General features: G+C 44.4%; 1 protein-coding gene and 1 pseudogene across 3 annotated transcripts; one reads left to right on the top strand and one right to left on the bottom strand.

Moving 5' to 3' along the window:
• Positions 1-14526: 14526 nt before the first annotated feature.
• LOC140720885 (uncharacterized) lies at positions 14527-46587 on the bottom strand (annotated as a pseudogene).
• Positions 46588-62100: 15513 nt separating this feature from the next.
• LOC140720874 (uncharacterized) lies at positions 62101-71707 on the top strand. 3 transcript variants are annotated; one of them, XM_073035722.1, is made up of 3 exons: positions 62101-62228; positions 63636-63782; positions 69126-71707. In XM_073035722.1, exon 3 carries the CDS (start codon positions 69528-69530, stop codon positions 71403-71405), a length of 1878 nt encoding a protein of 625 aa, XP_072891823.1. In that variant the 5' UTR covers positions 62101-62228; positions 63636-63782; positions 69126-69527; the 3' UTR covers positions 71406-71707. The 3 variants fall into 3 exon arrangements, with proteins under 3 accessions (XP_072891823.1, XP_072891822.1, XP_072891824.1); XM_073035721.1 differs by having other exon boundaries at positions 63632-63782; XM_073035723.1 differs by lacking the exon at positions 62101-62228 and adding an exon at positions 62521-62603.
• Positions 71708-72089: the final 382 nt, after the last annotated feature.

The raw sequence follows: 72089 nt of genomic DNA, 5'->3' as shown, positions 1-72089 counted from the left end.
AAACAGTTTTGATGCATTTGTCTCCAATTGCTCCAATATTTACATTAGAGACAATGGTAGTGAATTAAAGTGTTTGTTTAACCAACTGTAACTAAAATAGTTAGTGAGGTGTATAACCGTATCTCTGGAGACAGATCCTCTGTATAAATCAGGGCCGCTTGGAATGCATCAACTGTCTGCCGGAGCTGTGAATTCAGGAGCAACAGAATTCACAGATTCTCACTGAAATGGTGTATCCAGTCATCTGGCGGATAGAAGAAGTTTACTATCCTTTTATTTCAGCCTTTGGAATTCCCGGTAAGCCGCAGTGTCAGCTGCCGTGGGTGGATGTTGAAGTTTAATTCCAGTGTTGTAATTGATTCTGTCGCTGGTTTAAACTGTTACTTTCCAGTGCCGGCAGTCGGCAGTTCAAGAATAGAGTGGAAACACCGGGACTATAAATGCTGGCATTTGGATCTAAAAAACAAACCGCTGCAGGAATTCACCGAATCGGACTATTTCTATGGGACTGAGCGGGTCAGGCTGAGGTTTCTGATCAACAAGGGGATGTTCGTGTCTCTGTGCTTTTGTGCCTGTAGGAGATGCGCAGCATTTGCAAATATTGTGTTAATAAGGGTGATTACATCCATTGGTTGTCTGCATTTCTATGTGAGCGGTTTTCAGAGTCAGGTGCAACAACAAAGTATTGACTGGTAGCAAATGTGAGGAGTTCCGTGTTGTACAGAGAAACTGTTGTGGATGTTTAATGAATGTCTACGATATGACTGGATGCAAAGCGAAATAAGTTGTTGCTAAGCCAATTAATTGCAGTGCTTCATAGTTATCAATACAGTGAGATGTTTCATATTATATTCACATATGATTCTGTTACAAACATCTGACTACGGCGCCAAGTTTGAATTCCTCTGCCCCGCTTCCCAGTGATGGATTCAGTGGGAGGCGTCCTGTTCTGTCTGTGAGGTTGTGTCAGACTGCGCTGTATCTGCAGGAATCAGTCAACGTTCTGTTGTAATGTCAGTGAGGTGGCAAATGCAGGAACAGGAAACAAACTCGGGGAAAGCTGGAAACAGTGAACCCCAAGCAGCTTGTATGCAAAGAGAAACCAGTTAACACTCGTGTCAGGGGTCTCTCTGAAAGCAGTTCTGAGGGGAGATACTTTAACTGGTTTTCCACATACTCTGTTTTGCCTGGATGAGTATTCCTAGCATTTCCTGTTTTTGTTCCGTCCTTCGGCTGTTCTGTCGCTGACAGGGATCGGCATGGAAGTTGATGATTGTCTGATGGAAGAATCCCGCCATCAGCGTCCGGATTTATTCATTTCATCCAGACGAGACGCGGAGGACGCTGGTAGAAAATGTTCCATCCAGTATTAACTCTGAGGAGGTAGTTACCCGGTTTTAGCTTTCCGCTGCCTCTTCACATTTCGCTCATCAGTAAGGAATCGGTATTCAGATAATATGGACTTTATTGTACTGTGTAAAATACTCCTTTTCAGACTCCCCGAGCTCTGTGCCCTCTCTCGACCCTCCCACCGCTAAATGCAACATTAAAATGGAAATATTACAGGGTCCCCTGTTGCATGCTCACAGTCTGAACACGGAGAAGTGGGATGATGTAATGGTCATGTGAGTGGGATGATCATCCAAGCACAGACTTGGAGTGACCGTGCTTGACCGTGGAGTGACGGCGTGTTCCGAACCGTATTTAAACCAAGCCGCGGTTTGTGATGCAGTTCTCATTTTTTATTTTTTGTACAACGTTGTTGTTACCGGTCGGATGTGTGGAGACTCCACCGGTTTTGTTTGTTGCACGTTTATTTTTCCCTTACAGTCCAGTATCAGAGAGTTAAGGCATTACCGGAGTTATCCGAATTCAAATGGTTGGATAACGTTAATGTCGTTCAGCGTCTTGGGAATGATAGACCTTTTTCTTTTTACTTCGTTCAGGAATTGGTAGGTATGTCGTTTCGAGACTAGATTGTTCAAACTTCGCGGTGCTGGCATTTAAATCCCTAGCGCCCGCCCTCTCCGGGCGGAAATGACATCGGTTGTGCATTACCAAATTCTCCCCCCGCGCTCAGGCTATTTGTGAGCCGGTTCGCCTGCGCAGAAAGTGGGTCACCACAACATGCACATTTGAGTTGAACCCCTGCAAGGTCAGGAAGGTTTGTCCAGTGACCACCCTCCAGTCAAAAGGTCAGTTCCTTTTATTCCCACGTGATTTCTTCGAACAAGGCATCTACTGGCTGTGGGATCGGTAGATCGTCGATACTTCAAAGGAATCGCTTGTTTTGGGGAAGTCTCTCCTTACTGACTGTATAAATCACATGGACTTTTGAATTTATCACTTTAAGTCTGGGCTTGGATGAGAACTCGTTAGGAACGGTTTCTAAGTTTGAATGCTTGTGCCGCCTAACTGTTAACTTTCGGTTAGTCGTTTGTTTACTTTTCTAAGTTATGAGCAGAGGTTGATAATTGTTGGGATTTGTATTAAACCCGTCTCAGTTTCACAATCATTGCTGCTGCGGTCGTAACACCCCTCAAACTGCTGCACTGGCTTCTGCTCAGTATTTTCTCAGCTTGCTGTTCCCCGTCTCTTTTCCAGCGAACTTGGTGGCGATTGTGATCCTGTCCCGGGGAAGGTGCGGTCTCTCCAGATGTATTACTCGCTACCTGGTGGGAATGGCCGCGGCCGATCTCCTGGTCGTTATCTCCCATCCGCTGCTGAGGTGGACTGCAAAGATGTATTTTCCCCGATCATTCCTGCGGATCACTCCTGTGTGCAGATTCGGTCTCTGGTTGATTTTTGCGAGCACTGTGACTTCAGTCTGGCTGACTGTCGCTTTTACCGTCGATCGATTTGTGGCTATTTGCTGTGAGAAGCTGAAAACAAAATATTGCACCGAGAGAACGGCGGCTGTGGTTATCGGGACAGTGAGTATGCTGACCTGCTTGGAGACTGTCCCCTGGGGATTTATATACGGGCCTGTTGAAATAATCGATGGTGTTCCCTGGGGTTGTGTTCATACACCGAGATACAGGAGCTCTCCATCATGGGCGGCATTTGAGATGTTTCACCTCATTTTGTGTCCTTGTACCCCATTCTTTCTGATTTTGCTGTTCAATATCCTGACGGTCAGGCGGATTCTAGTGGCCAGTCGAGCCCGCCGGGGGCTCCGGGGACAAAAGAGTGGAGAGAATGACAAGGACAGGGAGATGGAGAACCGACGCAAATCCATCGTTTTGCTATTCAGCATAACAAGTAGTTTCTTATTGTTGTGGGCAACATACGTGGTATTTTATATCTACAGACGGGTTTCAAGGAGTTATACTAATTCTGCCACGGATCCAGGTTACATCACAGGCCACACAGCGGACATGCTGCAGATTCTCAGCTCCTGCACCAACACGTGTATTTACGCCCTGACTCAGAGCAAATTCCGAGAGGAACTAAAGAATGCGGTGAATTACCCGTTGAATCGGATTTTGAAACTCATAAAGTGTTCGAAATAAATGCTGTAAAAAAATTACAATTCAGCTGCCTTCATGCTCCCTATTCTATCGCCCAACATGAAAAACAATGTGATGAACAGAGTAACAAAACAAACATGCATTCGCTCGAAATACTAAACGGCACGCACAAAATCAGATCCCGATGAAGGGTCTCGCCACGAAATGTCGACTCTTTACTCCTTTCTCACACAAAATGCTGGAGGAACTCAGCAGGCCAGGCAGCATTTATGGAGAAGAATGAACTGTCCACGTTTCGGGCCGAGACCCTTCATCAGAGTCCTGTCAACTGTACACACTATTCCCGTTTTGTGTGTGGTGCCTCAGAGTTACAAAACAGCTGTTCACAGCTGATCCCGACGGCATCACCGGCCTCACCATTCCAGAGAAATCCCCTTTATATCTCACGTCCTGCCCTGTTAAATTGAAGCTTGAGGCGAACCTGTTTCCCCGCTTCCCGGTTCTGACAAAACAGCCCGATCTTGGAGTTTAGTTTTGTCTGCAGCAACCACTCCTGCTCCCGTCAAAACCCGTCCTTTCCTTCACCTTCTTTTTCTGCTCCTTCTCTACTTGCAGGTTTCCCTTCTCACTGCCAACTTGAACTTTCTTCCTGTGAGAGACTTTTCCTGTTTTACAATTGAAGACAAAGTACCGTTACGTTCACTCGTCTCTCAGTGCGAGATAGAGAGATGGAGAAAGTGAGCGCGAGCCGGAGACAACGCAAGGGCTGAGGGCGCGAAGGGGAATGATAAATAGCTAAAGATTCCAGGGCAACGTCAAATAGCAATGGGCGAAGAGGATAACCTTGCCTAGTGCCGCCAAATAACCGAAAACAAAATCTTATATTATTGGTAAGTACCGAAGCCATAGGGGCATAATATATCAATTTAACCCAAGATATAAATTACAAACTAAAATTAAATTTCTCAAGCGTGGTAATTAAGTATGGCCGTTCAACTCTATCGAATGCTTTCTCGGCATCCAATGAGATGACTCATTCTGGAATTCTAGATGAGGGAGTATAAACAATATTCATCAATCTCCTAATATTAAAGGACAAATAGCGGTTTTTAATAAACCTGGTCTGATCGACCGAGATACTTTGAGGCAATACATTCTCCAATCTAGTAGCCACCATTTCCGCCTCCTGTCCAGGGGTGCTGCATTTACCTGATGTGCAGGTTCGAGATTCCCCCACGTGGGACCTCGGGGAATTGCACAGACGCGAAGAGGCCCGGGGGGGGGCGTTCCTCAGTCTGGGACACCAGTGTCCCGGAGTTTGCATTTTTCCGGAGAGAATCTTTTTGCTCCCTTTGCAGAGGACGGTGCATTCGGCAGCCTGGCCGATATAATGATGTTAAATGGACAAATCCCTCGGCAGTGACCCTGGATCTGCAGCGATCCCGGACACGGCCCTGCAGTGTGATTTGATAATCATCGGTTCCACGATGCAGAGTGACGGTGAGAAACGGGACTGATTATTCAACCGGTCACTTGTTGTCGCCAGTCAGTTGAATCGGAGGCAACTTATTTATTCCTGCACGTTGGCAGCTCACACATTGTTTAATTTACATTTGTCATGATGGAATCAATAAACCGCTGCAACTTCCTGTCCTGGTGCCGGACTCGAGTTTTATTTGAGGTTTCTGCTGCCCCCCGCACCCTGTGCACTGCAACAGTGGGTCGGAGCTCCTCACACTGACACAGTCGCGTCTCAGCTCCAGGCTGAGGGAGGTCGAACTGGCGGCGTCTGGGTGCCCAGGATCTCATATCCACCAAAGCCCCTTACTTGCTAAATGACCCTCTCCTGCCCCCCGCTGACAGTTAAAATCGATGAGATTCCACCCTGCAACCGGTTAATATCAACCGTGAGTACACTGAGGTCCCAAGTACGAGAGGGATGGGGGATGAAATATCGGCGTCAGACACGGAGTGAAGCTCCCTCCACACCGTCCCATCACACACTCCCGGGGTCAGACACAGAGTGGAGCTGTTCTGATAGCGTTGGGTGAAATCGAGAAAAAACTGCTTCATGAAGGTCGTGAGTTACTTGGAGTTGGTTTGAAACGTCTCTTGGACATCTAATTGAGCGGCTGGTTTAGTGTGGAAGCTTCGTTTGGAGTTTGTCTGCCAGTTTGGACTGGGTTCGTTGACGGTTGGGAACAGCGTAGCTCCCAGCTGTGGCCGCTGGCAACTCGCCAGGAAGCCGGGTCTCTCCAAAAACCGGAGACAAACGCTGTCGTTCCCCCACTGACATCGGGACAACCTCCTTCCATCTTTATCGTCGTGACTCTCGTTTGGTGCAGGCGCCGAAGCATCGTTTGAGACGTCTCAACCTCTCACGGCCTGGAAGTTCTGCAGGACTAACGGAGCCTTTCCTGGCGTTGGAATTTCTGGCACTGAGCCAGCAAGGTACTGTGCAGTACAAACTTTTCCCGCCAGTCACTCAACTCGCTCCAGGATTGTATAAGCAGCACCACCACCGTATCATTCTCGATTCGGACACAGAGATAACATGCCGGACTGGTCTACAGGGAGTCGCAGGCCTTCGGGGAGTTATGCAAAGGCGGCTGCCCCTCCAGCCTCGGACAACGCCCTGTTTTGGTCGGTGAAAGTGGAACGCGGGGTGCAATGTATTTTGCGTCCTGGAACTACCCTGGAAAAGTGCGCGGAGGCTATGGAGGGCTTGTTGGGGAGAGATGGTGTTTTGGCCACTGAGAAAGAGTTCGGGAAGGCGGTGTTTTACCTGAGGAATGATGAGTTGGTGCATCGGGCCCTCAGTAGGGGGATCACGGGGGAAAACATCTTTTTACAGATGGAGCTAGTGACAGCTCCCACACAACGCATCGTCCTCGGTAACGTAAGGCCTTTCATCCCCAGTGAGGACCTACTTCCCGCACTGGCCCGCTTGGGGCAAGTACGGTCAGAAATAACTGCCATCAGGCACAAGTTCAGGAGGCGCACCCTCCGTACCGTAATCTCTTTCCGGCGACAGGTATTCATTCAGCTGGAAAAGGGGGCCGAAGTTGAGGGCCGGTTTACTGTCCGGCACGAGGGGGTAGATTATCAGGTGTATTGGAGCTCTGAGCGCCCACGGTGCCATGCGTGCGGGGAGGTGGGGCACTTTCGGAGGGACTGTCCTAGTACCCGAAAACCCAGGGAGTCCACTTCGGGAACTAGTGCCCCTGCTAGCTCTGCCCCGATCCCATTCCTGCTCCTACACCTGTGCCGGCCCCTGACCCTGTCTCTATCCCTGTCCCCATTCCTACACCTGTGCCGGCCCCTGACCCTGTCTCTACCCCTGTCCCCATTCCTACCCCTGTGCCGGCCCCTGCTCCTGCCCCTGCCCCGTCTCTACCCTGTCCCTATTCCTACGTCTGTTCCAGTCTCTGCTCCTACCCCTGTGGATCAGGTGGGTGATCCTGAGGCTACGTGCAGGGAGGTTCAGGCGAGGGACGGGGTGGAGCCTTTGCGGGGAAGGAAAGTGAGGAAGAAATCCAAACACATGAAGAAGTCGGCCCCCGAGACCGCAGAGCTCACACCCATTTGCCCTGAAGTGGAGCGGGAGGCTCGGGGAAGTGCACAGTCGGGCGGGGTGATGGAAGCGGAGAGTAACGCTCCATCGGTGAATCCCGCATCTGTGTGATCCTCCGGCTTGAAGAGGAGAAGGGAATGTTCCCCCAAGAGGGCAGGGAATGTAGATGCGGGGGAGTCCCAGAAAGGGGTGGGAATCCGGGTGGAGGTTGTGTCTAACCCTGAATCCCCAGACATAGTCACCAGTCCTGTGGTAGGTGGAGTGGTTGTGCAGGTAGCTAGTGCTAGGCCGATTTGCACAGCTAAAACAGACTTGGAGCCCTCCACCCAGGACTTAGCAGTAAGCGCCTCCCTGGAGGCAAGTGTATTAAACATTATGAGCGGAGAGGAGACCAAGCTCGCTCACTGTCAGCATCAGGCTGCCGGTAAATCCCTTGGACCAGAGCTGCTGGGGTCCCCTTCATACCTGTCTCCTGGGGAGGGTGATATAACCTGCATGCCGACCCCATCAACTAATGGCCTGCAGGGAGTATCTGGGGGTTTTCCCTCCATCGTCGCAACTGTGGATAAGATTGCCACGTATTAGAACACACGAGGAGGAAGATGGGGAATCTGTCTGCAGTGAGGGGTTGGAGGGAGACTCTTTTGATAGCGAGACAATGGACATCCTCACCCCTCCTGAGAAATCCTCAATTATACCTGTGAAGGAGTTCAGAGAGTTCATTCTCACCTCTGAGGGTGCAAAGCATCGGCCTAAACTAACCTCGCTTCGCTGGTCTAGCATGCCGAGGCAGGTGAAGTCCCTGTGAGTCATCCTCAGACGGAAGGGGAAGGGGAAGAGGAATGCTGTGTCGGGGAATGACAGGCGGCAGCTGAAATCCTTTCTGGATGACCTGGTGAGGGACATCAGAGAGGGAAGCAGCCTCGTTCCTTCGGGAGACGGTGGGTCACAGGGTGGCGTTGGCACCACTCGGGCCCGGAAAGAAAAGAGCATTCTTGCATTCTTTCTGGATAGTGCGACTGAGGGCGCCTCCGCTCTCACTGGGAAGGGTACTGGTGCTGAGGCCCAGTCTGCTCCCAACATGAAGCTCACTGTAGCTGGTCTAAATTTTAATGGTAGCAATGGTTCTCTCCGAAGATAAAACACTCTCGCAGTCTTCAGCGATGGGATATATACGGTGAGTTTCCTGTAGGGAACCCATACCATCCCGGGGGACGAGTCCGCTTGGCCCCTGGAGTGGCAGGGAGGGGTATACATGAGCCACCTCAGCTCCAGCTCTAGCGGGGTGGCGATCCTGTTGGCCTCGACCTTCCAGCCGGAAATGGTAAAAGCTCAGGATGTCGAGCCCGGCCGCCTGCTTCATCTGGCTGTGCGCCTGGATGGTGAAACTCTGCATTTCATCAACATGTACGCCCTGAGGGGCGGGGTGATGCGGATGCGCCTACTCCCTATTCCGTCAGCTGTCCACTCTACTGAGCTCCATGGGTCCTGGGGGTGGGGACTTCAAATGTACCTTCGAGGTGGAGAACCTCTGCAGCCTCCAGCGCGACACAGCGTCGGCAAAGAAGCTAAAGGAGTTAGTCGGCCCCTTTGACTTGGTGGACGCCTGGCGGGATCTACATCCTGACTCCGGAGCCTTCTCGAGAAGGTCTAGAGGTGGAGATTCCCGAATAGACCGCCTCTGTGTCTCTCAAGCGTACAGCTCCCCCGCGACGGCAACCTGCATGCGGCAAATGTCGTCCTCGAACCATCACCTTGTGTGGATGGAATTTGCTCCTCGGCACTCTGAGGTGGGGCCGGCTGGTGGAGTCGTGGCATCAGCGCCAGACTCCGGAGAGAAGGGTCCCGAGTTCGAATTCAGCCACTCCTGTGCATGCTTTCCATGGGTTCAGCGTCGAGCTGGCCACTCGACCTCGGAAAACAAAACTGGAGAATGCTACAGAAACGCCACAGGATGACCAATCACCAGCATGATCGGAGCAGAAAGCTTGTCATGGCGGCGCCCCGATTGAGCGGTTTGAGAGAGCGTTGCTGGACCTAGTGTATCGGAGGGGTCGTGACTGTCACGCGACAGCACTGCTCACCACCCGGTCGGAAGGCACGTCACCTGCCAATCAAGGTTTGACCCCTCCTCGCCCATCAATACACTGTTACGAACCCGCAGGTCTCGTTCACTGTGGACTGTCACTTAACAGAGCGCTTCAGTGAGGCAGGACTATGATGTTGTTCACTGACCGACTCGCAGCTTGTTTACCTTTAAAACAAGGACACAGACAGTCACCATCAGGAGTCGGAAGAGGAGAGAAAGAGAGAGGAGCGAACCTGGAAAAGGTAGCAGTTCCAGCTTGTCGAAGCTGGGGATTTGGAACTCTGCTACACCCACAAGGGTGGGGTGATCATCGATCCGGTGCACATCGGATGTGTGGCTGTCACTCCGTATAATCCAAAGGAGTGGATTTGGGAATGTCCTGTGAGGCGACTCGAAGTTAACCCTTGCCTGGGTGTGTGATGTGGTAACCCCTTGAAGACGGCATCCCTGTGACAGATCACTCTGGTGGTCATTCGTGTGTGGGGTTGGAACGGCTCGACGGAGGATCTTCCACCACCGATATTTATTAATTACCACCGTGGAACCCGAGGAATTCGGCGCAATTGCCTTCTCTCTACGTTTTACCCTGGATTACAATATCTCTCTCCCATCATTTACTCCGTGGATGAACTGAACTTCCATGCTTTCCCATCTCAAGACTCTAAGCCTTGTTCCGCCGAGCTCAATAGTTTGGGAGTTATATTTACACACACCTACACATAACACTGTTAACTTCTGTTCATCTTGGTTAAGTTGCTATATTATCAGTAGATACTAATAAAGATAGTAGTTTTAACATCCGGGCGCTCCAGTGACCACTGCCGATGGTGCCGCTAAGCTGGGGGCTCCCTGGACTTTGAACGGGACCCGCTGGGTTTGCAGCCACCGCGCCTACCCGTGTCTCCCCGCGAGCTGGTCCGGTTGCTGCTTTCCAGCATATGTGCCATATGTGGTGCCCTTCATCCACCCCCTGAACGATCTGGGGGTGCACCCGACACACAGCGGCCAGCGGAACAAGTGGGCCATCACGGAGGCGGAGAGGTTCTGGTTGATAGCTTCTCCCAGATACGGCACGGCCCGATTGTCCCGTGAGGTGATCCCGATGACCAGTGTGCTCGGGACGCCGGCCAACGAGACGGCAGTGGCACTGCCACACACCGAAGATGCCCTCACCCGACGGCGGCAGAGCTGGCGGCCGTCAGGATGGTCACCCTGCAGAATCGACAGGCCCCGGATTACCTGCTGGCGGCCGCCAGGATGGTCACCCTGCAGAATCGACAGGCCCCGGATTACCTGCTGGCGGCCGCCAGGATGGTCACCCTGCAGAATCGACAGGCCCCGGATTACCTGCTGGCGGCCGCCAGGATGGTCACCCTGCAGAATCGACAGGCCCCGGATTACCTGCTGGCGGCTGATGGTGGTACCTGTGCAGTGATTGGTAAGGAGTGCTGCACGTTTACCCCTGACGTGTGGAGCAACATCACCCACTTGGCTGCTCACATTCGGGACTCGGTGGCTAAAATTCAAACATCGAGGGACCAGCTTCTCCGGCACGACACCTCATGGGGAAACTGGTGGCCGTTTGGGTCCCTGGGCAACTGTCACCCACTGGTCGATTGCATTCATTCTCGGTATCATCGCTGTGTGTATATTATGCTGTGCTTGCCAAACTATTCAGAGCACGTCCGCCTTTTTTCAGGCCTGTACAGTCACATACAGCGTTAACCTTAGAAATAGTTGAGTGTAAGACTTCCATTAAGATATATCACTTTCCTTCTCACTGTGTTACATGTAATGTTTGGCGAGTGGCGTGGATCCGAGTTATGGATTTTATTGGACGGGGTCGTGACTGTCACGTGACACCACTGCTCACTTCCTGGTCGGAAGGCACGACACCTGTCAATCAAGGTTTGACCCCTCCTCGCCGATCAATGCACACCCCAACATTGGCCCCTTTAATTAGCCTTGTACTTGGCCTCGAGCAATTGGCCTTTGTAATCGGCTTAACTCTGCTGGTACCGAGCCATTAGCCCCCCTGGGAATTACCGGGGCGGGACCCTCCAGCCCTGCTGCACTATAAAGTGTGCCACGTGTGCTGGACCCTTTCCCTTTGCCATCTCCGAGGGACCACCCTGCTTCACTCCAGGCTGAGAACCGTGGAATGGCGCTGGAGAACTTGTTGGTGAGCTGTGCATTGAATAGGGTTGGGAGCGTCGATTAGTGTCCCGAATAGCACAGAGCCGAGCCTGCACTCGGTCAAGGTGGCGCATATCGCATTGGTTGTGTGGGTGTGGGCGTGTGTACTTTCTTCACAGGCGATTTTCCCACGTTCGATAGTAATTGTCCGTGTGTGTTTTATTGCAAATCCGATTTCCCCCCGACTGCTGTAAATTGTGTGCATGTTGCTTCAGTTGCCATTTTCCCACGTTTGCCTTCTGTAAGTAAAATACTTTTCTACCAAGACTGTGTGTCCAAAGTCCTTGCCTTTGAGATCTACCGAATCTGTTTCCCCACTTACAACAATTGCTCAGCCAATTTACATTTTCTACGTTCATGCGATATGGGTGTTTAATCAGTTTGGCTTGACCAATATCTACATCATGTACTGCGACCGTGGTTTCCTTGGGAACATCGAGAAATAAATCTTTAAACTTCAGAATTAATTCCTTCAGCTGGTGTTGTTGCTTTGGCTGCAGATGAGCCAAATTGTTATCAATGTTTTCTAGAACCACCGAGTTCATTAGCCTAACTGGGACCACGGTTGGCTTGTGAAAAGTCTCAGACGAGTCAATTGTTTCATTCTCAGGGTTACCAGATTCATATGTTTTGACAACAACACTCACAGATGGTGCCTGCTTGTCAAAATAAGGCTTTATCATATTTATGTGTACCACCTGTGTTAGTTTACATCAGTCGGGTGTTTCAATACTATAATTCACATAATTAATTTGAGAGACTATTTCATACGGTCTGTTGAATTTCACCTGAAGTGGATTCGTCAACATTGGAAATAATGTTGCTTACCTTATCCCCCACCTGGTATTTTCTTTTGCAAGCCCGCTTATCAAACCAACACTTCATTTTGTTTAGAGAAATCTTTAAGTTTGTCTCGCTAGACTACAGGCTTGGTGTAGTTTATTTTTGAACTTCAAAACATAGTCTATCAAGTTAACATATACATCCTCATCAATCCACTGTTCCATTAACAAGGGCAAAGGTCAACTCACTCTGTGACCAAATACAAGTTCAAATGGAGTAAAGCCCAGTGATTTTGTACCGACTCTCTTACTGCGAACAAAAGTAAATGTATTCCTTCATCCCAGTCTTTTCCATTTTCAACATTTTAATGTCATAATCATTGTTTTGAGGGTAGAATGAATTTTTTCTAAAGCCCGTTGTGATTCCGGTTGGTATGCAGACGATGTAATTTGTTTAGCTCCCAGTTCTTAAACTACCTGCTGGAATAATCCAGATGTAAAATTACTTCCGTGTTCAGACTGGATTTCTTTAGGCAAACCAGAAAAGGTAAAAAACTTGGCAAGAGCTTCGCCACAGTTTTAGCTTTAATATTTCTGAGAAGTATTGCCTCTGGGAATCTGGATGTAGTACACATTATAGTTAGCAAATACTGATGGCCAGCTTTAGTCTTTGGCAATGGGTCAACACAATCCACCATAAATTTTGAAAACGGTTCACCGAATGCAGGTATAGACCACAGTGGGGCACTGGGGTGACCTGATTAGGTTTACCCACAACTTGACAAGTGTGACAGGTTCTGCAAAAGCTCACAACATCTTTCCTCAGATTAGGCCAGTAGAACTATTTCATAATCCTGTTTACAGTTTTATTCACTCCAAAATGGCCACCTGAGGGCAGAAAGTTAAACTTTCAGCCCTATAAACTTTACGAACTACAACTTGGTGAACAATTGCCCATTCCTCACTCACTGGTATAGCAGGTGGCCTCCACTTCCGCATTAACACACCATCCTTGAGATAATACCCTAGTGGCACTTTCTTAATCTCATCATCTGAGAGAGCTGTTTCTTTTAAAGCTTCAATCTCGGGGTCTCGGTTCTGTTCTGCTATAAACTCGTCTGCGTCGGCAGACTTTTTAGCCATACTTCACGTTACTGCGCAGGAAGGATAAATGTTAAAATCCATCTGTGGGTTGTCAGTGGTTGGCATAGTTGTTAACTGCACTGCAGGAACAACTTTACCATCTGCCAGGTCATTCCCTAACAACAAACTAACATCTTCCCCCAAATACGTCTTTATGTCATCAGGGATGCACCATTTCAATTCATCAATTAAAACCAATTCTTTCAAGCTGTTAAAATCATCAGTCACATTTTTACATGTGCACCAGTGGTCAAAACACACAAACTTCTCAGAAGCAAATTCCTTATAAGTCTGGTTCACAGATTTCCTCAGATTTCTAAACTTTTGCCTGTATGATTCTGGTGCAAATTCGTAAGCTTTGAGCACAGCCTGTTTCACTATGTCATAATCAGCTGCTTCATCAAGTTTCAAAGCAGAATAGGCTTGCTGAGCCTTCCCCTTAAATTACACTTTGTAAGAGAATAGGCCAACCCTCTTCTGGCCACATTAAACTCTGAGCAACCTTCTCAAAATGCTGAAAGTATTTATCAACCTCTGCGTCATCAAATGGAGGGACCAATTTAACTTCCCAACTGGCCTCAAATTTATCACCAGAGACTAACGCTAGACTCTTTTGCTGCAACTTCTATCTTTTCCAGCTCGAACAGCTTCTGTCTTTCTGTTTCCTCCCTCTAATTTTCTGCCTCTTCTCTGTTTTTCTGCTTCTCGAGCCTCAAACTGCCTCTCCCTTTCTGCAGCCTCCAGCTTTAATTTTTCTCACTTGTACTGCTCAAGCTCACTAGGTTTACTTTCAGGAAAAACCTCCAACTCCTCCACTTTAAACACACCATCAAATTCATAATGTTCAGCTATTAGGCTCTGCAACTGTGCCCTCCTCATTGTCAATTTCACCTTAGCAAGTTTTAACCTTCTAGCAAAGCTCAACAACTCAATTCTTCTGGCGTCCTCTAATGCCTCAGAGGTTGGTTATTCCAGACATCTATCAGCATCCATTGTTGCTGATTTTCCACACACAAATAAATCAAAAGGGATGAAATTGATAATTAATCAATATGCCCCAAAATCTGTTCATATCCAGGACACAGGCCCCAATTTTGTTACGAATCACAACGTTTTACAAACGAACCAGCAGCAATAGACTATACCTGGAGTCTGTTTTTGATGTTAAAACTATCTTTATTAGAACCTACTAGTAATTTAGTAACTTAAGTAAGATAAAAGTTAACAGTGTTATCTGTATATACGTGTGTAAATAAAACTCCCGAACTATTGAGCTCGGGGGAAACAAGGCTTGGAGTCTTGAGGTGGTAAAGTATGAAAGTTCAGTTCAATCACGGAATAGGTGACGAGAGAGATATTTGTAATCCAGGGTAAATGTTGAGAGAAGGCAATTATGTCGGATTCCACAGGTTCCATGGTGGTAAAACGAGAGAACAGTCACTGTAGATTTTATTTGTTGTCTTTCCAAACCCACATACGATTTATCACCGAAAGTGACTTGTCACAAGGGGATTCGTCTTCAAAAGAATTACCACACCACATCCAGGCAAGGGTTAACAAATCAGTGGTCTTTACAGGATACCCAAAATCAGATCCATTCCTATGGATCAAACGATGTGACAACCGCACATTCGATGTACGGTGAATCGATAAATAATCCACCCTTGTGGGCATAGGTAAGTTCCAAACAGTGACCCTTGGCCACTAGTTCACTTGTTTCAATCCTTCCATTTTGCCTCCTTCATCTCCGTCTGTCTCTGAGTGTCTGTGTCCTTGGTTAAAACTATACAAGCTGTGAGCGATGTAAACAAGCTGCAAGTCAGACTGATTCACCTTCTTAATCTCTCTCTCTTAAAATGACAGTCCATAGCAAATGAAACTTAGGGAATCATAACTATGGCCACTCCCCATTGTGAACTGACTGGTGAGCCAGTAGTTGGGGCGACTGAGTGAATCCCTTCCCACAGACTGAGCAGGTGAATGGCTTCTCCCCAGTGTGAACTCGCTGATGACTCTGTAGGTGGGATAACCGAGTGAATCTCTTCCCACATTCTGAGCAGGTGAACGGCTTCTCCCCAGTGTGAACTCGCTGATGATTCTGTAGGTTGAATGACCGAGTGAATCTCTTCCCACAGACTGAGCAGGTGAATGGCTTCTCCCCAGTGTGAACTTGCTGATGTTTCTGTTGGGTGGATGAATCAGTGAATCCCTTCCCACAGACTGAGCAGGTGAACGGCTTCTCCCCAGTGTGAATTCTTTGATGAATCTGCAGGTGGGCTGACTGAGTGAATCCCTTCCCACATTCTGAGCAGGTGAAGGGCCTCTCCCCAGTGTGAACTCGCTGATGATTCTGTATGTTGGTTGATTGACTGAATCTCTTCCCACAGACTGAGCAGGTGAACGGCTTCTCCCCAGTGTGAACTCGCTGATGTCTCTGTAGGTTGGATAAGTGAGTGAAGCACTTCCCACAGGCTGAGCAAGTGAACGGCCTCTCCCCAGTATGAACTCGCTGGTGACTCTGTAGGTGGGATGACTGAGTAAATCCCTTCCCACAGACTGAGCAGGTGAATGGCTCTTCCCCAGTGTGAACTCGCTGATGTACCTGCAGGGTGGATGAATGAGTGAATCTCTTCCCACATTCTGAGCAGGTGAACGGCCTCTCCCCAGTGTGAACTCGCTGGTGTCTCTGTAGTTGGGACGACTCAGTGAATCTCTTCCCACATTCTGAGCAGCTGAATGGCTTCTCCCCAGTGTGAACTCGCTGGTGTTTCTGTAGGCTGGTTGAATCAGCGAAACTCCTCCCACATTCTGAGCAGGTGAATGGCTTCTCCCCAGTGTGAACTCGCTGATGTCTCTGCAAGTGGGCTGACTGAGTGAATCCCTTCCCACATTCTGAGCAGGTGAACAGCTTCTCCCCAGTGTGAACTCGCTGATGTCTCTGTAGGTGGGATGACACAGTGAATCCCTTCCCACATTCTGAGCAGGTGAATGGCTTCTCCCCAGTGTGAACTCGCTGATGACTCTGTAGGTGGGATGACACAGTGAATCCCTTCCCACATTCTGAACAGGTGAACGGCTTCTCCCCAGTGTGAACTCGCTGATGACTCTTTAGGTGGGATGACACAGTGAATCTCTTCCCACATTCTGAGCAAGTGAACGGCTGCTCCCTGGTGTGAATTCGCTGGTGAGCCATTAGGTCAGATGACTGAGTGAATCCTTTCCCCAATAATACAGCAGCTGACCAGCCTCTGTCCAGTGTGGTGTGAACTGACTGGTGTGTCCCAGGAGGGAAAACTGAATGAATCCTTTCTCACACACAGAACAGGTGAATGGCCTTGCCTAGCGTGAACTTGCTGATGTACCTTCAGTTGAGATGACCGAGTGAATCACTCCCCACAGTCTGAGCAGCAAGGATGGTCGATTGAATCCCTTGCTCCACTTCTTGAATATCTAGACAGAGACAATAAAACTGGCGTGTCGTGTTTAAGCTTCCTGGAGACAAATTCCTTCTCGGTTTTAACCTGTAAAAGGATTTACAAAAACCATCAATGGGTTTAGGGCATTTCAGATGAGATTACATGATTTGCCAAGGTTTGATCTGGTATCACACCATTACAGTGTGGTTCAACCCAAGCTGGACAGAGATATATTATCTCCTGACTGGGCAGAGTGCTGGTATGTGGAATGACCATCAATTCTCTGATGCTCTTCCTGTCTCCATACGAATGGGACATTTCTGCCATCTCCAATTTGTACCCTCGCTCAGTTTGTCTCTCTCCATTGGTATTATTCCCTGTTCCTGCTGAGCTGCATGGGTGCCTGGCCCCACAGTAACTGAAACAGTATCACATAAATTGTTTTTCTTGACGTGCAACTGGGATGTTCTTTTATGTATTATTAACTTAAAGTGCCACAGTTTTAATGCCAGATAAAAAATTCCTGCTGAGATGAATTGTTGGTCCACACGTCTGATAAAAGTACTTAGAGAGAATGTTTGTATTATTTCAGGTTCTTGTCACAGTCATAGAAAATTAAAACACTGAAACAGGCCCTTTAGGCCATCTAGTTTATGCAGAACTATTTAAATTGCCCACTCCCATACCCTTACCATCCAGGTACCTACACGAACCTCTTAAATGTTGAAATCGAGCTTGCATGCGCCACTTGTGCTGGCTGCTCATTCCACACCCAGATGACTGTCTGTGTGAAGAAGTTTCCCCTCCTGTTCCCCTTAACGTTTCACCTTTCACCCTTAACCCATGGCCTCTGGTTGTAGTCCCATCCCATCTCAGTGGAGAAAGCCAGCTTGCATTTACACTATCTATGCCACTCTATCAAAATCAAATCTCCCATCAATCTTCTACATTCCAACAAATAAAGTCCTGATCTGTTCAATCTTTCATTAAAACCCAAGTCCTCCAGACCTGGGAACATCCTTCTGAATTTTCTCTGAACTCTCTAAACCTCTTTTACATCTTTCCTGTAGGCAGGTGACCAAAACTGCACACAATACTCCAAATTAGGCCTCACCAATGTCTTCTGCAAGTGAACATAAAATCCATCTATTGTCAGTACTTTAGTTCATGAAGGCCAATGGGCTAAAATCTTTTTTTCTATCACTATCTAACTGTAATACCACTTTCAGTGAATTAAGGGCTTGTATTCCCAGGACCCTTTCTTCTACAACACTCCTCCGTGCCCGATCAGTCACTGTGAAAGACCTCCCTTGGTAGGTCAGACCAAAGTGCAACACCTCACACGTGTCTCCATTAAATTCCATTTTCCATTTCTCAAACCATTTTCCCAGCTGGTGCAGATCGCACTGCAAGCCATGATAATCTTCCTCACTGTCCACTACACCACCAGTCTTGGTGTCATCCACAAATTTGCAGATCCTGTTAACCACACTATCATCCAGATTACTGATATAGATGACAAACAACAACTGATCCAGCGCTGATCCCTGTGCAACCACTAGTCAGAGGCCTCCAGTCAGAGAGGCAACCACCTGCTACCACACTCTGGCTTCTCCCAAAGACAGTGTCTCATCCGATTTACTATCTCATCTTGAACGCTGAGTGACTGAACCTTCTTGACCAACCTCCCATATGAGACTTTGTCAAGTGCCTTGCTAAAGTCCATGTAGACAACATCCACTGCCTTGCCTTCATCCACTTCCCTGATAACTTCCTCAAGAGACTCTGTGAGACTGGTTAGACATGACCTACCATGCACAAAGCCATGCTGTCTATACTTAATCAGTCCACATCTATCCAAATACTTATATATCCGGTTCCTGCACATAATAACGTTCCAAGGACTTTCCTACTAGTGATGTCAAGCTCACCAATGTACAATTTCTCAGTTTATTTTTTACAGCCTTTCTTGAACAGCAGAACAACATCGGCTGTCCTCCAATCCTCCAGTACATCACCTGTCACTTACGATTATTTAAATATCTATGCTTGTGCCCTGACAATTTCTGCACTTGTCCTCCGCAGGATCCTGGGGAACAACTTATCAGGCCCTGGGGATTGATCCACACTAACTTGCCGAAAGACAGCGAACACCACCACCTCTGTAATCTGTACAGGGTCCATGAAGTTGATGCTGCTTTACCTCACTTCTACAGACTCTGTGTCCATCTCCTGAGTCAACATGGATGCAAAAAAAATCTCCCACATCTATTTTGTCTCCTCATATGGATTACCATTCTGATCTTGCAGAGGATTAATTTTTTTTTCCATTGCAATCTTTTCGCTCTTAACATATCTGCAGAATCGCTGAGGATTCTCATTCACCTTGTCTGCTGGGGCAAATTCATGCCTTCTTTTATTTCTTTCATAAGTGCTCATTTGAATTTCCTGTATTTCATAAGTACCCCATTTGTTCCTATCTGCCTGTATCTGGTATGCACCTGCTTTTTATTGATCTGGGAGAGGAAAGCCAAAGGGGTGATAGAGCTCAATGCTGGGAGGTTGGAGTGGTTGGGGGTGGGGGAGGTTAAACTAAAGTTGTAGGGGGAATGGGAGCCTGAATAACAGAACAGAGAGTGGAGAGGTTGTGGAGACAGATGTTGTTCAGTCCTCAGACAAAGTCAGGAATGAAAAAATTGAGCATGGTGCAGTGAATATGCTGAGCCCTGTATATTTCAATACAAGGAGCAGCATAGGAAAGGCGGATGTGTTCAGGGTATGGATCAACACCTGGAATTATGACACTAGGATCTGGCAACTGTGGACTGGGACAGGCTGCTTTATGGCAAAGGTGTGCTTGTTAAATGGGAGGCCTTCAAAGCAAAATTTTGAAAGTACAAAGTGTGTATCTCCTTGTCAGAATAAAAGGTAAAGATTTATTTATTTTATTTCTTATGTGTTCTCTTGCATTTCTTATACTCCATAAGAAACTGCCTGCCTATCCCTGTTATGCAATTCCATTTTGTGCTTCACCAGGGTCTCAATATCTCTTGGAAAAAAAAGGTTCCCTACAGTTTCTAAGAAATGCAAGAGGACACATAAGACATAAATCAGGTTGGCTAAAAGAAGGCATGAAGTTGCTGTCACAGAAAAGGTGAAGGATAATCCTCAGGGATTCTAGTGATAGATTAAGAGCAAAAGGATTGCAAGGCACAAAGTTGGTCCTCTGGAAGACCGGAATGGCAATCCATGTGTGGAAACAAAGCAGATGGGGGAGATCTTAAATATTTTTTCATCTCTATCTACTCTGGAGATGGACAAAGGGTCTATGGGAGTGTAGAAAAGCGGCATTAAAATCGTGGACCCTGTACAGTTTAAAGAAGAGAAGTTATTTTGCTGTTCAACATTGAACACCATACATAGAAATCTACAGCCTATTCCTGGCCATTCAGCCTACAATGTTGTACCAACCATGTAGCTTACCCTAGAAACTGTCCAGATTTCCAATAGTGCATAGCCCTCTATTTTTCTAAGCTCCACGTACCTATCTAACAGGCTGTTAAAAGACCCTATTATATCTGCCTCGACCACCGCAACTGGCAGTGGATTTCATGCACGCACCACTCTCTGTATAGAAAAACTTACCACTGACAACCCTTTGGTATCTATTTCCAAGCATCTTAAATCTATGTCCCTTCATGTTAACCATTTCAGCCCTGTGGAAAAAACCTCTGGCTATCCACACATTCAATACCACTCATCATCTTATACGCCTAAAAAAGGCTTTAAATATAAGCACAGAAATTATACATTGCTTTGAGGATTTGTTAGAAGTATAGAAAATCATGAGGGTATAGATAGGGTAAATGCAAGAAACTTTTTCCACTGAGGTTGGGTGGGATGGCAACCAGAGGTCATGGGTAAGTGGGGAAGGTGAAAATTTAATGGGAACATTTGGAAAAGCTCTTTACTGAAATGGTCGTGAGAGTCTGAAATGAGATGCCAACATTGGTGCTGAATATGAGCTCGGTTTCACAATTCAGAGAAGTTTGATAGGTACCTGAATGGTAGAGGTATGAAGGGCGATGGTCCCAGTGCAGGTAGTTGCATTAGACAGCTTAAATGCTTTTTTCAGCATTGACTGCATGGGCCAAATAGCCCATTTCTGTACTGAACTTCTCCATGTTTCTATGACAGAGAAGCTGTCCAAACTTGCTAGGAAGGAAAAGTTAGGAGTGACAATGGAGCAGCAATGGCTGGAGTTTCTGGAGCTGGGAGCTGAGTGATCGATACATCCCAAAGGAGTAGAAGCATTAGAAAGGCAGGAGGACACAACTGTGGTTAAAATGAGAAGCCAAAGCCAACATAAAAGCCAAAGAGAGGGCAAACAAAAGAGCAAAAACTATTCAGAAACTTTTAGAAACCAACAGAAGACAACAAAAAAAAAGTCAGATGAGCTCAGTGAGTGCAATTATGATTAGTCATCCTTAATGGGTCTTGGTAGCACCCAACAGTCTGAGACATGTCGAGGAACAAAATATCCGGGGCCTCAATATCTCTTGAAACCCAAGGTTCACTGTACCAGTTACCTTTCAGCTTTTATTTTGGCAGGCACATACACATTCTACACCCTCAAAATTTCACTTTTGAAGGCCTCCCACTTGCAAGTACTCCGCTGCCAGGAAACAGCCTGTCTCAAACCACACTTGTCATAATCTTTCTGATACTATCAAAATTGACCTCTCTCCAATTTAGACTCTCAACCCGTGGTCCAGACCTCTCTTTTTCCATATTTACTTTGAATCTCATGGCATTATAATCAGGAATTTCTGTCACCACCCTGGATCATTTCCCAAAAGCTTATTGCACACTTCTACACCGGAGGTTTTATGTACTGATTAAGGCACATTTGACAAACTCTACCCCATTTAGTCCTTCTACAGTATGGGAGGCCCAGTCAGTATATGGAAAGTTAACATCACTTACTGAATCAACATTTGTTAATTGGCATGGTCTGCGATCTCTCTACAAATTTGTTCCTCTAAATCCCTCAGACTGTTGGGTGTAAACAAGCCCCTATAATGGCTACAATATCATAATTCCCTGTCCTGAGCTCATCTGGCTTTCCTACGATGCTTGCATTGTGATATACACAGCTCAGCACATTCATCACACTATGCTCAACCATTTGATTGCTGACTCTGTCTGCGGTCTGAACAACATCTGACTGGTGTCAAGAAAACAAACTCTCCCTCGTTGTCACACAAAAACAAATGAGCTGATTGTGGACGACAGGAGGAATGGAGACAGGATAACCCCTATTGACATCAATGGATCTGCGGTTAAGAAGGTGAACAGCTTTAAGTTCCTCGGCATAAACGTCACCAATCATCTCACATGGTCTGTATGTACCGGCTGTGTTGTGAAAAGAGCATAGCAGCACCTCTTTCACCTCAGATGTCTCTTTAACCTAAGGACTTTCTAGAGGAACACAATTGAGAGCATCCTGACTGGCTGCATAACTGCCTGGTATGGGAAGTGTCCTTCCCTTAATTGCAGGAAACGGCAGAGAGTGGTGCAGACAGCCCATCGCATCTGTAGATGTGAAATCCTCACACTATTCAGGACATTTACACAGACAGGTGTGTAAAAAGAGCCCAAAGGATATTAGGGTCCCAATTCACCACAACCACAAACTGTTCCTGCTGCTACCATCCAGGAAACGGTACCACAGCAAAAGGACCAACAGCTCCCGGGACATCATCTTCCACCAGGCCATCAGACTGATTAATTCATGCAGATACAATTGCATTTCTATGTTATATTGACTGTCCTATGTACAAACTATCTATTATAAATTACTATAAATTACACATTGCACATTTAGAAGGAGATGTAATGTAAAGTTTTCTACCCCTCATGTTTATGAAGTATTTATGTAATAAAGTCAATTCAATTCCATTCACCCTCTTCACTATCTGTTCTGTCATTGTGGCTCTCATTCTCTCTACAACTTATTTTAACCATATCACCCCCACCACCACGCTACATCTAGCAAGCCTAAGATATTGGTCGCCTTTTGTTCTGTCCGGCTAAATAACGAATCCCCTATCACCCCTTTGATTTTCCTCTGCCAGGTAATTCCCCCGACAACGCTTTCTAGAGGTCTACCTGTTGTTGTGGGGGATGGCCACAAGATTATTCAATGATGGCCATTTAACCTCATTCCCCTTCCTGACTCTCACCCAGTTTCCTGTGTCCTGCACCTTGGGTGTAACTCACCTCACTTCATGTCACATCCATCACCACATCCAACCGCCGGATGATCCGGAATTCGTCTACTTCAAGTTCCAACACCTTAAAGTGCCGGGTTACAAGCTGCAGCTGGATGCACATCTTCTAGGTGAGGGTATTGGGGACACTGGAGGTCTCCCCTCCTTCCCTCCAATATCTCCTCTAATTTGTAATAACCAGTGTGCACATACATCTTGTACTGTGAATTTTGTAGCCAGTGACAACATGTGCACAGTGAATTTTATACAGAGAGGTATTTATCTTAACAGCTAGCAAATCACTGTCGATAGGAACTTTGATCTCCTCTGGCTTCAATCCAGTTCACCTGCACTCTCACACAACCTATGTAGCAGACCTGTAACCAGTAATGAAGGATTTTCTCACCAAAGCTTTTGCATATTGTCCATATGTGGTTTGCTTGCCAAATTATGTTTAAAAAGTCAGATTTCCAAATATCACTCCACTTCTTCCCACTTGCAAATTCTCCAGCAACTTTTGCATCACTACAATGCACACAGGTATCACCAGTTTCTGTATTTTACATAAATATCTTCCCTGAAGTCTCCCCCAAGTGACTGACAGTGATGGTAATGGCAATGAATATGAAGGGAAGGGCAGTAGTCTGTCTCATTGGAGTCTGGCACATTTGTGATGTGAAAGCTACTTGTTGCCCAGGACAAAGGTGTTTGATATCATTACGGACCCAGAGAGAATGGGACAAAACATATTCTCACCGGTAGAAAAGTCCAGAACAAGAACACACACAAAATGCTGGAGGAACTCAGCAGGCCAGGCAGCATCTATGGAAACGTGTACTAAAGCTGAGTTCATCCAGCAATTTGTGTTGCTTGGATTTCCAGCATCTGCAGATTTTCTCTTGTTAGTGATTGGAGGAAGAACAAAGGTGATTTTCTCAACTGGTGATGTAAAAGATTTTGTTCCCTTTCTCCCAGTTCCAAATCCTTGCGTTTAGATAGCTGGAGCTCAGCTCTGTCTGAGAGATCCATCGGTTCCCATTCCCTCATCAGCCGGAAGCTCGCCAGGGCCCGTGGGGCTGAGAGAGAGGGGAGAGAGCAGGACTGTCCCGGGATTGCGATCACGGTGTCCGGATTTCACAGGAATCGTCCCTCAGTCGCTGTTTAAGATAAAAACATAGAGAATCGCTCTTACCTGCACCCGGTATTTGCAAGGCCTTCTGTGTACTGTGCGCATGGGTGATACTTGGGGACGTCAGCAACCCTGACGCTTACGCATTTGTTCGGTGCTTCAGCGCAAGCGAAATTTTAAATGCACTGCCTTATGGGTAATCACACTGCCATTAAAGATTTCTGCAGGCACTGGTTCAATATACATACCTCATCTTTTTCGTGTGTGTATAGAAAAATCTGCAGGTGTTTTAACGAAGAAAGCGGCTCCCATAAACAATATACTCAATATCAACGTGTATCCAATGCCAAAGTAAAATGCAGATATAAAACACAGGAGATTCTGCAGTTGCTGGAAATACAGAGACGCACACACACAAAATGCTGGAGGAGCTCTGTAGTTCAGGCAGCAACTAAGCAGCGGAGTACACAGGCTAGGCATGCTGAAGGGGCTCGGCCTAAACGTTTTCTATGTATTCATCTCCAAAATTTCTGCCTGATCTGTTGATTTCCACCCGTGTTTTGCAGAAATTAACCACATTTTTTTCGGTCAACCAGTTTCCAAATGTTTCTGATCTTTGTTTTGTAGCCACATCCTGCTGGTCTGATTCCTCCTCCTCCTGGTAAACTCTAGACCCCATCTCTCTCTGGAGCCCCAAAGCCCTGACTCAGTCTGGCAACTCTTTGGTTTCTGACTCTGCACCATCGAAGATTCACTCGCTAGTCTGCTGTCAGACTTTAGAGGGGCATTGTGTTACGAGACCGCAGGTTCGTTTACTCTGAATGTTGCTGTAAGTGCCTGAGTGAGGCGAGATATTGACGTCAGACACAAGCGACTGCAGCCTGCTTCAGACTTGAGAGAGAGAGAGAGAGTGAGGGAGAGCGGGAAAGAGAGGGAGAGAGAGAGTGGGAGACTTCAGCTTGTCACTGCTATGCTCAGAAGATTGGGTTGATCATCGGCACGCAGTGCACAACGGATGTGTGACTGTCACTTCGTATCCTGTGGTATCACTTTTGTTGGCCCTTACCCGGAATCGGGGTGTTCTGTGGTAACCACTTGAAGACGATATTCCTGTGACTGTCACCTGGTGATATTTCTAAGTGGATTTCGGAACTAATCGACGGATAAGATCTTCGGCGACTGTTATTTCGTTTACCCAGCGAGGAATGTGTGTGGAATTCTTCGTAATTGCCTTCTCTCTACATGTTGGTGTGGATTTACAAATCTCTCCTCTCACTCAATTATTCCGTGGATTACTGAACTTTTCTACTTTACCATCTTAAGACTTTAAGCATTGTTTCCCAAGCTTGATAGTTTGGGAGCTATATATACGCACAACACAGTTAACTTCTGTTTATTTCGTTTGATCTTTTATAGTTGGAACAGATACTAATGAAGATAGTGGTTTAACATCAAAACCAGACTCCGTTAGTGATCTGTTGCTGCTGGTACGTAACAATTGCAACAACCCAGCTGTCTGAGGCACAGTCCTTTAAAATTGGTGAAAATGACACAAAACGTTGAAAAGAGCAGGGAAGAAGGAGTTTAACTAACTTCGTCCAGAGCCCTGAAGAACGTCACAACCACAGTGAGCTCGTCGTCTTATTCAGCCCGGAGAAAATCATGCAGGAAATTCATGCAGGTGTATACGATGATGAACTGCAGAATCTGACAGTAACAGTCCCTCATAAACCTGCAGCTGCCTTCAGTCACCGTGATGGTGAAACATTTAACACGGAGCTGATTTGAACTTCCTCCCTGATGTTAAGTTGCTGGTGTTGCAGCAGCTGGGATGATTGAGTAAAACTCTTTGCTCACTCCGGACAGAAATGTGGCCTCTATTTATTGTGAACTCACTGGAGCATCACAAGGTGGGTTAACCGAATGAGTCTCTTCGCACACACGGAGCAGGTGAACGGCCGCTTCCCAGTGCGAAGCCGTTGGTGTATCTGTGATGGCCGACTGAATCCCTTCCAAAATGAGAGCCAGTGAATGACGTCACCGTACTATGACGTCATGGCGATGTATACAATCAGATCACGGACATGGGCACGTGATCGCACTCTCCTTGTCGCGAGTGGGGCGCTGTTTTCTCCAGCATCTCCGCCTCCACATTCAAGGTTCGCCGGCATTCAAGCGCTGGTGAACTGACAGATACAGCGGAACTAACGTGCTGTCGTGTTTGTGATTCCCATACACAAATCCTTTGACTTTTCTACACTGCTGAATTTTACAAAACACTTCAGTGGGTAAAGGACAATATGTCAGCTGAGATAATTTTAATCTCCGATAAAAACACAGTCACAACTCAAAACAAGACTTCATCTTCTAAGTGGCCACAGTTCCGGAATCAGGCACAATATCAAACTCTCCGCTTCCCTCTCTGTATCAAAATGGATCATTTCACCCCTTCATCAGTCTGTGACTTGGCTCAGTTTGTCTGTCTCCTTCGCATTCTGAGCATGCGCCACAGGCCTACTGAGATCACATTTTATTTACGCGGCTGCGACTAGAGACTTGCCGATTATTATGCCCCTCCTGGCATTTGACGGTGTTAAACTCAGCGTCAGCAATGGTATTGACCCTCAGGAGTAGTTGATTAGGCTTTTTCGTTGATGATCGATAAACTGCCGGTAGTGTGTGTCTGGATGAGTGGGTCGTTTTCAGACTGGAAGGAGGTAGCGTTTGGAGTACCCCAGAGATCAGTCCCTGACCACAGTTGTTCACAGTTTAATGTCCTGGCGGAGGCAGCGAGATTTGAGATGTCCCAGTCTGCTGGTGACACAGAAAGAGTGGAGTTGGGGGAGGGGAGGCTATTCACATGCAATTTCATAGCTTTGCAATCAGTACATAGTGCACTGTGGGGCTGCAGTGGCGGGTTCCAATCTGCTAATTAATCAATGTTGACTACACTACTTTGATCGGCCGAATCCCAAACAATAACGAGGCAGCTTACAGAGAAGAAGTCATCACCCCGACACAGTGGTGTCAAGAAAACAACCTCTCCCTCATTGCGACAAAAACAAAGGAGCTGGTTGTGGATTATAGGAGGAATGGAGACAGGGAGCAAATTCAACATTTCCAAGTCTGTTATTGATACAAAATGTACATTTTAATATTGATCATGACACAATGTATATTAAATATTGTTAATGACATAAAACATATTTTTATAGATTGTTACTGACAGAGCATCGTATAAATTGTGTTCCGTGTGTTATCTGAATGTACTTGCCTGTGATGCTGCCACAAATCAGTGTTTCTCTGTCCCTGTACCTTCCCGTACTTGTGCACTTGGCAATAAATTGAACAGGACCTGAGAAATCTCACTGAGATTTGATTAGTGATGATCATCTTGGCAGCTCGGTAGGTCGAATGTATGAGACAGTACACTGTTAAATGCAAAACCCTGAACCGTGTTGATGAAAAGAGGGATCTTAGACTCCAAGTTCATCGCTCCCTTAAAGAGACTGCACAGATTGATCGGGTGGTTAAGAAGGCAAATGGCGTGGTTGTCTTTATTAGTTGAAGCATTGAGTTCAAAAGTCGGGAAGTTGTGTTGCAGCTGTTACGAGCCTGCGGTCGTACTGTGACTGTTTCTTTAAGAGCGCCGGCGTGAGGAGGCGGGACTATGACGTCAGTCACAGGCTGACAGCGCTGACTGTGGATTAACCATAAGAGAGAGAGAGCGATCTGCAGACAGGCAGTCGGCCAATCTAAAGAGAGAGAGAGAGAGAGAGAGAGAGACTGGAAAAGCTGATAGCTTCAGTTAGTCGCAGCTGAGGCTTGGAACTCTCCTATGCCCACAAGAGTGGGTTGATCATCGGTACACGGAACCACAACGAATGTGTGTGGCTGTCACTTCGTATAATCCATAGGAGTGGAATTTGGAATATCTTGTGTTAACCCTTGCCTGGGTATGTTGTGTGGTAACCCCTGGAAGACGGTATTCCTGTGACAGGTCACTTTCGCTGAGAACTCGTATGTGGACGGATTCAACGGATAAGAACTTCGACGACGGTATTTTGAAGTAACGGCCGTTTCTCTACGTTTCACCCTGGATCACAAATATCTCTCTCGATTCATTTATTCCGTGGATTACTGAACTTTCCTGCTTTACCATCTCAAGACTCTGAGCTTTGTTCCCTCAGGCTCAATAGTCTGGGAATTATATTTACAGATATATACACATAACACTGTTAACTTTCCATTTTTTTAAAAGTTACTACATCATAAGTAGATACTAATAAAGAGAGTGGTTTTAACATCAAAATCAGGCTCCAGTGTGAACTATTTTGCTGCTGTTTCGTTTCTAAAACGCTACAGTTCGTAACACAGTTTTATAAAACTAGTTAGACCACATCTGAAGTGTTTCATGCAGTTCTGGTCGCCCCCATTCTCGGAAGGATGTCGGGGCTTTGGAGAGGGCGCAGAAGAGGTTTACCAGGATACTGACTGGATTAGAGGGCATGAGTTATAACGAGAGGCTGGACAAAGTTGTGTTGTTTTCTCTAGAGCGGCGCAGGCTGGTTTGAGACTGGATGGATGTTTATTAGATTACGAGATGATTAGACAGAGTGGACAGACGATATATTTTTCCTGGGGGTTGAAATGTCTAATACATTTGAGGTGAGAGGAGATGTGAGCGCAAGTTTGCTTATTTCCACAGTGTAGTGGGTAGCTGGACATCTGTCTGGGGGTGGGAGACCAATCCGGTCACGTGTTCCCGTTTCCTGTTCAAGTTTTTCTGCAGATCTGCAGCATCTGCGGGTCACTGCTCTACGTGTCCGTGTAGCTTCATCTTTTCCCGTTCAGACAAGGCAGTGAGATCCGGATCTGTCACGTCCTCTCGTTGTGGTGGCCAATATGTTTTTTTTCTGCAATATTTTCAGCATGTTTCATTCCACTGTTTTTATCTGCTGATGTGCAGCCAATGTTTATGGGTGTCTGACCCATTGATGTGAGAATTTAGCCTTTTCTATTTCTCTGAGCTTCTCATAAATGTGTACAGTTCAGTTAAGCTTCACTCCACTACTTCCAAAGCAACAACCCAGTCAGTCAAATAGTCGACACAATTAAAATAGTTTATTACATTAAAAAAAATATTTTTGTATTATTTATATAATTTAACTACTTAAAATGTATATTCTTATTTTAAGTCACAATGGTTAAAATCTATGGTTATCAATTAGGTTCTACTGCTGCCACAGAGACAACGAATTTCATGGCATATGCCGGTGCTATTAAACCTGATTCTGATATTGATATGGGAGACCCACCACCGGTCACCTGATCCCAGTTACCGCAGATCGTAATGTGAGATTGAAGCATTTTCCATTTATTTGTATTCCACAGAAATGACAACAGTTAAGTTTCCTTCTGAGGTTCCAGAGCAGAAGCTCAAACTGTCTAATATTTCCACACAATACAAATGGGGAATTTGTTTATTCTCATCATGTACTGAGCTACCGTGAAAATCTTGCCTGACGTACCATCCACACAGATCGATACATTACGACAGTACATTGAGCTGATATACAACAAAATAATCACTGTAACAAAGCATTATGGCTGCCGAGAAAGTACAGTGCAGATAGACATATGGTGCAGGGTCACGTCCAGTTACATTGTGAGGTCGAGTCCATTTTATCATTCATTTGGCTTATAACCACAGACAGGAACCCATCCTTCACCCTGGCGTTACGCACTTCAAGGCTTTTGTATCTCTTTGCCAATGTGGGAGCAGGTTTGCAGCAAGAATGTCCAGGTAATGAGGTTCTTTGAGTACATGGCCTGCTTTTCCGATGGAGGGGAAGTGTAGGAAGAGTCCATGGAGCGGAGGCTTGTTTCTCTGATGTTCTCTGTTCTCCATAGTTCTCTGCAGTTCCTTGCAGTCATGGGCAGAGCAGTAGCCATATGAAGGCGTGAAGTATCGACAAGAAGCTCAGAGACATCGGCCTTCACCCTGCTTTGTGTAGCTGGATTCTGGACTTCCTGTCAGATCGCCGGCAGGTGGTAAGAGTGGGCTCCATCTCCTCTCTCTCTCTGACCCTCAGGGACACATAACCCACAGGGTTGTCTCTTTGTGCCCCTCCTTTACTCTCTGTGCACCCATGACACTGTGTTGCCACCCACAGCTCCAATCTGCTAATGAAATTTGCTGACAACACTACATTGATTGGCCTAATCTCAAATAATAACTTTCAATCTATCAAATGCCTCCTGACAAGGCTCGGTCCAAACAAACTTTTCACCCTTCTTCAGGAGATTGTTCAGAGGAAGAGCGATAGCAGCAAAGTTCTTACACAACTTACGGAAACATCCATCCATTCCCAGAAACCTTCTAAGAGCCTTCTTAGCTGACAGAATAGGAACTTGAGAAATTGCCTGGACTTTTGCCCGAACAGGAGCCAACTTGCTTTGACCAACAACATAGCCAAGACAGGTCACAGTGGCATGGCCAAATTGACTCTTAGCTAACTGTAAAGTTGTCCTGAGAAAGTCTCTCAAACGGCTTCTCTACTGCAGAGATATGCTTTTCCCAAGTGTCACTCCCTGTGACTAAGTCATCAGTACAGGCATCTGTGTGTTCTAACCCTCGATTTACAGAATGAATCATTCTCTGGAATGATCCTGGACCATTTTTCCTTCCAAAAGACAAAACATTGTATTCATACAGTCCAGATGGTGTCACAAATGCAGAAATTTCTCTACCTCTGTCCATCAATTGAACACACCAATACCCTTTCAACAGATCGATCTTTGTAAGAAATTTAGCTTTTCCAACCTTATTGATGCAATCATCCACCCTAGGGATAGGATCGGATTCTGTTTTTGTTACTGCATTTACTTTCCCATAATCAGTGCAAAATCTAACACTACCATCAGGTTAAGGCACAATAACGCAGGGTGAGCTCCAATCTGATGCTGCAGGACTAATAATACCATTTTCAGCATATATTCAATTTCTTGCTCAGCCAATTTACACTTTTCGACGTTCATGCAATATGGGTGTTGTTTAATCGGTTTGGCTTGACCAATATATACATCATGTAATACGACCGTGGTTTGCATGGGAACATCGGGAAATAAACCTTTAAACTTCAGAATTAATTCCTTCAGCTGTTGTTGTTGCTTTGGCTGCAGATGAGTTTTTCTGCCTCCTCTCTGATTTTCTGCCTCTATAGCCTCGAACTGCCTCTGCCTTTCCGCAGCTTCCATCTTTAATTTTTCTCACTTGTACTGGAGCTCAAGCTCACTAGGTTTACTTGCAGGAAACACCTCCAACTCCTCCACTTTAAACACACCCTCAGATATATAATGTTCAGCTGTTATCCTCTGCATCTGTGCCCTCCTCATTGTCAATTTCAACATAGCAAGTTTTAACCTTCTAGCAAGACTCAACAACTCAATCCATCTGGCATCCTCTAATGCCTCAGAGGTTGCCGCTTCCAAACAATAATCAGCATCCGCTGCTGATTTTCCACACACAAATCAATCAAAAGGGACTTCCCCAATGAAATCGATAATTAATGACTATGCCCCCCATAGCTGTTCAGATCCCGGATGCAGGACCCAATTTTGTTATGAATCGTAAAACTTCAGAAACGAATCAGCACCAATAGACTACACCTGGAACAACACACACAAAATGCTGGTGGAACACAGCAGGCCAGGCAGCATCTATAAGGAGAAGCACTGTCAACGTTTCAGGCCGAGACCCTTCGTCAGGACTGCCTGAGTCTGCCTGACGAAGGGTCTCGGCCTGAAACGTTGACAGTGCTTCTCCTTATAGATGCTGCCTGGCCTGCTGTGTTCCACCAGCATTTTGTGTGTGTTTGAATCTCCAGCATCAGCAGATTTCCTCGTGGAGTCTACACCTGGAGTCTGTTTTTGATGTTAAAAAACTATCTTTATTAGAATCTACTTATAATATAGTAACTTAAGCAAGATAAACAAAAGTTAACAGTGTTATGTGTATATATGTGTGTAAATATAAATCCAAAACTATTGAGCTTGGAGGAAACAAGGTCTGGAGTCTTGAGATGGTAAATTATGAAAGTTCAGTTCAACCACAGAATAGGTGATGAGAGAGATATTTGTAATCCAGGGTAAATGTCAAGGGAAGGCAATTATGTTGAATTCCACATATTCCATGGTGGTAAAACAAGAGAACAGTCACTGTAGATTTTATCTGTCATCCTTCCAAATCCACATACGAATTATCACCCAAAGTGACTTGTCACAAGGGGTATCGTCTTCAATTGAATTACCACACCACACCCAGGCAAGGGTTAACACATCAGTGGTCTTCATAGGATACCCCAAATCAGATCCACTCCTATCGATTAAAAGAGGTGACAACCACACATTCGATGTACGCTGAATCGATAATTAACCCACACTTGTGGGCATAGGAAAATTCCAAACAGTGACCCTTGGCACCTATTTCCCTTGTTTCGATCCTTCCATTTTTCCTCATTCATCTCCATCTAACTCTGAGTGTCTGTGTCCTCAGTTAAAAATAAACAAGCTAGGAGTGATGTAAACAAGCTGCAAGTCAGACTGATTCACCTTCTTAATCTCTCTCTCTTAAAATGACAGTCCACAGCAAACAAAACCTAGGGATTCATAACAACTGACTGGTGTGCCAGTAGTTGGGATGACTGAGTGAATCCTTTCCCGCATTCTCAGCAGGTAAATGGCTCCTCTCCAGTGTGAACTCGCTGATGTCTCTGTAGTGTGGAAGAGCGAGTGAATCTCTTCCCACAGACTGTGCAGGTGAATGGCCTCTCCCCATTGTGAATTCGCTGATGACTTTGTAGTTGGGATGACTGAGTAAATCTCTTCCCACATTCTGAACAGGTGAATGGCTTCTCCTCAGTGTGAACTCGCTGGTGTTTCTGTAGGGTGGATGGATCAGTGAATCTCTTCCCACAGAATGAGCAGGTGAACGGCTTCTCCCCAGTGTGAACTCGCTGAGGACTCAGTAGTTGGGATGACTGTGTAAATCTCTTCCCACATTCTGAACAGGTGAACGGCTTCTCCCCAGTGTGAACTCGCTGAGTGTTTCTGACCCATTTATGTCAGGATTTAGCCTTTTCTATTTCTCTGAGCTGCTCGTAAATGTGTACAGTTCAGTTAAGCTTCACTCCACAATTTCAAAAGCAACAACCCAGTCAGTCAAATAGTTCCACACAATTAAAATAGTTTATTACATCGTTTTAATTTTGTACTATTTATATAATTTAACTATGTGATATTTATATTCTTATTTTAAATCACAATTGTTAAAATCTATTGTTATGAATTAGATTCTACTGCTGTCGCAGGGACAACAAATTTCATGTCATATGCCGGTGCTATTAAACCTGATTCTGATATTGATATGGGAGACTCACCACCGGTCACCTGATCCCAGTTACCGCAGATCGTAATGAGAGATTCAAGGCTTTTCTATTTATTTGCATTCCTCAGAAATGACAACATTTCAGTTTCCTTCTGAGGTTCCAGAGCAGAAGCTCAGTCTGTCTAATATTTCCACACAATTAAAATGGGGAAATTTGTTTATTATCATCACGTACTGAGCTACAGTGAAAATCTTGCCTGATCTACCATCCACACAGATAGATACATTACAACAGTACATTGAGCTGATATACGACAGAACAATAACTGTAACAAAGCATTATGGCTGCAGAGAAAGTGCAGTGCAGATAGACATATGGTGCAGGGTCACGTCGAGTTACATTGTGAGGCCGAGTCCATTTTATCATTCATTTGGCTTATAACCACAGATAGGAAACCGTCCTTCAGCCGGGTGTTACCCGCTTCAAGGCTTTTGTATCTCTTCCCCGATGGGGGAGCGGGTTTGCAGCAAGAATGTCCAGGTTGTGAGGATCTTTGAGTACATGGCCTGCTTTTCCGAGGGAGGGGAAGTGTAGGAAGAGTCCATGGAGTGGAGGCTTGTTTCTCTGATGTTCTCTGCTCTCCAAAGTTCTCTGCAGTTCCTTGAAGTCATGGGCAGAGCAGTAGCCATACAAAGGTGTGAAGTATTGACAAGGAGCTCAGAGACCTCGGCCTTCACCCTGCCTTGTGTAGATGGATCCTGGACTTCCTGTCAGATCGCCAGCAGGAAGTAAGAGTGGGCTCCATCTCCTCTGTCTCTCTGACCCTCAGGACACATAACCCACAGGGTTGTCTCTTTGGCCCTCTAATTTACTTTCTGTGCACCCATGACTTGTGTTGCCACCCACAGCTCCAATCTGCTAATTAAATTTGCTGACAGCACTACATTGATTGGCCTAATCTCAAATAATAACGTTCAATCGATCAAATGCCTCCTGACAGGGCTCAGTCCAGACAAACTTTTCACCCTTCTTCAGGAGATTAGTCAGAGGAAGAGCGATAGCAGCAAAGTTCTTACAGAACTTACGGTAATATCCATCCATTCCCAGAAACCTTCTAAGAGCCTTCTTACCAGTCAGAATAGGAACTTGAGAAATTGCCTGGACTTTTGCCCGAACAGGAGCCAACTTGCTTTGACCTACAACATAGCCAAGACAGGTCACAGTGGCATGGCCATATTCACTCTTAACCAAGTTAACTGTAAGGCTGGCCTGGGAAAGACTGTCAAACAGCTTTTCTACTGCAGAGATATGCTCTTCCCAAGTGCCACTCCTTGTGACTAAGTCATCAATATAGGCATCTATGTGTTCTAACCCTCGAATTACAGAATCAATCATTCTATGGAATGTTACTGGAGCATTTTTCCTTCCAAAAGGCAAAATACTGTATTCACACAACCCAGATGTTGTCACAAATGCAGAAATTTCTCTCCCTCTGTCCATCAATGGAACACACCAATACCCTTTCAACAGATCTATCTTTGTAAGAAATTAGCTATTCCAACCTTATCGATGCAATCATCTACCCTAGGGATGGGATAGGCATCTGTTTTTGTTACTGCATTTACCTTCCTATAATCAGTGCAAAATCTAACACTACCGTCAGGTTTGGGCACAATAACGCAGGGTGAGCTCCAATCTGATGTTGCAGGACTAATAATAACATTTTAAGCATATATTCAATTCCTTGCTCAGCTAATTTACACTTTTCTACGTTCATGCAATATGGGTGTTGCTTAATCGGTTTGGCTTGACCAATATCTACGTCATGTACTGCGACCGTGGTTTGCCTGGGAACATCGGGAAATAAATCTTTAAACTTCAGAATTAATTCCTTCAGCTGTTGTTGTTGCTTTGGCTGCAGATGAGCCAACTTGTTATCAATATTTTCTGGAACAACCGAATTCATTAGCCTAACTGGGACCACGTTTGGCTTGTGAAAAGTCTCAGACGAGTCAATTGTTTCATTCTCAGGGTTACCAGATTCATATGTTTTGACAACAACACTCACAGATGGTGACTGCTTGACAAAATAAAGCTTTATCATATTTATGTGTGCCACCTGTGTTAGTTTACGTCGGTCGGGTGTTTTAATAACATAATTCACATCATTAATTTGAGAGACTATTTCATACGGTCTATTGCATTTCACCTGAATGCAGGTATAAACCACAGGTATGGGCCAGCACAATCCACTATAAATGTTAAAAAGGGTTCACCGAATGCGGGTTTAGACCACAGTGGGGCCACTGGGGTGACCTGATTAGGTTTACCCACAACTTAACAAGTGTGACAGCTTCTGCGAAAGGTCACAACACCTTTCCTCAAATTAGGCCAGTAGAATTATTTCATAATCCTGTTTACAGTTTTATTCACTCCAAAATATCGACCTAAGGGCATATTGTGGGCCAAAGTTAAAATTTCAGCCCTATAAACATTAGGAACTACAACTTTGTGAACAATTGCCCATTCCTCACTCGCTGGTATAGCAGGTGGCCTCCACTTCCTCATTAACACTCCATCCTTGAGATAATACCCTACTGGCACTTTCTTAATCTCATCATCTGAGAGAGCTGTTTCTTTCAAAGCTTCACTCTCAGGGTCTCGGTTCTCTTCTGCTATAAGCTCCTTCCTAGACAGGGATAAATTTTTCTCATCAGACTTACAACCTGAACCCTGTTGAAACAATGAAGGCAGAAATTCCCTGACAAGTTATCATAACCTGAATCCCGATTTTGGCCATCATGGGTATCAGAATCATGCTGCACAGAACCGTCTGTATCGGCAGACTTTTTAGCCATACTTCGAGTTACTGCGCAGGAAGGATAAATGCTAAAATCCATCTGTGGGTCGACAGCGGTTGGCTTAGTTGTCAACTGCACTGCAGGAAAAACTTTACCATCTGCCAGGTCATTCACTAACAGCAAAGTAACATCTTCCACCGGTAAACTGGAGCATAATCCGGTCTTAACAGGTCCTGAAACCAACCCTGACTGTAAAGTTACCTTGTACAACGTCACAGAAACCACGCCGTCCCCAATGCCTTTAATAAGATTTACCTCACCAGTGTCAGTCTCATCACCAAACTTTAGAACGCTGTCTAATATAAGTGACTGAGAAGCCCCAGTAACTCGAAGAATTTTCACTGGTACCGGGGTTGACCCTTCATTTACTAATACAAACCCATTTGACATAAAATGATCGAATCCCGTCTTAACTCGGTCCTTAACTGAGCCTCAACAGAATGTTCAGAACCCTGTGGGTGTATAGGTGCTTCAACAGACTGAACACAGGAATTTGGGACTGAATCCTTTTCCTTTTTCTTCTTCAGGATGGAACAATTAGCCATAATATAACCAGCTTTCTTACAATAGTAACAAGTAAGACCAGAATATTTCTCCTTCAACTGCTTCCCTTCATCCTTACTCTTGTCACTAGTCCCAGCTTTAATTTCTGGTTTACCCTGGTGATCCCTGCTACTCTTTTGGAAGCTCTTATTCTGGGTAAACTTAACCTTATGAGTTAAAGCAAACTCATCTGCTAATCTAGCAGACTCCTGCAAAGTGGCAGCATCCTTTTCATCTAAATACGTCTTTATGTCTTCAGGGACACACCTTTTGAATTCTTCCTTTGAAACCAACTCTTTCGAGCTATTAAAATCATCATATATATTTTATATGTGCACCAGCGGTCAAAACACACAAACTTCTCATAAGCAAATTCCATATAAGCCTGGTTCACAGATTTCCTCAAATTTCTAAGCTTTTGCCTGTATGTTTCTTGGACCAATTCATAAGCTTTGAGCACAGCCTGTTTCACTAAGTCATAATCAGCTGCTTAATCAACTGACAAAGCAGAATAGTCTTGCTAAGCCTCCCCCTTAATTACACTTTGTAAGAGATCCAACCCTCTTTTGGCCACTTTAATCTCAGAGCAATTTTCTCAAAATGCTGTAAGTATTTATCAACCTCTGCCTCATCAAATGGAGGTATCATTTTAACTTCCAGACTGGCCTCAAACTTATCACCAGAGTCTAACGCTGGACCCCTTTGCTGCAATCTATCTTTTCCAGCTCGAACAGCCTCTGACTTTCTGTTTCCTCCCTCTGCTTTTCTGCCTCCTCTCTGATTTTCTGCCTCTCCAGCCTCAAACTGCCTCTGCCTTTCCACAGCCTCCATCTTTAATTTTTCTCACTTGTACTGGAGCTCCTCACTAGGTTTACTTTCAGGAAACACCTCTAACTCCTCCACTTTAAACACACCCTCAGATACATAATGGTCAGCTGTTATCCTCTGCATCTGGGCCCTCCTCATTGTAAATTTCACCTTAGCAAGTTTTAACCTTCTAGCAAGGCTCAACAACTCAATCCTTCTGGTGTCCTCTAATGCCTCACAGGCTGGTGCTTCCAGACATCTAACAGCATCCACTGCAGCTGATTTTCCACACACAAATAAATCAAAAGGGACTTCCCCAATTAAATCGATAATTAATGACTATACCCCATTGCAGTTCATATCCCGGATGCAGGCCCCAATTTTGTTATGAATCGTAACGCTTTAGAAACGAATCAGCAGCAATAGACTACACCTGGAGTCTGTTTTTGATGTTAAAACTATCTTTATTAGAATCTACTTATAATATAGTAACTTAAGCAAGATAAACAAAAGTTAACAGTGTTATGTGTATATATGTGTGTAAATATAAATCCAAAACTATTGAGCTCGGGGGAAACAAGGTTTGGAGTCTTGAGATGGTAAATTATGAAAGTTCAGTTCAACCACAGAATAGGTGATGAGAGGGAGATATTTGTAATCTAGGGTAAATGTCAAGAGAAGGCAATTATGTCGAATTCCACAGGTTCCATGGTGGTAAAACAAGAGAACAGTCACTGTAGATTTTGTCTGTCGTCCTTCCAAATCCACATACTAATTATCACCCAAACTGACTTGTCACAATGCGTATCATCTTCAACTGAATTACCACACCACACCCAGGCAAGGGTTAACACATCAGTGGTCTTCACAGGATACCCCAAATCAGATCCAATCCTATAGATCAAACAAGGTAACAACCATACATTCGATGTACGGTGAATCGATAATTAACCTACCCTTGTGGGCACAGGAAAATTCCAAACAGTGAACCTTGGCCACTGGTTGCCTTGTTTCGATCCTTCCATTTTTCCTCATTCGTCTCCATCTGACTCTGAGTGTCTGTGTCCTCAGTAAAAACTAAACAAGCTGCGAGCGATGTAAACAAGCTGCAAGTCAGACTGAGTCGGCATCCTAATCTCTGTCTCTCTCTCTTAAAATGACAGTCCACAGCAAAGGAAACCCAGGGATTCATAACAATGGCCAGTCCCCACTGTGAACTGACTGGTGTGCTAGTAGTTGTGATGACTGAGTGAATCCTATCCCATAGTCTAAGCAGGTGAACGGCTTCTCCCCAGTGTGAACTCGCTGGTGACTCTGTAGGGTGGATGACTGAGTGAATCCCTTCCCACAGACTGAGCAGATGAACGGCTTCTCCCCAGTGTGAACTTGCTGATGTCTCTGTAGGCTGGATAACCGAGTGAATCTCCTCCCACAGTCGGAGCAGGTGAACGGCTTCTCCCCAGTGTGAACTCGCTGGTGACTCTGTAGGGTGGATGACTGAGTGAATCCCTTCCCACAGACTGAGCAGTTGAACGGCTTCTCCCCAGTGTGAACTCGCTTGTGACTCTGTAGCGTAGATGAATCAGTAAATCCTTTCCCACATTCTGAGCAGGTGAATGGCTTTTCCCCAGTGTGAACTCGCTGATGAACCAGTAGTTTGGATGACTCAGTGAATCCTTTCCCACAGACTGAGCAGGTGAATGGCTTCTCTCCAGTGTGAACTCGCTGATGTCTCTGTAGGTTGGATGGCTCAGTGAATCCTTTCCCACAGACTGAGCAGGTGAATGGCTTCTCTCCAGTGTGAACTCGCTGATGTCTCTGTAGGTTGGATGACTCAGTGAATCTCTTATCACAGACTGAGCAGGTGTATGGCTTCTCCCCAGTGTGAACTCGCTGGTGCTTCAATAGGGTGGAAGAGTGAGTGAATCTCTTCTCACAGATTGAGCAGGTGAATGGCTCCTCCCCAGTGTGAACTCGGTGATGACTCTGTAGGTGGGATGACTGTGTGAATCCCTTCCCACAGACTGAGCAGGTGAACGGCCTCTCCCCAGTGTGAACTCGCTGATGACTCTGTAGGTGGGATAACCGAGTAAATCCCTTCCCACAGACTGAGCAGGTGAACGGCCTCTCCCCAGTGTGAACTCGCTGATGACTCTGTAGGTGGGATAACCGAGTAAATCCCTTCCCACAGACAGAGCAGGTGAACGGCTTCTCCCCAATGTGAACTCGCTGATGTACCAGTAGGGTGAATGACTGAGTGAATCTCTTCCCGCAGACTGAGCAGGTGTATGGCCTCTCCGCAGTGTGAACTCGCTGGTGTTTCAATAGGGTGGAAGAGTGAGTGAATCTTTTCTCACAGACTGAGCAGGTGAATGGCTTCTCCCCAGTGTGAACTCGCTGGTGACACTGTAGGGTGGATGACTGAGTGAATCCCTTCCCACAGACTGAGCAGATGAACGGCTTCTCCCCAATGTGAACTTGCTGATGTCTCTGTAGGCTGGATAACCGAGTGAATCTCCTCCCACAGACTGAGCAGTTGAACGGCTTCTCCCCAGTGTGAACTCGCTTGTGACTCTGTAGCGTAGATGAATCAGTAAATCCTTTCCCACATTCTGAGCAGGTGAATGGCTTTTCCCCAGTGTGAACTCGCCGATGTTTCAGTAGACTGGATAACTCACTGAATCTTTTCCCACATTCTGAACAGGTGAACGGCTTCTCCCCAGTGTGAATTCGCTGATGAACCAGTAGGTTGGATGACTCAGTGAATCCTTTCCCACAGACTAAGCAGGTGAATGGCTTCTCTCCAGTGTGAACTCGCTGATGTTTCTGTAGGTTGGATGACTCAGTGAATCTCTTACCACAGACTGAGCAGATGTATGGCTTCTCCCCAGTGTGAACTCGCTGGTGCTTCAATAGGGTGGAAGAGTGAGTGAATCTCTTCTCACAGATTGAGCAGGTGAATGGCTCCTCCCCAGTGTGAACTCGCTGATGACTCTGTAGGTGGGATAACCGAGTAAATCCCTTCCCACAGACAGAGCAGGTGAACGGCTTCTCCCCAGTGTGAACTCGCTGATGTACCAGTAGGGTGGATGACTGAGTGAATCTCTTCCCACAGACTGAGCAGGTGTATGGCCTCTCCCCAGTGTGAACTCGCTGGTGTTTCAATAGGGTGGAAGAGTGAGTGAATCTCTTCTCACAGACTGAGCAGGTGAACGGCCTCTCCCCGGTGTGAACTCGCTGGTAAGCCATTAGGTCAGATGACTAAGTGAATCCTTTCCCAGAAATTCAGCAGATGACCAACTTCTGTCCAGTGTGAACTGACTGGTGTGTCCGCAGGTGGGAAGACCAACTGAATCCTTTCTCACACACAGAACAGTTAAATGGCCTTGCCCAGTGTGGACTTGCTGATGTACCTTCAATTCTGATAACCGAGTGAATCCATTCCCACTGTCTGAGCAGGCGAAAGGCCTTTCTCCTGTGTAAATTACAGGCGTGCCAGTTGGTCAAATGACCGAGTGAATCCCTCCCCACAGTCTGAGCAGGAAGGATGGTCGATTGAATTCCTTGCTCCACTTCTTAAATATCCAGACAGAGACAACAAAACTGGTGTGCTGTGTTTGAGATTCCTGGAGACAAATTCCTTCTCATTTTTAACCTGTAAAAAGATTTACAAAATCCATCAATGGGTTTAGGACAACATTTCAGATGAGATCACTTGAGTTGTCAAGGTGTAATCTGGTATCACACTGTTACAGTGAGGTTCAACCCAAGTTGGACAGAGAAACCATCTCCTGACTGGGCAGAGTGCTGGTATCTGGAATGACCATCAATTCCCTGATGCTCTTCCTGTTTCTATAAGAATGGGGCATTTCTGCCATCTCCAATCTGTGACCTGGCTCAGTTTAACTCTCTCCATTGGTATTATTCCCTGTTCCTGCTGAGCAGCATGGGTGCCTGGCGCCACAGTAACTGAAACAGTCTCACGCAAATTGTCTTTCTTCACGTGAAGCTGGGATCTTCTTTTATGTGTTATTAACTTAAAGTGCCAGAATTTTAACACCATATAAAAAATTCCTGCTGAGATTAATGGTTGGTCCGCACAGCTGTTAAAAGGGGTTAGAGTGAATTTTTGTAATATTTCAGGTTCTTGTAGAAAAGTACAACACAGAAACAGGCCCTTTGGGCATTTTGTTTGTGCTGAACTATTTAAACTGCCCACTCCCACACTCCTACCATCCAGGTACCAACACAAACCTCTTGAATGTTGAAATCGAGCTCGCATGCACCACTTGTGCTGGCTGCTCATTCCACACGCGGATGACCATCTGTGTGAAGAAGTTTCCCCTCATGTTCACTCAACATTTCACCTTTCACCCTTAACCCATGGCCTCTGGTTGTAGCCCCACCCAATCGCAGTGGAGAAATCTAGCTTGCAAATACGTCTATCACAATCAAATCTCCCCTCAATCTTCTACATTCCAAGGAATAAAGTCCTGACCTGTTCTATCTTTCCTTCTAACCTAAGTCCTCCAGACCTGGCAACATCCTTGTGAATTTTCTCTGAACTCTTTCAAACTCTTTTACATCTTTCCTATAGGTTGGTGACCAGAACTGCACACAATACTTCAAATTAGGCCTCAACAATGTCTTCTACAAGTCAACATAACATCCACCTTTTGTTGTCAGTACTTTTGTTCATGAAGGCCATTGGGCTAAAATCTTGCTTTCCATCTCTATCTAACTGTGAAACCACTTTCAGTGAATTAAGGACTTGTATTCCCAGGTCCCTTTCTTCTACAACACTCCTCCGTGCCCGACCAGTCACTGTGAAAGACCTCCCTTGGTAGGTAATACTAAAGTGCAACAACTCACACTTGTCTGCATTAAATTCCATTTTCCATTTCTCAAACCATTTTCCCAGTTGGTCCAGTTCGCACTGCAAGCCATGATAGTCTTCCTCACTGTCCACTACACCACCAGTCTTGGTGTCGTCCACAAATTTGCTGATCTAGTTAATCACACTATCATCCAGATTACTGATATAGATGACAAACAACAACAGATCCAGCACTGATCCCTGTGGCACACCACTAGTCACAGGCCTCCGGTCAGAGAGGCAACCATCTGCTACCACACTCTGGCTTCTCCCAAAGACAGTGTCTCATCCGATTTACTGTCTAATCTTGAATGCTGAGTGACCGAACCTTCTTGACCAACTTCCCATATGAGACTTTGTCAAGTGCCTTGCTAAAGTCCATGCAGACAACATCCACTGCCTTGCCTTCATCCACTTCCTTGATAACTTCCTCGAGAGACTCTATAAGATTGGTTAGACATGACCTACCATGCACAAAGCCATGCTGTCTATCCTTAATCAGTCCACATCTATCCAAATACTTATATTTCCGGTTCCTGCACATACGTTCCAGTAACTTTCCCACTATTCACTACTAGTCACCACTCCGTGGGTTTGGAGATTTCCCTTGAATTTCATAGAATCATAGAAATCTATAGCACATTACAGACCCTTTGGCCCACAGTGCTGTGCTGACTATGTAACTTACTCTAGAAACTGCCTGGAGTTTCCCTAGCGCATAGCCCTCTATTTTTCTGAGCTCCATGTAACTATCTAAGAGAGTGTTAAAAGTCCCTGTTGTATCCGCCTCGACAACCGCTGCTGGCAGTGCATTCGACACATCCAACACTCTCTGTGTAAAAAACCTACCCCTGACATCCCCTCGGCATATATTTCCAAGCACCTTAAAACTATGCCTCCTCCTGTTAGCCATTTTAACGCTGGGAAAAAATCCTCTGGCTATCCACACACTCAATGCCCCTCATCATCTTATACACCTAAAAAAGGCTCTAAACATAAACAAGGAAATTATACATTGCTTTGAGGATTTGTTAGAAGTAAACAAAATTATGAGGGTATAGATAGGGTAAATGCAAGCTGCTTTTTCCACTGAGGTTGGGTGGGACGACAACCAGAGGTCATGGTAAGTGGGGAAGGTGAAAATTTAATGGGAACATTTGGAAAAGTTCTTTGCTGAAATGGTCGTGAGAGTGTAGAATGAGATGTCAGCACTAGTGGTGAATATGAGCTCGATTTCACCATTAAGAGAAGTTTGACAGGTACCTGGATGGTAGGGGTATGGAGGGTGATGATCCCTGTGCAGGTAGTTGCATTAGAGAGCTTAAATGTTTTTGGCATTGACTATATGGGCCAAATAGCCTGTTTCTCCACTGAACTTCTCCATGTTTCTGTGACAGAGAAGCTGGCCAAACTTGTTTGGAAGGGGAAAGGTAGGAGTGACAACGGAGCAGCAATGGCTGGAGTTTCTGGGAGCAATTTGGAAGCTGAGTGATAGACACATCCCAAAGAAGTGGAAACATTGGAAAGGCAGGAGGACACCACTGTGGCTGAAATGAGAAGCCTAAGCCAACTTCGTGCATTGACTCATAACATTTTTTGGGTGTATGTTTGTCAGAAACACATCCAACAGTTTTCCCATCAGAAGTGCAGGTAAATTCTGGACCTGATTTCAAATGAACCACTGAGCGCTCTAAAAAAAAAGGTGCTGCAGAGGCCGATTTCTCCCTTGTGCTTTTATTTTTAGTGTGAACTATGTAACATTGATGGTGATTAATGATCATTACTTTCAGGTGACAGCCCTCCAAACCTGTGACTAACCACAGTAAAACTTAGTGAACCTGCCATGGTTGGGTCTTGGGTGTCGGACTAGCAGATTTTCTGTATTATTAGATGTTCTCATATTAATACATCATACCTCACTTCCAAATCACTGTTTTTAGACATCACATTATAGAATGATGTGTTCCACATAACCTGCAAGTTTAAAAGAAGCTCAGAAAATAAGGTCAAAGTAAGTTTCAAAAACATCTGGGAAACAGAAACGTGCAAGTTTAAAGGGAGCAGAGATACCTGATTGACCAGCATGAGGTGTTGAGCTACCTAAAATGCATTTTTGAATGTATAATGTAGATTTAAACAATTAATTGGATTTACATTATTTTATTAACATTCTCTTGGATCTCTTAATCGTAATTCACATTGAATGTAGGATTAACCTTTCTGCATTTAGATAACTACAATTTTTGTTCTTTTCTTTCGAAAAAAGCAGCCACATCATAACACTATTCAAACTTCAGACCAAAAGTCTTCTTTTTCCCCCTTTTATTTTTTCCCAGGAAAAGAAAAACTTTAAACTTTTTGCTATTTAAAATTGGTAACATTTATCAATTCATGCTATTGTTTAAAATTAAGTTGCTTAACTCCCTGAAGCAAACTTGTAAGTTCACTAGCTAACAGCTCCTACATCATAAATTGGGAGACGAATGTACACATCCCAACCTTATTTGGTATTTGTACTCAATTTTTCCCACAGATGGTGAACTGCTAATCTTGGCTGGTTCATCAGGCACAGCACGGAGTAGATCTGAAGGGAGGTGGGGTGGTTTGTGTATTTGCGGCAGTGCTGGGAGGAAAAATCAGCATGAATGATGAATGTCTTTAATGTCCCTTCCTATAAAATGCTCTACAAATGTTTCACACTTATTTGACCTTGGGCTTTTTTTAAAACCATATTACACTTTAGTCAGGATTACTTAGAATTTCAACATCTCTTTTCCAGCGAAAATAATAAGTGGGAAAGGGTATAATTTAAAGATCCTATGTATTCAGTTTAATCTACCCCGTTCTAATGAAATGTTTATTCAGTTATTCATGCTATTGACAAGGCTCTGAATAAAGCAGATGAGGACCAATAGGTGTGGTCCATTCTTACAACCAGTTCGATGGCATAATTATAAACTCACTTCTCCATGTCTTCACATTTAGCAGCAGAATCACAAGAAGAGGTGGCAAATGACCAGGGAAAGCTTCACACAGAATCACAGAATAATTATTATAAAATTATTGTTGGCATGAAAGGAGATAATCAATCAGAACTATCCTCTCAACTCCAATCCTTTTCTCTTGCCCTGCATCACTGCAAAAATTCCCTCTCATTTCCTTTCTAATTCTATTTGAATGTACTGTCTTAGTCTTTGCCAGTACTGTCCTGTGGATATCCAGTAAGTGTGCTCTGGAAGTCCAACCCAAAGTAGAATCTTTGCTAATCTACAATGCTAGCACTGTACCTCACCATACTTTATGTTTGGTAATTTAGCCCAGATTCCTATTTTCAAATCACAGGTAAGACTAAATATTAATTTAAAACAAAGGCTAAGATTTAAACTTTCATCTTATGGTGATGATCATCTAATGTTATACTGCTTTTCCCTATATAAAAGGGGTGATAGATAAGTTTGTGGCCTCAGGTAGAAGGAGTCAATTTTAGAAAATCTAGCACATCTATTTTTCAACATAGTCCCCTCCTACATTTACACACTTAGTCCAGCGGTCGTGGAACATACGAATCTTGGACCTCCAGAAAGTGTCCACAGATGGGTGATTGATAAGTTTTGTTCCCTTTCTCCCAGTTCCTAATCCTTGCGTTTAGATAGCTGGAGCTCAGCTCTGTCCGAGAGATCCATCGGTTCCCATTCCCTCATCAACCGGAAGCTCCCCGGGGTCCGTGTACGGATCGTGGGGCTGAGAGAGAGGGAAGAGGGCAGGACTGTCCCGGGATTGCTGGCCACGGTGTCCGAAATTCAGAAGAATTATCCCGAAGTCGGTGTTTAAGATAAAAATACGGAGAATCGCTCTTACCTGCAACAGACATTTTCAAGGCCTTGTGTACTGTGCGCATGCGTGACACTCGGTGACGTCGTCAGCCCGACGCCTGCGCAGTTCATCAGTGCTTCAGCGCCTGATAAAAATTTATACCGGAGGGCCTTATGGGTAATAACGGTGCCATTAAATATTTCTTGAAGCACCGGATCAATGTCCATATCTCTTTTTTTTCGGGTGTATAGAAAAAATCTGCAGCTCTTTTAACGCAGGAAGCGGCTCACATAAACACTATACTCAATATCAACGTGTATCTAATGCCAAAGTAAAATGCAGATATAAAACACAAGAGATTCTGCAGTTGCTGGAAATACAGAGACGCACACACACAAAATGCTGGAGGAACTCTGCAGTTCAGGCAGCAACTAAGCAGCGGAGTACACAGCCTAAGCGTGCTGAAGGGGCTCGGTCTAAACGTTGTTTATTTATTCCTCTCCACAATTGTTGCCTGATCTTTTGATTTCCACAAGCATTTTGCAGAAAATAACCATTTTTTGGGGGGTCAACCAGTTTCCAAATTTTTCTGATCTTCCTTTTGTAGCCATATCCTGCTGGTCTGTTTCTTCCTCCTCTTCCTCCTCGTAAACTCTAGACCCCATCTCTCTCTGGAGCCCCAAAGCCTGACTCAGGCTGGCAACACTTTGGTTTCTGATTCTGCACCACCGAAGTTTCAATCGCTAGTCTGCTGTCAGACTTTGAGGCGCATTCTGTTACGAGACCGCAGGTTCGCTTACTGTGAGTGTCGCTTTAAGTGTCTGAGTGAGGCGGGGCTGTGACGTCACACACGCCCTGCAGCAGAGACAGAGAGACAAGGGGAGGGGAGAGAGGGAGGGGAGAGAGGGAGTGGAGGGAGAGAGAGAGGGAGAGGGAGAGGAAGAGAGAGAGAGTGTGAGAGACTTCAGCTTGTCACTGCGATGCCCAAAAGATTGGGTTGATCATCGGCATGCAGTGCACAACGGATGTGTGACTGTCACTTCGTATCATCCATATGTGTGGATTTGCTGGAGTATCCTGTGGTATCACTTTTGTTGGCCCTTACCTGGAATCGGGGTGTTCTGTGGTAACCACCTGAAGACGATATTCCTGTCACTGTCATCTAGCGATATTTCTAAGTGGATTTCGGAACGAATCGACGGATAAGATCTTCGGCGACTGTTACTTCGTTTACCCAACGTGGAATGTGTGTGGAATTCTTCGTAATTGCCTTCTCTCCACAAGTTCGTGTGGATTTACAAATCTCTCCTCTCACTCACTTATTCCGTGGATTACTGAACTTTTCCACTTTACCATCTGCAGACTTTAAGCATTGTTTCCCAAGCTTGTTAGTTCGGGAGCTATATATACGCATTACACTGTTAACTTCTGTTTATTTTGTTTAATCTTTTATATTTGTAGCAGATACTAATGAAGAGAGTGGTTTTAACATCGAAACCAGACTCCATTAGTGATCTATTGCTGCTGGTACGTAACAATTCCAACAACCCAGCTGTCTGAGGCACAGTCCATTAAAATTGGTGAAAATGACCCAAAACGTTGAAAAGAGCAGGGAAGAAGGAGTTTAACCAGCTTCGTTCAGCCTGGAGAAAATCATGCAGGAAATTCATGCAGGTGTATAAGATGATGAGAGGCATTGGTCGTGTGGATAGTCAGAGGCTTTTTCCCAGGGCAGAAACGGCTAACACGAGGGGGAATAGGTTTAAGCTGCTTGGAAGTAGGTACAGAGGAGATGTCAGAGCTGAGTTTTTATAAGCAAAGAGTGGTGTGTGTGTGGAATGCACTGCCAGCGACGGTGGTAGAGGCGGATCCAATAGAGTCTTTTAAGGGACTCTTAGATAGGTACATGGAGCTTAGGAAAATAGCTGGCTATGCGGAAGAGTAATTCTGAGCAGTTTCTAGAGTAAGTTACATGGTCAGCACAACATTCTGGGCCAAAGCATCGGTAATATGTTGTAGATTTCTGTGATTTTATGAAATTCAAGGGAAATCTCCTATCCCACAGAGTGGTAACTAGTTGCAACCTGTAATCTCAGGGAGAGTGAGAGGGGAACGGCATATACTGATATGAAACAGAAACTTGGGTAGGGACCAGATGGGCCGAGCGGCCTCTCTAGTGTACAATGTGAGTGTGGTAGAGACAGTAAGTACCTGAGACACGGGATTTGATACAGAACTGATTTATCTTTCACAGATACACAATATTAAACGCCAGTCTAGTTTCAGCAGATCAGACTCCTCCAATGCTCAGTGACCAGGGTTCAGTCCTGGGTGCGATGAGCAGCCGCAAGAACTGCAGAATCTGACAGTAACAGTCCCTCATGAACCTGCAGCTGCCTTCAGTCACCGTGATGGTTAAACATTTAACACGGAGCTGATTTGAACTTCCTCCCTGATGTGAAGTTGCTGGTGTTGCAGCAGCTGGGATGATTGAGTAAAACTCTTTGCTCACTCCGGACAGAAATGTGGCCTCTATTTATTGTGAACTCACCGGAGCATCACAAGGTGGGTTAACTGAATGAGTCTCTTCGCACACACGGAGCAGGTGAACGGCCGCTTCCCAGAGCGAAGCTGTTGGTGTATCTGCGATTAATGACGTCAGACTGCTACCAACGTCATGGCAATGTATCCAATCAGATCACGGACATGGACACGTGCTCGGGCTCTCCTTGTAGCGCGTGGGGCACTGTCTTCTCCAACATCTCCGCCTCCACATTCAAGGATCGGCGGCATTCAAGCGCTGGTGAACTGACAGATACAGCGGAACTAACGAGCTGTTGTGGTTGGGATTCCTATACACAGATCCTTTGACTTTTCTACACTGTTAAACGTTTACAAAGCTTGTAAGTGGATGAAGGGCAACATTTCATTTTTCAAAATGTTCCTGAGGCGAGCGGGGTAATTTAGTGAAGGTTTATAGCCTTTGTTATATAACTCAGCCATGACTTTTTTCTTATACTTAAAACGTTCATTTAATACCCCGGGCAAATAATCAACGACCAGCCTTATCTTATCATCTTCAAAGTTAATCATACCTAACCGACGAGATGGCAAATTATAGTAACCTTTCTTTTCAAGAAACGCAATGATCACAGGTGGAGGTTTCTGCTGAGAAGAGGATTTAAACACTGGGTCTCGGTGTGCCCGGGCTATTCTAGGCGGAGTCTCCAAAACGTCAGAAAACATACGAGCCAAGAGCTTTGCAAAAAATTCTGAAGGTCGATTGCCTTCGACCAACTCAGGAAGACCCAAAATTCGTATATTGTTCCTTCTTGATCTATTCTCAAGGCAACAATCTTTTGTCTTAGAGATTCAACGATTTTCGATTGTTTATCTCCGAACTTCCCCAACTCATCCGTCTTAGTATCGAGTCTCGTTAAAGCATCCTCATGTTCCTGAATCTGAGTAGTCTGTTCCTGCAGTGTTTTGAATAGTCTGCAGCAGAATCTCAATTCGTTTAAGCTCTGTGGTAACCTTTAAACACACATCCGAATGTGGTTCAGACGTTTCGCCTTCAGCTTCCGAATTAGCTCCGCAATAGCTTCCACAGTCACAGAAGGATCCTCTTCTTTTTTCCAGAAGTTTTAGCACGAGACATCAACGCAGATTGGATTCAGTAACTTAAAAAGAACTAAGCTGTTCGAGAAACACGTCTACTCCATGCAATGCCAGTAGGGGGGGGGGGGGGGGGGGGAAGGACAACATTTCAACTCAGGTAATTTTAGTCCCCATAGTGCCTTCTGATAAAAACACTGTCACAGCTCCAAACAATTTGGAGGAATAATACTTCATCTTCAAACTGACCGCAGTTTCGGCACCAGGCACAATATCAAACTCTCTGCTTCCCTCTATGTATCAAAATGGATCACTCCTCCCCTTCATCAGTCTGTGACTTGGCTCAGTTTGTCTGCCTCCTTCGCGTTCTGAGCATGCGTCACACACCCACAGAGATCACATTTTATTTACATGGCTGTGACTAGAGACTTTCTGAATATTATGTCCCTCCTGGCATTTGACGGTGGTAAACTCAGAGTCAGCAATGGTATTGACCCTCAGGAGTAGGTGATTAGGCTTTTTCGTTGGAGATCGATAAACTGCCCGTGGTGTGTGTCTGGATGAGTGGGTCGTTTTCAGACTGGAAGGAGGTGGCGTTTGGAGTACCCCAGAGATCAGTCCCTGACCACAGTTGTTCACAGTTTAATGTCCTGGCGGAGGCAGCGAGATGTGAGATGCCCCAGTCTGCTGGTGACGCAGAAAGAGTGGAGTTGGGGGAGGGGAGGCTATTCACATGCAATTTCGTAGCTTTGCAATCAGTACATAGTGCACTGTGGGGCTGCAGTGGCGGGTTCCAATCTGCTAATTACATTTGCTGAACAGTGTCGATGATCAGAGGGATCGCAGACTCCAAGGAGGCGGGGCTATGACGTCAGTCACAGGCTGACAGCGCTGACTGTGGACTGAACAACAAGAGAGAGAGAGAGCGATCTGCAGACAGGCAGTCGGCCAGTCTAAAGAGAGAGAGAGAGAGAGAGAGACTGGAAAAGCTGATCGCTTCAGTTAGTCGCAGCTGAGGCTTGGAACTCTCCTCTGCCCACAAGAGTGGGTTGATAATCGGTACACGAACCACAACGAATGTGTGTGGCTGTCACTTCGTATAATCCATAGGAATGGATTTTGGAATATATTGTGTTAACCCTTGCCTGGGTATGTTGTGTGTAAACCCCTGGAAGACGGTATTCCTGTGACAGGTCATTTTCGCTGATAACTCGTATGTGGACGGATTCAACGGATAAGAACTTCGACGACGGTATTTTCAAGTAACGGCCGTTTCTCTACGTTTCACCCTGGATTACAAATATCCCTCTCCCGTCATTTATTCCGTGGATTACTGAACTTTCCTACTTTACCACCTCAAGACTCTGAGATTTATTTCCTCAGGGTGGATAGTCTGGTAGTTATATTTACACATATATGCACTTAACAGTGGAAACTTTCCTTTACTTCGTTAAGTTACTATATGACAAGTAGATACTCATAAAGAAAGTGGTTTTAACATCAAAACCAGACTCCAGTGTGAATTCTATTGTTGTTGGTTCGTTTCTAAAACGTCACAGTTCGTAACAACAGTTTTATTAAACTAGTTAGACCACATCTGGAGTGTTTCATGCAGTTCTGGTCGCCCCCATTCTCGGAAGGATGTCGGGGCTTTGGAGAGGGCGGGGAAGAGGTTTACCAGGATACTGCCTGGATTAGAGGGCATGAGCTATAACGAAAGGCTGGACAACAGTTCAGTTCAGAAATGAAAACAGTTCAGTTTCCTTCTGTGGTTCCAGAGCAGAAAATCAGTTTGTCTAAAATTTCCACACAATTAAAATGGGAAATTTGTTTATTTTCATAACGTACTGAGCTACAGTGAAAATCTTGCCTGACGTACCATCCACACAGATCGATACATTACAACAGTACATTGAGCTGATATACAACAGAACAATAACTGTAACAAAGCATTATGGCTGCAGAGAAAGTGCAGTGCAGATAGACATATGGTGCAGGGTCACGTAGAGTTACATTGTGAGGTCGAGTCCATTTTATCATTCATTTGGCTGATAACCACAGACAGAAAGCCGCCTTTGAGCTTGTCATTACTAATAACTGCAGGTCTTTTTTTTCTCACTTTCTCGTGGCACTAGACAGGGATGTCCATTAAGCCCTTTATTATTTAATCTTGTATTGGAGAGTTTAGCTATAACACTACGTGAAGCTGAAAATATTCTTGGTATCTCTATGAATAGAACCATACATAAGATTTCTCTTTATGCAGATGATCTTTTGGTTTTTATTTCAGATCTTGAGGAATCAATTCCGAATCTTTTGGAAACACTTAAAGATTTTGGTAGATTTTCAGGATATAAAATTAACTTGAATAAAAGCGAATTGTTTCCATTAAATGTCCATGTTAGTATTTATGATGATATTCCTTTTAGAATTGTTAATACACTTAGATATTTAGGTATTATAATTACTAAAAAATATAAAGATCTCTATAAAGCGAATATAGTTCCTTTAATGGACTCCATGAAGCAGCCATTTTCTAGATGGAATCCACTTACTTTTTCTTTAATAGGTCGTATTCATGCTGTGAAAATGATGATTTTACCTAGATTTTTATATATTTTCGAAAATATACACATCTTTTTAACTTAAAAAAATCGATCAAATTGACTCTCTTATTTCTTCCTTTATTTGGACCAATAAGAGACCAAGAATTAATAAGTATCATTTATACAAATCTAAAAAAGATGGTGGACTTGCACTTCCTAATTTAAGACTGTATTATTGGGCTGTGAATATTAGACAATCATGTTTTTGGTTACATTGGCTTGCTAAGAACCAAAAATCATTATGAGTTGATTTGGAATTAAAAGCTGTTAAACAATTTTATTTAACTTCAATTTTAGGAGCTCCATTACCTTTACAGCTCTCTAAAATTCCAAATTTAAATCTTTACCCGGTTATTAAACAATCCCTACGGATTTGGGTTCAGTTTAGTTTTTTTTTAAATTTTAAACGATTTAAGTTGTCTAGTTTTTTATATCGAAACTTTTCATTTAAACCTTCAACAACTGACCCAATTTTTCTCCTATGGAAAAATAAAGGGATCCATTCGTTTAGAGATTTATTTTGTGATTGTCGATTGATGACCTTTGAAGAGTTATTTAACAAATTTTCTCTCGCTCATACACATTTTCAGCAATATGTTCAGATTGGACATTTTTAACAGCAATATCTACATAAGTTTCCATATTTACAAGAATCTGATTTGTTGGATAACATTTTGAAATCGAATCCCTTATTGAAAGTTCCATTAGCAGAATTTATAATTTATTTTTGTTACAAAAAGAGAACCTATCACTAAAGACTAAATAAGATTGGGAGAGAGAACTTCATATGGCCTTTGTTAATGAAGATTGGCTTCGAGTTTTGAAAAACTTAAATTCTTCTTCTGTATGTGCCCACCATCGTTTAATTCGATTTAAAACTGTTCACCGTTATTATTTTACAAAGGAGAGACTATCTAAAATATTTCCTTGTATAGACAAATGTTGTGATAGATGTAAAACGGAAGTAGCTACTTTGTCACATATGTTCTTGTCATGTACTTCATTAAAATCGTTTTGGAAATCTTTATTTTCTACAAGTTCTAAAGCTCTGAAAATTAATTTACAACCTAATAGATTGACTGTTCTATTTGGAATAGTTCCATATCATATTCAGGGTATTTCACCCTCAGATCAACATGTAATTGCATTTGTTACACTACTGACAAGAAGGGCTATTTTATTAAAATGGAAAGATATTTCTTCCCCTACATTAATTGAATGGTTTTCTCAGGGAATGTTATGTCTTAGTTTGGAAAAACATAGAAGTAGAACTTTGGATCCTCGATTCGATTTTCTGAGAAGATGGGGTTCATTTGCCAAATATTATCATTTAATTTGAATTACTCTGTATGGTTTCCTTCCAAATTTATTTTTTATAAATACGAAATGGCGGTTGATGTTTCTTATTTTCATATTTAGATGATGGTCAAATGTGTGTAGTTAGTGGTTTTTTTCCCCCCTAGTTAGATGGGGTTCCTTTTTTCCCCATATATATAATTCCCAATTTTATATTTTACGATCACTTTTTATCAGCTTTATTAATTGCATACATATTAATCTATTGAAGTTTTGTATCATTTTATAGCTGTACAAGATTCTGTACCAATAAAAAAGATTCTAAAAATTTAAAAAAAATGAAAAGGACAAAACAGTAACTGTAACAAAGCATTATGGCTGCAGAGAAAGTGCAGTGCAGATAGACATATGGTGCAGGGTCACGTCGAGTTACATTGTGAGGTCGAGTTCATTTTATCATTCATTTGGATTATAACCACAGACATGAAGCCGTCCTTGAGCCGGGTGGTTCGCGCTTTAAGGCTTTTGTATCTCTTCCCCGATGGGGGAGCGGGTTTGCAGCAAGAATGTCCAGGTTGTGAGGATCTTTGAGTACATGGCCTGCTTTTCCGAGGGAGGGGAAGTGTAGGAATAGTCCATGGAGGGGAGGCTTGTTTCTCTGATGTTCTCTGCAGTTCCTTGCAGTCATGGGCAGAGCAGTAGCCATACAAAGGCGTGAAGTATCGACAAGAAGCTCAGAGACCTCGGCCTTCACCCTGTCGCTAGATCCTGGACTTCTTGTCAGATCGCCGGCAGTTGGTAAGAGTGGGCTCCGTCACCTCTGTCTCTCTGACCCTCAGCACATATACCCCACAGGGGTGACTCCTTGCCCCCTCCTTTACTCTCGGTGCACCCGACTTTTGTCGCCACCCACAGCTCCAATCTGCTAATTAAATTTGCTGACGACACTACACTGACTGGCCTAATCTCAAATAATAACGAGGCAGCCTACAGAGAAGAAGTCATCACCCCGACAAGAAAACAACCTCTCCCTCATTGTGACAAAACAAAGGAGCTGGTTGGGGATTACAGGAGGAATGGAGACAGGGAGCATATTCAACATTTCCAAGTCTGTTATTGACACAAAAAGCACATTTTAATATTGATCATGACACAATGTATTTTACATATTGTTAATGACATAAAACATATTTATAGATTGTTACTGACAGAGAATCGTATAATTTGTGTTCCGTGTGTTATCTGAATGTACTTGCCTGTGATGCTGCCACAAGTCAGTGTTTCTCTGTACCTGTACCTTCCCGTACTTGTGTACTTGGCAATAAATTCAACAAGACCTGAGAAATCTCAGTGAGATTTGATTAGTGATGATCATCTTGGCAGCTCGGTAGGTCGAATGTATGCGACAGTACACTGTTAAATGCAAAACCCTGAACAGTGTCGATGATCAGAGGAATCTCAGATTTCAAGTTCATCGCTCCCTGAAAGAGACTGCACAGATTGATCGGGTGGTTCAGAAGGCAAATGCAGTCGTTGTCTTTATTAGTTGAAGCATTGAGTTCAAAAGTCGGGAAGTTGTGTTGCAGCTGTTACGAGCCTACGGTCGTACTGTGTTTCTTTAAGAGCGCCGGCGTGAGGAGGCGGGGCTATGACGTCAGTCACAGGCTGACAGCGCTGACTGTGGACTGAACCATAAGAGAGAGAGAGAGAGCGATCTGCAGACAGGCAGTCGGCCGGGGGGGGGGGGGGGAGAGAGAGAGAGAGAGAGAGAGAGAGAGAGAGAGAGAGAGAGAGAGAGAGAGAGAAAACTGATCGCTTCAGTTGGTCGCAGCTGAGGATCGGAACTCTCCGCTGCCCACAAGAGTGGGCATCGGTACACGGAACCACAGCGAATGTGTGTGGCTGTCACTGCGTATAATCCATAGGAGTGGATTTTGGAATATTTTGTGTTAACCCACCCTGGATTACAAATATCTCTCTCCCGTCATTTATTCCGTGGATTACTGAACTTTCCTACTTTACCATCTCAAGACTCTGAGCTTTGTTCCCTCAGGCTCGGTAGCCTGGGAATTATATTTACACATATATACACTTAACGCTGTAAACTTTCCTTTACTTCGTTAATTTACTACGTTATAAGTAGATACTAATAAACAGAGTGGTTTTAACATCAAAACCAGACTCCAGTGTGAACTCTATTGTTGTTGGTTCGTTTCTAAAACGTCACAGTTCGTAACAACAGTTTTATAAAACTATTTAGACCAAATCTGGAGTGTTTCATGCAGTTCTGGTCGCCCCCATTCTCGGAAGGATGTCGGGGCTTTGGACAGGGCGGGGAAGAGGTTTACCAGGATACTGCCTGGATTAGAGAGCACGAGCTATAAGGAAAGGCTGGACAACAGTTCAGTTCAGTTCAGAAATGAAAACAGTTCAGTTTCCTTCTGTGGTTCCAGAGCAGAAAATCAGTCTGTCTAAAATTTCCACACAATTAAAATGGGGAATTTGTTTATTATCATCACGTACTGAGCTACAGTGATAACTTTGCCTGACGTACCATCCACACAGATCGATACATTACAACAGTACATTGAGCTGATATACGACAGAACAATAACTGTAACAAAGCATTATGGCTGCAGAGAAAGTGCAGTGCAGATAGACATATGGTGCAGGGTCACGTCGAGTTACATTGTGAGGCCGAGTCCATTTTATCATTCATTTTGCTTATAGACACAGACAGGAAGCCGCCCTTGAGCTTGTCATTACTAATAACTGCAGCTCTTCTTTTTTCTCACTTTCTCGTGGCACTAGACAGGGATGTCATTTAACCCCTTTATTATTTAATCTTGTATTGGAGCCTTTAGCTATAACACTACCAGAAGCTAAAAGTATTCATGGTATCTCTATGAATGGAACCATACATAAGATTTCTCTTTATGCAAATGATCTTTTGGTTTTTATTTCAAGTCTTGAGGAATCAATTCCTAATGTTTTGGAAGCACTTCAATATTTTGGTACATTTTCAGGATATAAACTTAACTTGAATAAAAGCGAATTGTTTCCATTAAATGTCCATGTTAGTATATATGATGGTATTCCTTTTAGAATTGTTAATACGTTTAGATATCTAGCTATTATAATTACTAAAAAATATAAAGATCTCTATAAAGCGAACGTAGTTCCTTTAATGGACTCCATGAAACAACTATTTTCTAGATGGAATCCACTTACTTTTTCTTTAATAGGTGGTATTCATGCTGTGAAAATGATGATTTTACCTAGATTTTTATATATTTTCGAAAATATACATATCTTTTTAACTAAAAAAAATCGATCAAATTGACTCTCTTATTTCTTCCTTTATTTGGAACAATAAGAGACCAAGAATTAATAAGTATCATTTACACAAATCTAAAAAAGATGGTGGACTTGCACTTCCTAATTTAAGACTGTGAATTTAATTGGGCTGTGAGTATTAGACAATTATGTTTTTGGTTATATTGGCTTGGTAAGAACCAAAAATCATTATGGGTTGATTTGGAATTAAAAGCTGTTAAACAACTTTATTTAACTTCAATTTTAGGAGCTCCATTACCTATGCAGCTCAGTAAAATTCCAAATTTAACTCTTTACCCGGTTATTAAACAATCCCTACGGATTTGTGTTCAGTTTCGTTTTTTAAAAAAAATAAACAATTTAAGTTGTCTAGTTTTTCATATCGAAACTTTTCATCTAAACCTTCAACAACTGACCCTATTTTTCTCCTATGGAAAATAAAGGGATCCAATCTTTTACAGATTTATTTTGTGATTGTCGATTGATGACCTTTGAAGAGTTATTTAACAAATTTTCTGTTGCTCATACACATTTTCAGCAATATGTTCAGTTTGGACATTTTTAACAGCAATATTTACCTAAGTTTCCATATTTCCATATTTTAAATTTGAAACCTTTTGTTAATGGTTCCTTTACCGGTATCTATAACTTCATGATTGATTCTCGACAAGACTGTTTAGATTAAATAAAAAAAGCTTGGGTGGATGACCTAAACTGTCAGATTTCTGATGATAGATGGAATAAAATTCTTAAACGGGTTAATAAATCATCTTTCTGTGCTCGTCATTCTCTTCTACAATTTAAAGTGGTTCATAGAGCTTACATTTCTAAACAGAAGCTGTCCAGTTTTTATCTGAATGTTTCTCCACTTTGTAATGAATGCAACTCTGCTGATGCCTCTTTAATTCATATGTTTTGGTTTTGCCCTAAAAAAAGATGGTGGACTTGCACTTTCTAATTTAAGACTGTATTATTGGGCTGTGAATATTAGAGAATTATGTTTTTGGTTATATTGGCTTGGTAAGAACCAAAAAATATTATGGGTTGATTTGGAATTAAAAGCTGTTAAACAATTTCATTTAACTTCAATATTAGGAGCTCCATTACCTTTATAGCTCTCTAAAATTCCAAATTTATATCTTTACCCGTTTATTAAACAATTCCTACCGATTTGGGTTCAGTTTCGAAATTTTTTAAAGTTTGAAACAATTTAGTTGTCCAGTTTTTTGTATCGAAACATTTCATTTAAACCTTCAACAACTGTCCCCATTTTTCTCCTATGGAAAAATAAAGGGATCCATTCGTTTACAGATTTATTTTGTGATTGTCGATTGATGACCTTTGAAGAGTTATTTAACAAATTTTCTTTCGCTCATACACATTTTCAGCAATATGTTCAGATTGGACATTTTTAACAGCAATATCTACATAAGTTTCCATATTTACAAGAATCTGATTTGTTGGATAACATTTTGAAATCGAATCCCTTAGTGAAAGGTTCCATTAGCAGAATTTATAATTTATTTTTGTTACAAAAAGAGAACCTTTCACTAAAGACTAAATAAGATTGGGAGAGAGAACTTCATATGGCCTTTGTTAATGAAGATTGGCTTCGAGTTTTGAAAAACGGAAATTCTTCTTCTATATGTGCCAATTCAATTTAAAATTGTTCACCGTTATTATTTAACAAAGGAGAGACTATCTAAAATATTTCTAGTATAGTCAAATGCTGTGATATATATAAAACTGAAGTAGCTACATTGTCACATATGTTCTGGTCATGTTCATAATTAAAATCGTTTTGGAAGTCTTTATTTTCAACAAGTTCTAAAGCTCTGAAAATTAATTTACTACCTAATAGATTGACTGTTCTATTTGGAATAGCTCCACATCGGATTCAGGGTATTTCATCTTCAGATCAACAAGTAATTGCATTTGTTACGCTACTGACAAGAAGGGCTATTTTATTAAAATGGAAAGATATTTCTTCCCTTACATTAATTGAATGGTTTTCTCAAGGAATGTTATGTCTTAGTTTGAAAAAAATTAGAAGTAGAACTTTTGATCCTCGATTCGATTTTGTGAGAAGATGGGGTTCTTTGCCAAATATTATCATTTAATATGAATTATGCTATATGGTTTCTTTACAATTTTTTTATAAATATGAAATGAGGTTGATGATTTATTTTATATTTAGATGATGGTCAAACGTTTTGCTCGTGGGTTTCATTCCTAATGGATTTTTTTCCCTTTTTTTGTAGTTAGTAGGTTTTTTTCCCGAGTTAGATGGGGTTCTTTTTTTCCTCCTTTTTCTATACATATATCATTCCATTTTGATCATTTACAATCAATTCTTTCAGCTTTATTAATTGTATACATATTAATATATTGAAGTTTTGTATCATTTTATAGCTGTCGAAGATTATGTAGCAATAAAAAAGATTCTAATAATGAAAAATGAAAAGGACAAAACAGTAACTGTAACAAAGCATTATGGCTGCAGAGAAAGTGCAGTGCAGATAGACATATAGTGCAGGGTCACGTCGAGTTACATTGTGAGGCCGAGTCCATTTTATCATTCATTTGGCTTCTAACCACAGACAGGAAACCGTCCTTGAGCCGGGTGGTTCGCGCTTTAAGGCTTTTGTATCTCTTCCCCGATGGGGGAGCGGGTTTGCAGCAAGAATGTCCAGGTTGTGAGGGTCTTTGAGTACATGACCTGCTTTTCCGAGGCAGGGGAAGTGTAGGAAGAGTCCCTGGAGGGGAGGCTTGTTTCTCTGATGTTCTCTGCAGTTCCTTGCAGTCATGGGCAGAGCAGTAGCCATACGAAGGCGTGAAGTATCGACAAGAAGCTCAGAGACCTCGGCCTTCACCCTGCCTTGTGTAGCTGGATCCTGGACTTCCTGTCAGATCGCCGGCAGGTGGTAAGTATGGGCTCGCGCACCTCTCTCTCTCTCTCTGACCCTCAGCACACATACCCCACAGGGTTGGCTTCTTGCCCCTTACTTTACTCTGTGCACCCATGACTTGCGTCGCCACCCACAGCTCCAATCTGCTAATTAAATTTGCTGACGACACTACACTGACTGGCCTAATCTCAAATAATAACGAGGCAACTTACAGAGAAGAAGTCATCACCCCGACACAGTGGGGTCAAGAAAACAACTTCTCCCACATTGTCACAAAAACACAGGAGCTGGTTGTGGATTACAGAAGGAATGGAGACAGGTATCAAATTCAACATTTCCAAGTCTGTTGTTGACTCAAAATGCACATTTTAATATTGATCATGACAAAATGTATTTTATATATCCTTAATGACTTAAAACATATTTACAGATTGTGACTGACAGAGAATCGTATAATTTGTGTTCCGTCTGCTATCTGAATGTACTTGCCTGTGATGCTGCCACACGTCAGTGTTTCTCTGTACCTGTACCTTCCCGTACTTGTGCACTTGGCAATAAATTCAACAGGACCTGAGAAATCTCACTGAGATTTGATTAGTGATGATCATCTTGTCAGCTCGGTAGGTCGAATGTATGAGACAGTACACTGTTAAATGCAAAACCCTGAACAGTGTCGATGATCAGAGAAATCTCAGACTCCAAGGAGGCGGGGCTATGACGTCAGTCACAGGCTGACAGCGCTGACTGTGGACTGAACCACGAGAGAGAGAGAGAGAGAGAGAGAGAGAGAGAGAGAGAGAGAGAGAGAGAGAGAGAGAGAGAGAGAGAGAGAGAGAGAGAGAGAGATATCTGCAGACAGGCAGTCGGCCAGTCTAAAGAGACAGAGAGAGAGACTGGAAAAGCTGATCGCTTCAGTTAGTCGCAGCTGAGGCTTGGAACTCTCCTCTGCCCACAAGAGTGGGTTGATCATCAGAACACAGAACCACAACGAACGTGTGTGGCTGTCACTTCGTATAATCCATAGGAGTGGGTTTTGGAATATCTTGTGTTAACCCTTGCCTGGGTATGCTGTGTGGTAACCCCTGGAAGACGGTATTCCTGTGACAGGTCACTTTCGCTGATAACTCGTCTGTGACGGATTCAACGGATAAGAACGTCGTCGGCGGTTATTTTGAAGTAACTGCCTTTTCTCTACGTTTCACCCTGGATTACAAATATCTCTCTCCCATCATTTATTCCGTGGATTACTGAACTTTCCTACTTTACCATCTCAAGACTCTGAGCTTTGTTCCCTCACGCTCGATAGTTTGGGAATTATATTTACACATATATACACATAACACTGTTAACTTTCCTTTATTTCATTGTTACTATAAGTAGATCCTAATAAAGAGAATGGTTTTAAACATCAAAACCAGACTCCAGTGCGAACTCCATTACTGCTGGTTCGTTTCTAAAACGTTACAGTTCGTAACACAGTTTTATAAAAATAGTTAGACCAGATCTGGAGTGTTTCATACAGTTCTGGTCGCCCCCATTCTCGGAAGGATGTCGGGGCTTTGGAGAGGGCGCAGAAGAGGTTTACCAGGACACTGCCTGGATTAGAGGGCATGAGCTATAACGAGAGGCTGGACAAACTTGTGTTGTTTTCTCCAGAGCGGCTCAGGCTGGGGTGAGACTGGATGGAAGTTTATAAGATTACGAGAGGAATAGATAGAGTGGAAAGACGATATATTTTTCCTGGGGGTTGAAATGTCTAATACATTTAAGGTGAGAGGAGATGTGAGCGGCAAGTTTGCTTCTATCCACAGACTAATGAGTAGCTGGAGTCTCTGCCTGGGGGGGGAGGGCTGTGTCACCAATCCTGACACGTGATCCCGTTTGCCCCTCCCATTTAACCGCAGATGGGCAGCATCTGCGCGTCTGTTTCCGAGGCCCCGCCTCCCGATGATGTAACAATCTCTTCGCGCATGCTCACAGTCCCCGGGTGGACGGTGTTTTCCTCTCCGCTCAGAGCTGAAGTGGGTCGGCTGTGTGTTCGGGAAAGACTTTCGTCTCTTCCGTCGGGATCACTGTCTGCGGGCCGAAGATATCACTTTCCCATCGGTGAGTATTGAGACCGATCCCGAGCGGGGAGATCCGATGTTGGCCGTGAGCCCCGAACTGAGGGCCAGTTAATCATTTGTTTTCCAGTTATCTGGGCTCGTCAGAAATGTGTCGACTTCACTTAATCTGCATTGAACGATCCAAACCAGGAGCCCAGGCTGTCTGTTTCCACAGAATTGAAATGGAAGTCCCGCCGTCAGGTCACGTGGGGCTGTGTGCCGCAGATTCGCCCCGCCCTCCGCTTTGTGACGCAAGATCACGTGGTGTGATGTCGGCCACTGAGTCCCATTAACTTCCCCGAACTGGCCTCACTTCCTGGGGCTCCTCACATTTGTCCTGGAGCTTTATGGCTGTTGTGTCTTCTCCCGGAGTGGGGTGGGTGAGAAAGGAGAACGTACCAGGTTGTGGGGATCTTTGGTTTCACTGCCTGCTTTACCGAGGGCCTGGGAAGTCTAGGGGGAGAATGGTTCGAGCCTCAGTGAGCCATACATTACTCCTGCACGTTTATAGTCCAGCGACGGCGGTCGGTTCAGTACAGACAAGATCTGTATCCTAGGATCTGTAATACAAATTTCCTGAAATGGTTCTGTTTTAACCTGGAAATGGAGTGATAGTATAACAGTAAAGGAAGCACAAATTTTCCCTGTAAATTATCCTGGAACCAATTTGTCTGTTATTCCTGGAAATGTGTACGGTGCAGTTGTTGCTAATGAGGTTCACATGAATAATCTCACGAATGATCGGTGTTATGTATGAGGAGCATTTGATGGTTCTGGATCTGTGCTCAATGGAGTTCAGAGGGACGGTGGGGGTGGTGGAGGGATGTATGGTTAAGTAAACCTACCGAATGCTGAAAAGCCTGGATACAGTGGACATGGAGAGGATGTTTCCATTAGACGGGGAGTCTGTGATCTGACAGCACAGTCTCAGAATAAACTTGCTTCCCTTTAAAACTGAGATGAGAAATTTTTTTTGGCCAAAAGATGTCTGATCTGTGGAATTTGTTGCCGCAGAATTTGTTTGAGGCTGCCATCTGGGTCTATTTGTGAAGATTAATATACTAATGATTGCTGAGTAGCTTCAGGGTTACAGGAGGAAGGCAGGAATATGGTGTTGAAATAAAAATCAGCCCTGGTTGAATGGTTGAGTGGTGGAGCAGACCAGATGGATTGAATCACCTGATTCTGTTCCTGTGGCTTGTGTCTTACCATGACTGAATGATGGCTCCTTCTTATCCCGTATCGTCTGTGTCATGTGAGGGAGAATAAAAGATTGTTCACTGAGATCATTATATTTGCCTTCAACGTTTAAATTTCAGTGAGTTTTGTTCCTAGTAACATTAAGCAGAAATGTTTGGTCCTCCTTTTCATTGTTAACGTGCTTCATTATCTTTCATGTTAAAGTTAGACCTGCAGTGAGAGATTTATTGGAAGAAAAACCACGACTGAAGACAAGGGAACAGCAACAAGTGAACCAGCCCGAGGATTGAGAGCATCAACTGGAGAGAACCAATCTAACTCGGAGATTCCAGTGATTCTGTCGGGAGAAAGTTTGGTGAGTCTTATTTACTCAAACACTGGTCCTTTAGACATTACATACCTGCACAAAGGAAGGTAGGAAATAGTTGGGAGTGAGACTGAATGTGCCCAGAAGAACCAGTTATGCCAGTACCAGTCAGACCCAGTTGTGAAGACGCCCCCCCCCCCCAATTTTCCCTTTAAACTTTTCGCCCTGCACCCTTAACCCATGTCCTCTGGGTTTTTTTCTCCCCTAGCCTCAGTGGATAAAGCCTGCTTGCATTCACTCTATCTATACCCATCATAATTTTATACACCTCTATCAAATCACCCCTCATTCTCCTACGCTCCAGGGAATAAAGTCCTAACCTATTCAACCTTTCTCTGTAACTCAGTTTCTCAAGTCCCGGCAACATCCTTGTAAACCTTCTCTGCACTCTTTCGACCTTATTAATATTCTTCCTGTAATTCGGTGACCAAAACTGCACACAGTACTCCAAATTCCCCCTCACTAATGCAATATGCAACCTCACCATTACATTCCAACTCTTATACTCAGTACTTTGATTTATAAAGGCCAATGTACCAAAAGCTCTCTTTACTACCCTATCTACATGTGATGCCACTTTTAGGGAATTTTGTATCAGTATTCCTAGATCCCTCTGTTCTAGTGCCCTCCTCAGTACCTTACCATTTACCTTGTATGTTCTACCTTGGTTTGACTTTCCAAAGTGCAATACCTCACACTTGTGTGTATTAATCCCATGGGGATGAATAAAGTATCTATCTATCTAATCTCCATCTGCCATTTTTCCAGCTGGTTCAGATCCCTCTGCAAGCTTTGAAAACCTTCTTCACTGTGCACTACACCTCCAATCTTTGTATCATCAACAAATTTGCTGATCCAATTTACCAAATTATTATCCAGATCATTGATATAGATGACAAATAACCATGGACCCAGCATTGATCCCTGTGGTACACCACTAGTCACAGGCCTCCACTCAGAGTAGCAATCCTCCACTACCACTCTCTGACTTTTCCCATTCTCAATTCCCAATCAAATGTACTACCTCACCATGTATAGCTAGTGACTGAATCTTCCTAACTAACCTCCGATGCGGGACTTTGTCAAAGGCCTTACTGAAGTCCATGTAGACAACATCCACTGCCTTCCCTTCATCCACTTTCCTTGTAACCGCCTCGAAAATCTCTAATATATGGCACAAAGCCATGTTGACTCTCCCTAATAAGTCCCTGTCTATCTAAGTAATTGTCGATCCTATCTCTTAGTACTCCTTCCAATAATTTACCCATGACCGACATCAAACTTGCCAGCCTATAATTTCCCGGATTACTTTTAGAGCCTGCTTTAAACAACGGAACACTTTTTATACTACTCAAGTACCTTCTTTGCTCCCTGTTTCTTATACATGTCATACATCTCTCTCTTCTTTATCAGAATTCCAATATCCATCGAGAACCAAGTTTCCTTATTCTTATTCACTTTGCCTTTAATCCTGAGACTTTGTACCCAGGGTGTCCTCATGAGCCGTCTGGAAATGATTTCAGCTAGTGACAGCCCTGTTTTCCCCTGTGGGGTAACCCTCATGTGGAATCGGGCTGATGGTCGGACCTTCAACCAAGTGAGTCCAGTCTCCGCTGTTAGTCTGGCTAGTTTACTCTTCAGAGTGCCATTGGCTCTTTCCACTCTGCCAGCGGCCCGTGGGTGGTGTACACAGTGGAATTGTTGCTTGATAGCTAGTTTGTTACATACCCCTTCGTTTACTTTCACCATAAAGTGTGGGCCATTGTTGAACTCAGCATCTCTGGCAGGCCGTACCTGGGAATTATTTCCCGTAATAATACATTCACAACAGTCACAGCAGTATCGATGGTAGTTGGAACAGCTTCAATCTATCTACTAAGCACATCTATAATAACTAAGCAGTATCTATAGCAATGTACTCTAGGCAATTCAATAAAATCAACTTGTAGACACAAAAAGATCCACCTGGCAGGGTAGTCATACCCGATGTGCAGGGTAAAGGTTACCAACCATTCCCTCCTTTCCCAGGTGTGTCAAGTCATGTTTCTGATCGACCAATATTGGTAAAAACTGTGTAGGAACACAAACCTGTCCCGCTGGGTGATCCGAAAACTTAGGCCAGGGACTTTCTGGCATCTCATATGGGACTACAGTTTGCACTCCTCCACAGAGGCATCCCCCTGAAAACTATGTACCTCCGTCATGTCTGGCAAACCCGCTCTGCTTTAGTCATGGAAGGTTGTTTGACAGGAACCCGAGGGGACTACAACTACTGAGGATTTTGCCACAGTTTTCGCTGTCTAATCTGCTAAAGCATTGCCTTTAGTGACCAGGGTAGACATGCGGGTGTGGGCTGCACATTTGATAATGGTCAAAACTCGAGGTAGCTGCAGAGCGGTGAGTAAGTTGTTTACAGAGGTGGCATTACTAATGGGGTGGCCAGAGGAAGTCAGGAATCCCCACATTCCCAGAGAGTGCCGTAGTCAAGTACAATTCCAAATGCATAACGGGAGTCTGTGCAAACGTTCCCACTTTAGTCTGTTGCTAGGATACAGGCATGAGTCAGAGCAAACAGCTCAGCCTTCTGGGCGGAGACAGCCACTTCAAAAGAGGCCTGCTTAATTACTTCACCGTCCGTCACTATCGCATCGATTCCCTGCTGGATCCACAAAAGAGCTTCCATCCTCATGAAACGGTGTCTCGGGCTAGAGGGAGTATTGCGGAATGGATGGGAGAGCCTGTCCTTCTTTCACTCTGATCCAGACGGGGGCAGTCGGTGCGGACAACCATGGCCTGAAATTGCCCAGAGCTGTGGTATAATGTCTTGCGTTCGGTCAATATTAAAAGAGTGTCTTCACCTCAGACTCCTTCCAGTATTGAAGTCAGACTGCAGCCAAGTCTTGCCAGTCTCCCTCGGTGATGGAGGCTTGTTTCGTCAGGGTGTGGGCAAGGAACCCTAGGCTCTTTGGCTTGAACCCAGGGCAAACCCTGACGCTGGTATGGGGAAACACCAGTCCTGTCTGTCGCCAAAGGAAATCCGGAACTTCGGCCAGTAATGCACTGCCCTCTCTTCCTTTAACCTCTCCAATCACCATGACTGGGAACTTCTGTCCCTCGAGGGGTGCATAATATTGGCTTTCCTCAGTGACGCACCCCGTAGGGTCATAGCACAGAGTCACATGAGGGTCGGCCGCTGGCGGAAGGGGTTCAAATGCAGTGGAGTCCAGATTAAGTGCCCACCACTGGGGGGGTTTAGAAACTGGGGAAGCTGTCGGTTGTTCACTAGCCCCAGGGTGACACCCTTGTCTGTGTCTCCACTCCTCCTGTCCACCACAATCAGCTCCTCTGTTTTTGTGACATTGAGGGAGAGGTTGTTTTCTTGACACCAGTCAGATGTTGTTCAGACCTCAGACAGAGTCAGCAATCAAATGGTTGAGCCTGGTGTGATGAATGTGCTGAGCTGTGTATATCACAATGCAAGAAGCATCGGAGGAAAGCCCAATGAGCTCAGGAAAGGGAATTATGATATTGTAGACATTATTGGGACTTGGTTGCACCCAATAGTCTGAGGGATTTAGAGGAACAAAAGTTATTCAGTAAGTAATTTTAACTTTCCATATATTGACTGGGACTCCCATACTGTAAAAGGAATAGATGGGGTAGAGTTTCTCAAATGTGCCCATAATCGGTACGTAAAATTCCCAATGTAGAAGTGTGCAATAAGCTGTTAGGAAATGATCAGGGCTGGTGACAGAAATTAGTGATCATAATGACATGAAATTCAAAATAAAGATGGAAAAAGAGAGGTCTGGACCATGGGTTGAGATTCTAAATTGGAGAAAGTTCAATTTTGATGGTATCAGAAAGGATCTGGCAAGTGTGGATTGGGACAGGCTGTTTTCTCACAAAGGAGTACTTAGTAAATGGGAGGCCTTGAGAAGTGAAATTTTGAGGGTGTAGAATTTGTACAAAATGAAAGTTGAAACGTAACTGGTTCAGGGAAACTTGGCTTTCATGAGATATTGAGGCCCTGTATATTTCGTTCCTCTAAATGCCTCAGACTTTTGGGTGCTACCAAGACTCACTAATGACTGACTCATTAATCATCTTTCCATGCCCGGAGCTCATTTGACTTTTTTTTCTTTGGTTGTCTTCTGTTGGTTTCTAGCTTCCCAATAGCTTTTGCTCTTTTGTTTGCCCTCTCTTTGGCTTTTATGTTGGCTTTGGCTTCTCATTCCAGCCACAGTTGTGTCCTCCTGCCTTTCCAATACTTCCACTTCTTTGGGATATTATCGACAACTGATCTCCCGAATTGCTCCCAGAAACTCCAGCCATTGCTGCTCCATTGTCACTCCTACCTTTTCCCTTCCAAACAAGTTTGGCCAGCTTCTCTGTTATAGAAACGTGGAACCGTTCACAGAGAAACTGGCTATTTGGCTCATCTGGTCAATGCCGAAAAAAAAAAACATTTAAACTGTCTAATGCATCTACCTGCACCGAGACCATCGCCCTCCATACCCCTACCAACCAGGCTCCCACCCAAACTTCCTTCAAATGATGAAACCGAGCTCATATTCACCACTTGTGTTGGCATCTCATTCCATGCTCACACAACCATTTCAGTAAAGAGCTTTTCCAAATGTTCCTGTTAAATTTTCACCTTCCTCACTTATCCAGGCCCTCTAGTTGTCATCCCACCCAACCTCAGAGGAAAAAGCTGCTTGCATTTACCCTATCTTTACCCTCATAATTCTGTATACTTCTGACAAATCCTCGAAGTAATGCATAATTTCATTCTTTCTGTTTCGAGCATTTTTTAGGTGCATAAGATGATGAGGGGCATTGACCTTGTGGATAGCCAGAGGTTTGTTCCCAGGGCTGAAATGGCTCACATAAGGGGGCACAGTTTAAGGTGATTTGAAATAGATACTGTGGGGATGTCAGGGGTATGTTTTCTACACAGAGACTGGTGGGTGCATGGAATGCACTGCCAGCTATTTGTGTGAGATTGTTTCAGTTACTTTGGGGCCAGGAACCCATGCAGCTCAGTGGGAATAGGGAATAATACCAATGGAGAGAGTCAAACTGAGCCAGGTCACAGCTGGAGATGGCAGAAATGCCCCATTCTTACAGAGACATGAAAAGCATCAGAGAGTTTGATGGTCATACCAGACACCAGCACTGTGCCCAGTTAGAAGGTGATTTCCTTCTCCAACTTGTGTTGAACTTCACTGTAACAGTGTGATGACAGATCACACCTTGACATCTCAAGTGATCTCATCTGAAAGGTTGTCCTACACCCATTGATGGATTTTGTAAATCTCTTTACAGGTTGCAAATGACGAGGAATTTGCGCGAATCGTGAACACAACACACTAGTTTTGTTGTCGCTGTCCAGATATTTAAGAAGTGGAACAAGGGATTCACTCGAACATCTTTCCTGCTCAGACTGTGGGGAGGGATTCAGTTGATCATCTGTGTGACTGGCATACCCGTCATCTTACACAGACGGGACCCAATCATCTGCTCAGACAGTGGGAATGGATTCAGTCGGATATTTCAACTGAAGGTACATCAGCAAGTTCCCACTAGGCAAGGCCATTCATTTGTTCTGTGTGCGAGAAGGGATTCAGTCGGTCTTCCCACCCGTGGACACACCGGTCAGTTCACACTGGGCAGAGGCTGGTCACCTGCTGAATTTGTGGGGAAGGATTCACTCGGTCATCTGATCTAATGGCTCACCAGCAAGTTCACACTGTGGAGAAGCCATTCACCTGCTCAGTCTGTGGGAAAGGATTCACTCAGTCATCTAAACTAAAGGTACATCAGCGAGTTCACACTGGTGAGAGGCTGTTCACCTGCTCAGTGTGTGGGAAGGGATTCACTCGGTCATCTAAACTAAAGGTACATCAGCGAGTTCACACTGGGGAGAGGCCGTTCACCTGCTCAGTGTGTGGGAAGGGATTTACTTGGTCATCTCAACTGAAGGAACATCAGAGAATTCACAGTGGAGAGTGGCCATTCACCTGCTCAGTCTGTGGGAAGGGATTCACTTGCTCATCTAAACTGAAGGTACATCAGCGAGTTCACACTGGTGAGAGGCCGTTCACCTGCTCAGACTGTGGGAAGGGATTCACTCGGTCATCCCACCTACTGGTACACAAGTCAGTTCACACTGGGGAGAGGCCATTCACCTGCTCAGTGTGTGGGAAGGGATTCACTCAGTCATCTAAACTGAAGGAACATCAGAGAGTTCACACTGGAGAGAGGCCGTTCATCTGCTCAGACTGTGGGAAGGGATTCACTCGGTCATCCCAGCTACTGGTACACAAGTCAGTTCACACCGGGAAGCGGCCATTCACATGCTCGGAATGTGGGAAGGGATTCACTTGCTCATCTCAACTGAAGGTACATCAGAGAGTTCACACTGGAGAGAGGCCGTTCACCTGCTCAGACTGTGGGAAAGGATTCACTTCATCATCTCAACTGAAGGTACATCTGCGATTTCACATCGGGGAGAGGCCATTCACCTGCTCAGACTGTGGGAAGGGATTCACTTCCTCATCTGATCTTAAGGTACATCAGCGAGTTCACACTGGGGAGAGACCGTTCACCTGCTCAGATTGTGGGAAGGGATTCACTTTATCATCTCAACTGAAGCTACATCAGCGAGTTCACACTGGGGAGAGACCATTCACCTGCTCAGACTGTGGGAAGGGATTCATTCAGTCATCTGACCTACTGGTACACAAGTTAGTTCACACTGGAGAGAGGCCGTTCACCTGCTCAGACTGTGGGAAGGGATTCACTCGGTCATCCGACCTACTGGTACACAAGTCTGTTCACACTGGGAAGAGCCCGTTCACCTGTTCAGACTGTGGGAAGGGATTCACTCGGTCATCTAAACTGAAGGTACATAAACGAGTTCACACCGGAGAGAGGCCGTACAGCTGCTCAGTGTGTGGGAAAGGATTCACTCTGTCATCCAACCTAATGGCACACCAGCGAGTTCACACTGGGGAGAGGCCGTTCACCTGCTCGGACTGTGGGAAGGGATTCACTTGCTCATCTAATCTGAAGGTACATCAGCGAGTTCACACTGGGGAGAGGCCATTCACCTGCTCAGACTGTGGGAAGGGATTCTCTTGGTCATCTCAACTGAAGGAGCATCAGAGTGTTCACACTGGAGAGAGGGCATTCACTTGCTTAGACTGTGGGAAGGGATTCACTTGCTCATCTAAATTGCAAGTACATCAGCGAGTTCACACTGGAGAGAGGCCATTCACCTGCTCAGACTGTGGGAAGGGGTTTACTCGGTCATCCCACTTACTGGTACACAGGTCAGTTCACACCGGGGAGAGGCCATTCACCTGCTCCGTGTGCGGGAAGGGATTCACTTGGTCATCTCAACTGAAGGAACATCGGAGAGTTCACACTGGGGAGAGGCCGTTCACCTGCTCAGACTGTGGGAAGGGATTCAGTCGGTCATACGACCTTCTGGCACACCAACGAGTTCACAGTGGGGAGCAGCCGTTCACCTGCTCAGACTGTGGGAAGGGATTCACTTGGTCATCTCAACTACAGAGACACCAGCGAGTTCACACTGGGTAGAGGCTGATCACCTGCTCAGACTTTGGGAAGAGATTCTCTCAGCCAAATCAACTAAATGTTCATCATTGTGTTCACATTGGGGAGAGGCTGTTCTCCTGCTGTGAAGGTGGGAAGCGATTCACTGAGTCATCTAACCTTATGTAAATATCGCTTCGGCTAGCAACTTAATATAGGGGGTAGTAGCCCCCGAGCCTAGAAAAGAAATCTCATTTGGGTGGATGCTGCGTGATGTTATAAATCAGTGCTGTACCCCGAAATAACAAATGGTACACAATATGTGATTAAACAATTGAGCTTTATAATTCTTACTTTGACTGAGGCAATGATGTACAGTGTATCAGTAAAGTTTCCCATTCCATTTGACTTCATTGTGAAGTATTATCTTGCACCTTCTATCTCACTGAGTTTTTCAGTAATCAGTTTTTGTTAGCTAGAACGACAAGAGGTTAAATTGGATGCAGCACCTGGTGGGATAACAGTTATAAGCTACGATCATAGGGTATGACAGGAAAGATTCTAGCATTTTGTTATGAACCGTAACACTTCAGAAATGAACCAGCAGCAATAGACTGCACCTGGAGTCTGGTTTTGATGTTAAAACCACTATCTTCATTAGTATCTTCTTATAATCTAGTAACATAAGCAAGATAAACCAAAGTTAACAGTGTTACGTATATATATCTC

Source organism: Hemitrygon akajei, unplaced genomic scaffold (genome assembly GCF_048418815.1).
Source record: "Hemitrygon akajei unplaced genomic scaffold, sHemAka1.3 Scf000048, whole genome shotgun sequence".
In the NCBI taxonomy this organism is placed as follows: domain Eukaryota; kingdom Metazoa; phylum Chordata; class Chondrichthyes; order Myliobatiformes; family Dasyatidae; genus Hemitrygon; species Hemitrygon akajei.
Note: the sequence above shows the minus strand (reverse complement) of the source record. Positions and strands in the feature narration are given on the sequence as shown.

Bases quoted from the DNA above. Each gene is read 5' to 3' on its own strand.
- LOC140720874 (XM_073035722.1), top strand. From the start codon at position 69,528: ATGGCTCACCAGCAAGTTCACACTGTGGAGAAGCCATTCACCTGCTCA.